The sequence below is a fragment of the Abrus precatorius genome, unplaced genomic scaffold (genome assembly GCF_003935025.1).
Source record: "Abrus precatorius isolate BTA unplaced genomic scaffold, Abrus_2018 Scaffold7, whole genome shotgun sequence".
Taxonomy (NCBI): Eukaryota; Viridiplantae; Streptophyta; class Magnoliopsida; order Fabales; family Fabaceae; genus Abrus; species Abrus precatorius.
Window position 1 is genome coordinate 4,515,664 of NW_020874417.1, and position 72,089 is coordinate 4,587,752.

The 72,089-nt window shown below is 31.2% G+C and overlaps 8 protein-coding genes across 9 annotated transcripts in view; 2 read left to right on the forward strand and 6 right to left on the reverse strand.

Annotated features, from left to right (window-relative positions):
- Nucleotides 1-4,080: 4,080 nt before the first annotated feature.
- On the reverse strand, nucleotides 4,081-4,443 carry LOC113870832 (auxin-induced protein 6B-like). Its single transcript, XM_027507326.1, has one exon. It carries the CDS (start codon nucleotides 4,441-4,443, stop codon nucleotides 4,081-4,083), a length of 363 nt encoding a protein of 120 aa, XP_027363127.1.
- Nucleotides 4,444-7,369: 2,926 nt separating this feature from the next.
- On the reverse strand, nucleotides 7,370-7,738 carry LOC113870833 (auxin-responsive protein SAUR72-like). Its single transcript, XM_027507327.1, has one exon. It carries the CDS (start codon nucleotides 7,736-7,738, stop codon nucleotides 7,370-7,372), a length of 369 nt encoding a protein of 122 aa, XP_027363128.1.
- A 5,675-nt stretch (nucleotides 7,739-13,413) lies between these two features.
- On the reverse strand, nucleotides 13,414-13,734 carry LOC113870834 (auxin-induced protein X15-like). The gene has a single exon (XM_027507329.1). The coding sequence runs from the start codon at nucleotides 13,732-13,734 to the stop codon at nucleotides 13,414-13,416; it is 321 nt and encodes a 106-aa protein (XP_027363130.1).
- A 5,395-nt stretch (nucleotides 13,735-19,129) lies between these two features.
- Nucleotides 19,130-20,237, reverse strand: LOC113873148 (acylphosphatase). The gene is made up of 3 exons (XM_027511146.1): nucleotides 20,090-20,237; nucleotides 19,712-20,010; nucleotides 19,130-19,271 (listed from the first exon to the last, which is right to left on the reverse strand). Exons 1-2 carry the CDS (start codon nucleotides 20,228-20,230, stop codon nucleotides 19,744-19,746), a joined length of 408 nt encoding a protein of 135 aa, XP_027366947.1. The 5' UTR covers nucleotides 20,231-20,237; the 3' UTR covers nucleotides 19,130-19,271; nucleotides 19,712-19,743.
- A 23-nt stretch (nucleotides 20,238-20,260) lies between these two features.
- LOC113873147 lies at nucleotides 20,261-20,746 on the forward strand. Its single transcript, XM_027511145.1, has one exon. The coding sequence runs from the start codon at nucleotides 20,286-20,288 to the stop codon at nucleotides 20,718-20,720; it is 435 nt and encodes a 144-aa protein (XP_027366946.1). The 5' UTR covers nucleotides 20,261-20,285; the 3' UTR covers nucleotides 20,721-20,746.
- A 16,798-nt stretch (nucleotides 20,747-37,544) lies between these two features.
- Nucleotides 37,545-39,751, reverse strand: LOC113870928 (heavy metal-associated isoprenylated plant protein 6-like). Of its 2 annotated transcripts, XM_027507497.1 has the most exons (6): nucleotides 39,619-39,734; nucleotides 39,333-39,483; nucleotides 39,106-39,212; nucleotides 38,986-39,024; nucleotides 38,791-38,869; nucleotides 37,737-38,639 (listed from the first exon to the last, which is right to left on the reverse strand). In XM_027507497.1, the coding sequence occupies exons 1-6, from the start codon at nucleotides 39,625-39,627 to the stop codon at nucleotides 38,128-38,130; spliced, it is 897 nt and encodes a 298-aa protein (XP_027363298.1). In that variant the 5' UTR covers nucleotides 39,628-39,734; the 3' UTR covers nucleotides 37,737-38,127. The 2 variants fall into 2 exon arrangements, with proteins under 2 accessions (XP_027363297.1, XP_027363298.1); XM_027507496.1 differs by having other exon boundaries at nucleotides 37,545-38,639; nucleotides 38,986-39,212; nucleotides 39,619-39,751.
- Nucleotides 39,752-49,436: 9,685 nt separating this feature from the next.
- LOC113872339 (zinc finger protein 593) lies at nucleotides 49,437-51,929 on the forward strand. The gene is made up of 4 exons (XM_027509826.1): nucleotides 49,437-49,660; nucleotides 49,821-49,929; nucleotides 50,291-50,353; nucleotides 51,702-51,929. Exons 1-4 carry the CDS (start codon nucleotides 49,576-49,578, stop codon nucleotides 51,802-51,804), a joined length of 360 nt encoding a protein of 119 aa, XP_027365627.1. The 5' UTR covers nucleotides 49,437-49,575; the 3' UTR covers nucleotides 51,805-51,929.
- The window catches only part of LOC113872338 (nuclear pore complex protein NUP160), a 24,296-nt gene continuing 4,135 nt past the window's right edge, over nucleotides 51,929-72,089 (reverse strand). The window contains exons 7-28 of the mRNA XM_027509825.1: nucleotides 68,885-68,989; nucleotides 68,701-68,795; nucleotides 68,068-68,188; nucleotides 67,257-67,439; nucleotides 66,951-67,140; nucleotides 66,215-66,783; nucleotides 64,823-64,985; nucleotides 63,410-63,684; nucleotides 63,114-63,301; nucleotides 61,592-61,668; nucleotides 61,153-61,499; nucleotides 60,118-60,186; nucleotides 59,719-60,037; nucleotides 59,169-59,300; nucleotides 58,918-59,026; nucleotides 58,749-58,820; nucleotides 58,413-58,536; nucleotides 57,895-58,002; nucleotides 56,807-56,947; nucleotides 53,888-54,061; nucleotides 53,687-53,805; nucleotides 51,929-53,589 (exon numbers count right to left, since the gene is read on the reverse strand). Of these exons, the coding sequence (XP_027365626.1) occupies nucleotides 53,764-53,805; nucleotides 53,888-54,061; nucleotides 56,807-56,947; nucleotides 57,895-58,002; nucleotides 58,413-58,536; nucleotides 58,749-58,820; nucleotides 58,918-59,026; nucleotides 59,169-59,300; nucleotides 59,719-60,037; nucleotides 60,118-60,186; nucleotides 61,153-61,499; nucleotides 61,592-61,668; nucleotides 63,114-63,301; nucleotides 63,410-63,684; nucleotides 64,823-64,985; nucleotides 66,215-66,783; nucleotides 66,951-67,140; nucleotides 67,257-67,439; nucleotides 68,068-68,188; nucleotides 68,701-68,795; nucleotides 68,885-68,989 (3,603 nt within the window). The 3' untranslated portion in view covers nucleotides 51,929-53,589; nucleotides 53,687-53,763. The remainder of the gene's footprint in view (nucleotides 53,590-53,686; nucleotides 53,806-53,887; nucleotides 54,062-56,806; nucleotides 56,948-57,894; nucleotides 58,003-58,412; nucleotides 58,537-58,748; nucleotides 58,821-58,917; nucleotides 59,027-59,168; nucleotides 59,301-59,718; nucleotides 60,038-60,117; nucleotides 60,187-61,152; nucleotides 61,500-61,591; nucleotides 61,669-63,113; nucleotides 63,302-63,409; nucleotides 63,685-64,822; nucleotides 64,986-66,214; nucleotides 66,784-66,950; nucleotides 67,141-67,256; nucleotides 67,440-68,067; nucleotides 68,189-68,700; nucleotides 68,796-68,884; nucleotides 68,990-72,089) is intronic.

Genomic DNA, 72,089 nt, shown 5'->3' on the forward strand with positions numbered 1-72,089 from the left:
CTTTCAGGATCATATCTGACTGTGACGCTGAACTGGTATGGTGGTCAGGCCATTTGTGTCCTCACCTACTAAACATATTCACATACAACACACATATATGCTAAAAGGGTGAGACAAACTCATTTCAACCAAAGTACAGTAGAAAACACGTCAAGATATTTGCAATCATTATAGCAATTAGCAACAACTCAACACACAATGTACATGCCATGTATGATTCTGTGCATCACCTAGTTAATTGCTATACTGACACATGCATGTGGGCCCAAACCATTTTCTTTTTCTTTTTTCTCTTTCTTTCCTTCTGGGAAGGATCAGGAGTTCACTGTCACCAATCATTCTTGGTCATAACCATCTCATTAGATAGTTTCAAAGATATAGCTCAACTGATTCTGATAATTCATCGGGTTCTGTCAGGATAGTCCAGTTTTGCAGTGAGAACCGACAACACAGGGTTGCGAGCCCTGGCTTTTGCCCGGCTCAATCACACCCAACTATCCCCAAGACTAACCTGGAGTCTCCCCTAGATTTCGTATACTTCCCATCCAACACCATCATCATTACATGCTTATGATGCATGAACCTAATTTCAGTCTTTTAATTAGGTATTAAACATTTCTTTTTAATCAACAACATATATTTCAAAATTTTACCGACAATCCGGCAGAGTTTCCTCTATAATTCAGATATTTCTAAATTTTCTTCTCTCTGCAAAACAACCAGAAAATTCCAACACACTTCGAATTTTAAACAGAGCCTCACTACCACCACATTTCACAACTTTTCTTTCATTTCAATGGCTCTCAAATACCTTTTTCCAATTATCACCACATTTCAAAATACCCATTTAAAACAATTCTTTAAAATGAATTAAAATCCTTTAAATTATTTAAATATGTATATAGGTATATTTTAAATATATAAAAACTATTAAATAAATTTTGATCAAACCACTTGAAATTAAAGAAGATTTTTTTTTTAATATCTTTATTTTGCAATTCTCCAATTCTTTTCAACTTTCAACAGACCTTCTATATGCTCACTCCACATGAATGATAGTTCATTCCTCAAGTATTTTAGGTAATCAATTATTTATACTGAATTCAACAAACAATTATCATAGAAACATCATCACACATAAAATCAATTTCAAAAAGGAATATCAAACAATTGTACACTAAGTATGGAAATAATTATAAATTCCTTCAAATAATTCATATATACATAGCAAAGAATAAAACACTCATTTCTCAACGTTTTTCTACTATACCCGTGAAAATAGATATGTCCCCCTTACCTTGAAGTGTATACCGATTTTTTTCTCACCAACGACTTCTTTCCACCACTTCTCAAACCACGATCCTAACCAAATAATCACACATAATCATGATCAATGTTAAGAGGCATTAATCACCCAACCCACTACTAGTGAGTTGAAACTATCATTTTCTAATCTTCGCAAAAATGGCTTACGGGTCTTACAATTGTTTTCTATGATGTAAATGGAATACTATAAGCCTAAAGGTGATTAAAAATAATTATTTTTCCTTCATAACACTCTTGGGACAGCACCTCTAGACCAAGGGTTTTAAACCCCCAAATGTATTTTTAACAAAACAAAAAGCACCAAAATTATTTATTATAAAATATAGAAAGATTAAGCTAATTAAAACATAATTTAGAAACAAAATTTTTGGACAAAATCTCACCCTCATGCCACTGTTCCAGCACCCAAAAGAGGAAGAAAATAAAAAAATTAATCGGTTAAAAGTGTTCAAAATGATGAAAATAGATGGAATATTAAAAAAATTTAATGAACTTACTTGGAAAATCAAAAGATTAGAGTCAAAGAAGTTTCAAAGCTTTTGGAAGGAGAAGAAAAGCACTTACGGCAGCCAAGAGTGAATTTGATGAATTGATCTTATCTTAAATAGTAAAAATAATAATATAATATTAGAATTTTCACTAATTTTTTAATAATTAATTGAAATAATTAGATAAAAATCCAAAAATTTAAAAATAATCATGAAATATATTAAATATAATTATAAAATAATTTTTGACACTATTAATCCTTTAGTTGGTGTCCAAAATTTTTACACGCAATTTCTGCTTGAGCATATAACTAATTTACATAAAATTAACCAGAAAATTCAAAAATGCTCATTAATTACAAAAAAATTATTTTTATATTCCAAATAATATTTATAAATAAAATATAAATTTTTTATAATTTTTATTATTATTATTGTTATTTTTTTAAAATAAAATGTTATTTTTAGCATTATACAGCAATTTTAACCAATACAAATTGACACTTTTTGAAACTTAAAAATTTTAAAATTAAAAATTACCAAATATTTCTTAAAAATATACCTAACAATTTTGTCCAAAGCATCTCATGCTAATTCTATTCCAATTTTTTCCAAAAAATTAAGTACTATATATTAACTTAGAATTATATTAATAAATTAATCATTTAGCAAAAACGAGGATGTTACATAGATGATCACCAACATATTGTGGGCAGCATGTGAAACTCCGGCATCGCAGTATTCTTTCATGCAGGAAGAATAATGCTCCGCAACGTCCGCATAAAATTAAAATTGATTCTATGATTCATAAATATTTAAATAATGTTAATATTTATTTAATATTTTCTATCTCATCATATTATTTATTATTATTATTTCTCTCAAAGCTTCATAGATATCTATAAAACATTTTCCAATTAGAATACTTGACATTTCATGGTTACCACAGCATTCCACACACACACATATATGGTCTCCAATGATGACTGTCATCTTTCTGTCATGGGCTCAAAACTATCCAAATTTCTTAATTCCATTCTATTTTCATTTTGTAAAATTGATATTTCTTATGTTTAGAAAAAAGAGTTGGTATGAACCGATGAAGTGGAATACCGAACTCATTACCCTTAATTGACTTACAATATGTAATACAATTTTGCTAGGATTAGCTTTTTTCTTTAAAGGTTGATTTTCAACAACTTAATAAAAAAGTTAGAAATAAACTATTCTATTATATCATAAATACAAAAATATAAAAAAATATTTTACTTTTAGTTACTGAAAATTAATTTAAAGAGACTAATATTAGAAAAAATGATATATATATATATATATATAATACTATTTTTTTACTCAAAGTTTTTAAAACATTTTTTTATTTTTTTTCTCCACATCATTTGTTTTATCTCATACTTCTATCTTTTTTTTAATCTCTCTTATAAGATACATTTTGAGAACTAGTTATTGAAATAGCAGCAATATATGAATGTGTGTGTGTTTAATCATAATTTTATCTTATTTATTTTATACATTTTTGCTTGAGTTTGTGTAAATTACTTTATGAGATAAATTCTATTCTAAATAAATTAATGAAATTTTGTCTAAAAAAATTATATTTTTTAATATAATATCTTATGATTCTCTTAAGATATTATTAATCATTTATTTCATCAGATACTTAGATAAACTCTTTCTACTTTAATTGCCAAATGTAACGATATGCACTCACAAGATAACATAATTTCAATATAATTTCTGAAACAAGAAAAGGCAATCTCTTATCATATTGACAACTAATAGACAAACTATTACTGGTTTCGTTTTTGTCCCCCAGAAGAAAATTAAAGAAAAACAAAACAAAAGAAAAAGAGGCCCTGCTCCGGAGTACGAGCTGTTTGTAGGGAAAATAAATTCGAAACATGTTGCCTCGTAGTCGTAACTATTTTCATCCCCTAAGTCCAAGTGGCCTTAGACCCTTCTTATTCGTGAAACATGAATTCCATTCTCTCCTTATTCTCAGTAATTAAAAAAATCACAAAAGAATCGATTTACAAAGAAAACTATAAACAATTAACCAACGTTATATTCTTTCTCTTGAACCAAAGAAAATTGTTTCACGATCATTATTATCGTTTATTAATTGCAATAGCCAATCATCGTCTTATACATCTTGGAGCAGTAACTAAAGGCTAAATTAATTATAATAGAAAATAAAACATCATTCTAATTTTCTATCATATATAGTAAGTTAAGAAAACCAATAATACTAGGGTCTATATCCCTTCCTGAACCTTTGCTGCACTGAGCTATGAACTCTGCGACCATCTAAAATCTTCTGGAATTCTTGAGGCCTACAAGGGACTGCAAGAGCTCCTTGCTGTCTGAAACCATACTCTTCCCGAGCTTGTTCCAAGAGTTTCAAGAATGCAGGATCAGTCAAACACTCTAACTCAACAATAAACCTTTTTGTTTCTTCATTTTTTGTTGCAAGAACAACAAAATATCCCTCTCTAACATCATCTGGTGCCACACTTGTAGCTTCCAATACATCTTCATTGAAGTGTCTGAGTACAGGTGATCTTGTTAGTGAGAGACCCTTTTGTATCTTCCCAATAAAAGACCTAAGCATTTTCAAGTATATTTTTTTTCTTCTTGATAGGATATATCGTAGAACTTGGAGTTCTCAATATGCAAACTTTTGCTATTTATGCTGAAGCGCACGCGTAAATTCTTTAGTACAAATGCTTAACAACTTGCTAGTGGGTGTTGCCAGACAGTGCATTAAGTCCTTCTCTTTATTTGACAAGTCAAAATCTTAAACCGTGCTGATAACAAGTAAAATCCCTGATGGAAGGGATAGCGTTGCCGTGTGATGTGTTTCATTGTGAGTATTGTAATCGTTGTCACTCATTGGTGATGTTCTTCATATTATCTTTTTAATTATATGTCATCTTCTATATTGCAATGTGAATGGGGTCTACAGCAAAAACGCTTTCACTGTACGGTATGGATGATAGAATAGGGACCCGGGGACAAGCATGTGAGTGCAATAATGCATAACTGCGTGATGCTTAGATCCATTAAGAGTAGAGTGTGCAACATTAATAAAGTCTTCCACCCTTGAGTGCTTCAAGAAATCAATAATAAATTATAATAATGAAGTAATGCATGGATAGATTGAGAGGACACATGCTTATTAATTAAGACCGTTGTTGTCAAATATAAGGTCTTCAATTACTAGTTATTGCAGGACTCATCTTTGTTGTTGCTTAATGATTTCTCTTGTTTGGTACGTGAATAATTCTGGATTCTTTTGGCTAATTTGTTCCTTGATATCTCAATAACCAAAGCTTTAAGCCCATCTATGCATATTTATGTAGTACTATGCTGCAGTCAATAAACAGATCAAACAGAACCTGTTACATGATTTTTATCGAAAATTAAGTACTTGAATCAACGCATTAAATAAGCTCTATGCTGTCAATTTCATCGGGTTAAATTCTCATTTGATTGCAGCAACTTATTTTATTTACGCATATTTTAAAAGTAACACACTCATGGTTTAATGTAACAATTATACAACTCAACAAATTAATAACGGGAAAGAAAATCTTCCAAATAATGCATCTATCTTTCTATTAACTTAATTTTCGAAGCAAGTCTAATACATCATACTTAAAAACTCGTTACTGTAATTTAGAAATAATAAAATGCAAATAAGTTACATGGTTTGTGTCCCTTCTCACATGTATAGCGTTTTTTTGGTCAGCTCTTATGTATAGCTAGGCAAAACACATTGTTAATTGTGGGGCTAACATTAACCTCAGTAGCCTAAATAGGTCCGAAACATGTTAGATTTAAGTTTCAAGATTTGTATCCTAATTAGATTATTAAGAGTTATCACTTTTGCATTATAGCTAGTGCATCGTGAACACTTTGATCTAACAAGTGGTGTCTGACTTGAAACTACGAGTCCAATTTCCAGCAAGATCTAATGAACTAGTGGTAAGCGCTCTATCAATCGAGATCATTCATGTTTCGGGTAATTAAGCTAATAGCCAGTTAGCTCTATCAAATCGAGATTATTCATTTTTTGAATAATAAGCTGATAGATATATAGTGAGTAATTGATGTCAATTGCTTTCATCTTAATGACTTGAACCAAGTTGAAGTGCCTGTTGAAGAGAATCTTTTTAGTTTCACATTACCCTTCTACACACTTACTTTTACACTAGCATAGAGTTTATTTAGTTTTCTCTCTCTTCTCTGTGTGTTTTGTGATTTTATATTCTATACTTTCTCACGAGTGGTTCCCGGGCTCTTATTCTCCTCTCCCTTCTGCAAGGAAGTGAAAGAGCTCTTTGTCCAAAACCAGATTCCTCCGTAGCTCCAGTGGTCTTAAAGAAAGCTGAACGAGTTAATTATTTTGTGAATTCTTAATTACTTTCATAAATCACCTTTTTACGTCTTTATTTTTTATGGAACTGTCTAAGTTAGCTTATGGAATAAATAATTCTAGTTGAACTAATAAAATTAAGATATTATATTAATTTTTTATTTAATTATTTACAGACAATTTCTTTAAGCTAGATGAGATTATTTACTTTATAAAAAACTTAGATATATTCTTTGTCAATTTTTTTCCTTTTTCTTTTTATTTTCTATCGCATTATTTATCACTTTCTTTTTTTACTTTCTCTCCCTTCTATCCTTTTCTTTTTCTTCTCATCTTTTTTCACATATCCTTATTTTCTTTTCATTTCTTCATACTTTATAGCTTGAATAGCTAAAGATATGTCCCTGTTTTAATTACGTCTTCTGCCACCACTGTTGCTGCTGCAGTTTCCATGTGATCTCTTGAAGCTAAAATTGAGATACCCTTCTATAGTTGTACCTTCAAACTCTTAGCTATAACTACTTTCTTATAACTTTCTTATAATAAAGTTATGAACCATGCATAGATTTACTTTTGGATATTTTGTTAATTTGTGCTTTTCTGATGATTTTTTCTAAATAATACTTGTTCCACCATGTAACTAGAAATTTTAGTAAGAAAGATACGTTAGCTTCATTCTCAATTTGGTTTGTGGAGTTATGGTCTATCTGGAACTTTAGGAATGATATCATATTCAGACAACGAAGCTTTGATGAAGAATAGTTATTGAACTGTACTAAAATAATATCTTGGAGATGGACAAAACCAAAAATAGATGGATGTCCCTTTTCTTTTTATGATTGGTTCAGCGACCCTGTACTTGTCTATGCTTTTAATTGTTTCAAACTTATAACCCCATTTAAAACTCTCTTCTTTTTTTTGTAGACGGGTTGGGGCATCCTTTGTGCTCCTTTTAATGGTAAACCTAGAAGTTTGACTAGCTCGGCAGTTGGTGCAGCGAAGTTATGTTTAAGGAACCATAGCAATTTTACACTCTGAATATATCAGTAGCATGGTCGATTTGAATCTAATAATTTGCTAGTAAATTCATCAAATTTGTTTACAATTTTATGTCAACTGAAGGAAATGGGCTACATTCATTAACTCTAAATCGAATGTACTAATTTGCCTCCATCTCTCCCACACTGTCATCCCTTTGTTCTTCTAGAATCTTCTCTAGTTCTTGAGGGTGGCATGGAATTACCAGAACCCCCTTCTGTTTGAAACCATACTCTTCTTTTGCCCTCTCCAGAAGTCCCAAAAATGCAGGGTCTCTCAAATAGTGCAAGTCAACAACAAACCGTTTAGTTTCTTCACCCTTGTTAGCAAGAACCACAAAATGTCCATCCAAAACGTCATCTGGCACCTCCATTGCTGTTTCCACTGGATCTTCATTGAGGTTGTTGTTGATTGTAGGTGATGATCTCCTTGATGCAAGGACTACTGAGAGACTATCGTGTATCTTGCTAAAGAAAGACCTAAGCATCATGAAGTTTGTAAAGTATATTAGTTAATTAAACTTTTTATCAAGCTATGCTTGAAAGTTAATGTTTAGAAGAGCTTGTAGTTTCATGATTGTAGAATTGTAGATATTTATAATGACCAAGTGTATTAGATGGAGAAGTAATTCATGGAATTTCTCTTGACAGCATGCTGTGGAGCCTTTGCTTATTGGTACAGAAACATGCACACTTAATGCAACATTTAGACGGTCCTTTTCACCTTTCTGGACTCGTGTATAGTCAATAGGCGTGTATTCCTTACGCGTTCTCTCCAAAGGAAAAATGCTATAATCATAAATTGAAGAGTCCCATATGATCAGCACCTTGGATTTGAGCCCTTTGCTTGACTTTTATGATTAATTGGTAATGAAATCTATCATTTTCAATATGTGTAGCTATCTTAGCTCGTTACCAAAGGAAAATAAATGAAGCTATTTGGTTATAGCTGCCACGTACGAAATTACCTTTGACATGTTCTGCAAGTTGCACCGCTATAGCTGTTTTATTTTTTGTCATCAATATCACTTGGATGAGCGATCTTCCGGGCAGAGGGGGGAGGCCCTAGGATAGTACGTTCAATCAAATATTTGAGCATCTTCGTTCGAGTATTTATGATTATTATCTAGTTCTTCAATCATGTTCTTCATAAACAACAAAGTTGTGATACAGTGAGTTACTACTGGAAACTAGCTTTCTAATTTGGAATTTCAGCACCTTTGAGTATTGTGGAATATTATTAGGTGAAGTGAAGTTGCATCAGATTTTGATGGGAAACACACGTCGTGTGTATCTCCATCATGGGAAGCCAAAGCGTGATAGGAGGCATTCCATGAAGTTAAAGCGACTTGTCATTCAATGCAACCTTTGGCTGGCTTTGTAATTATACGCGGGAATTCAGAATTGGGGTACTTTTAACCGTTAATGTATGAGTCAATCATATTCAATGTTTAATTTTGAGAAATTCAACAATATCAATGCTACAAACTTATGATTGTGTTAATGATGGAAACACTTGTATTTTAAGTGTTTTTATTATTTAATTAAAATTAAAGTTTTGTTTTAGTAATTAGAGTGTATTTTGAAGAGTTTATGAAAAGATAAAATTTAGGGGAAGTTTCATAAGTGTAATTTGTTCACGAATTAAAATTAAAATTTTACTTTGATAATATATACAATAGCATTAAATATAATTTTTTATTAGAATAAAAGTTTAATTTTAATTAGTCAAAAATAAAAGTTTAATTTTAATTAGTCAACTACACTATAGCACCTATAAAACAGTATATAAGTTTTTTTCTTTTTAAAAATATTTAATAACTTTCATAAACTCTTTTTAGTTTATTTTAAGATTTCTATATATGATCAACAAAATTCATATCATAAATTTCTGTATAAACGGTTATTTAATCAACACTTAATTAAGTTACTTATTCAAATGCCTTAGGTAACACATATGTATGAGTTATTTGGATAAAATGTTAACTTCAGACTTTATAATTTAGTTTAAACAATTAGTAATGGTAAAATTTTATTAAAAAATATCTTACTTTATTGATAAAAAAAATTATTACATAAGTACAATATTTTTTTTATCTCAATTACAATAAATGCTTTCTTTTCTTTCTGAACTTTACTATATCTTCCTACAAATTTTCATACTTTAAAAAGTATGTATTAAATGAAAAACAATTACAGGATTAAGAATTTAAAAATAATAAATAACTATTAAAAAACATAGTTATTATATTAAAATATAAAATATAACAAAATTTTATTTTAATAAAATTTTATTATTATAAATTACATAAATAAGAGTTAATGGTAGTATTTTTTTAATAAAAAATTACATACATGTATTATCTTAAAAATATAAATATCATTCAATACTTTCTTTCATTTAGTAATTAAGTAAAATTTCTAAACATAAAAGACGGAAGAATTCATACATATTGTTTCTAATAAAAAATTAGTATTTTTCAATATTTAAAAATAATAATAACATTTTAAATACTACACCTATATTTTATCCTTTATTTTAACCTAAATAATACTATAAAAATATGCCCAGAATACTGGAATCAATCATCTCTGGATAATTTAAATTTATATTAATCTCTCGTTTATTAAAAAAAATTATACATTCTAAATACACGTGATTAGTGGAAGTGACTCTAACTTTACTAATGATGATCCCAACAGACTATGGAATCTTCTAATTTTTAACTTTCAATAGGGTTTATTTATTACGTGAGGAAGTTAATTGTACTGAAGTTGTCCTTACAGTAAGGAAACAGAACTATTTTACAGAATATTTTGCCAAACCATACTATTTTAGATGTATTAATTTGTGAACTATTTGTTAGCCTTGTTATTTCTATTTTGATGTATCCTATTTAAAAGAGTTGTTCTCGAGTTCTTCCTATTGAAATAAGAAAGCCTCATATGTTTCCGATATATATATATATATATAATTTGCTGTAAGTTTTTTGAATTAAATGAATTACGTACTCTTACATGTTCTTTAAGCTGAAACTTTCATCGGAAACCTTGTAATTTGAAATTATTCAAACTCCTGTACTTTCCAAATAGAAACTCGAACAAACTATAAAAATGAAAGTTCAAATAGCATTGAGTGTCTATGTTGGTGAACATCTAGTAAATATTACTCTTGGATTATTTTAATTTTTAAAAAAGTTAAATTAAGTGAATTATATTTAAAAAAGAATTATCTCAAAATAAAGTCGTTTTTACTTTTAATCAAAATTACTTTTAGAAGCAAACTTGATTTTGGTTTGCTGTAACCAAGCATGCAAAAAAAATTGCAACATCACATTTATGATATGTTTCCCCAAATATGCAATGATTTTACTTGATTGCACGATCATGTCCCAGCTTTAACCCATGTTTTATTACTAGTAGCTACGTATACGGGTTGTACTTCGAAAAGCATTCACGTAACTCGCAGCCTGTGCAGGCTTGGTCCAGATAATTGGGAGTTTATATGCTAATCGACCTGTGAAAAAGATGTTTGTCAAAAAGAATACAACCTGCGAAATCTGCGGGTTAAACAATAAGCTTGATCCAACCAAATAACCCATATTCACCCATATAAAATACGTTAAAATTATAATCATAAGATTGTTTTAAGCTCGTTGAAATAATGATTTTATCGTTCCTTTGACCAATTAGAGCAATTAGCTATAGCCATATCCACATTGGTATTTAGAGTGATCCTATGAAAGATTATTTGCTATGAAAGATCTTATGAAATCTGTGGGGTTGGTGGTATTGGTGGGATGGTTGGAAATGCTGAAGGAGTGTTACTTTGGGCTACTTTTCCAAATCGATTGGGACCTGTTGGGCGTGCGAGGGTACAGGCTCTCTTTCATATCCTTTATGAATTAGAATTGAAGAATATCAATATTGAAAGGGATTCCTCTTTCCTGTGGTTTGGGTGAACATAGTAATAGGCTCTGGAAATTGATCAACACTTGAATAAAACAGATGATGTTATGATATCTGTAATTGTGTAGCAGTACTTATAGAAAGCAGAATTCTTTAGCGGATTCTCTTGCCAAACAAGGCTGTTTGAAAAATTAAAACATTGCACTAAAGATCATTTTATGTTAATTTTCTCCTTCTTGAGCAGAGTGTTCTCAAGCTCTTTTTTTTTATATACTTATAATACATTTTTAATTATTAACTGAAAAGAAATTTATAAGAGATAAGAGTACTAAGGATAGTCCAATCCAAATACAAAATAAAAAGGAAGAACAAAAATTATACTGAATTAATACATAATCAAAGTTCCTGATCCTAATCATCGAAAGAGAAAAGAAAACCATCTGCTCTAGCCTTATTCCAAGAACAGCTCCTATTTACCTACTTTGATAGAATCTAGTTAGCACTTTCTCCAAGACCTGTACTCTATATTGCTGCATCATTTCAGTACAATTAGTATTGTGTGATTTGACTAACAATTGCAAAATATATACTCTCAATACAAGAATCCCATGCATAAAGCTCAGTCATTTTCATTTTTGGGAACAAAAAAAACTCTAATTATCCACTAATGAGAATAGTCCCCTATGTATCTCGCAAGTTAATAATGTTATCTAAGACCTACGCAACTCCAAGAATGTCCCATCGATCTTTAAACCTGCATATTTGCACACCTGCAGATATTCTCGTGCTTTTTTTACCTTTTTGTAATTTTGCCACTTGCAGCCTGAATAACTGGTAATCCTTCATTTGATTAAATTATTTCTTTGAAGGAATTTTTTTAAAAATTTCATCCGTTAGTGCTATAAAAGTTTGCAATTAAATACTCTTTCTAATAGTCTTAACTAAAATTAAAGTCTTTATAAAATATTTCATCAACTAATTTTTTAAGAACTAACTAAATATATACTAAAATTTATAACACATAAAAATTACTATAAATTGCACACCTTTTGTAGATATCTTATGAATTAATCAGACTCCTTGAAAGCTTGTTTTCTTGTAAATAATGCTTTTACTGCTAGCTTGCACCTAGGCATATATATAATCTTTGATATTATTTATTGTCTTGCTCGTGAGATTGTTTCCATTAGGCATATATTATTCAATCAAGTAATTGTTGTGCCAAATAGGAGTTGAACGATTCTCAAGCTTTTCTTTCTATTTCTTTCCCACTGACTTTGTTGTATAATTGATGTAGGAGGACGTGTTATTATCTTCTTTAAGTGGTTGATTAATTATGTTTTTCTTTATCTTTTTGTTAACTTCTTCTGTATATCAAAAACAAACAAAACCATTTTGCAGACATGCATTATTTCAAGAACATAGTCTTGTTAATTTGTGAAAATATGTGCACATTTATTTTTGCCAAGAATGTGGTTTTCTTTTATAATCCCTTCCTATGACTGAATTCCTTGTTAAAAAGCGTATGAAGTCGGAGTAATAAGTAAAGAGGGAATTTTGACCTTATACAATACTGACAACAGTCTTAGCCTTTTACTTTAACACTATACTATAATTTAATACACATACCAATTGAACTTTATTCTGATGTATATACAATAATATATATGATAAGTTCTAAATCTATGATGAATTACATAATTAAATAGGCTACCAAAAAATACCAATTATCCATTTAACCCATCTTTATAAGACCAACTTTACTAATTAATAAAAACTCAGGCAAAATATTCTAACACTTTTATCTTAAAATTATTTTTAAGTTAAAAGATTATAAAGTAACCAAATAGTCTTAGTTTCACTTTTAAAGTTTGTAATTTTTAACTTTAATATTTTGGAGCTTGACCCACACTCTATTCACACTGGAGTCACGGACAACTAAAGATAATAAAATTCTCCTTATTAAATTTTAACATAATTATATTTAACTCATAATTATTTATGAAGGTAAAATAACATGTTATAATTAGTCTATGGCATTTGTTGGTATTTTTATAACTTCAAAATGAAGAAAAAATATATATTAAGATGAAAAGCCAAAACAATCTTAATTGTCAGCTTTTTTTTTTATTTGTGTTATAAAGAACAGGAAAATTGGAAAGCCACAAACTACCATTTAATTTTAATATGCTTTCTAGTAGTTATTCTCTACATTTGGAAGAGGACTGGTATCCTTTCTTCATCGATGTTGGGTACTCTATGCTTTGGTACCATTTAGAATCTTCTGTAATTCTTGAGGCCGACAAGGGATAGCAAGAGTTCCCTTCTGTCTGAAGCCGAACTCTTCCCGGGCTTGATCCAGCAGGCCCAAGAATTCAGGATCACTCAAGTAATCTAACCCAACAACAAACCTTTTGGTTTCCTCACCCTTCACAGCAAGAACAGCAAAATAGCCTTCCATAACATCATCTGGCACCTTTGTTGTGCTATGATCTTCACTCAAGTAGCTGAGAGCTGGCCTTCTCTGTACAAAGAGTGAGAAACCCTTTTGTATCCTCGTTACAAAAGCCCTAATCATATCTTCAACTTTGTGTTCTAATAGTGAAATTATTAATTACTTACAAAAGTTTGTGACTTGGGTCTTCCTATATGTAGAGTTTGGTTATTTATGCTGAGAACACACAAGAAATTTCTTGACTCTAGCTAGGTGATGGGCCACCTACTATAAAGTGGGTGACGCTTACTTGGCATTGCATTCATTGCCAATTTGCCATTATTTGACGGGTCCTCTTATCTTTTTGTAGGACAAGGACGACCAAGCTATAATTTGTTTTTCCCTCTCTCTAGCTTTATCTGATTCAATTTAATTATTATAAAAAAAAATTAAGATCTTATCACATTAATATAAATTTAAAATTTTTATATTTGATCTAAATTTTTTATTTAATTTATATCTAATGAGTTATAATTTATTATTTAGTAGCAGTCAGATATAAATTAAATAAAAATTTCAAATCAAATATAAAAAATTTTAAACTTATATTGATGTTAAAAAAAAATTTCAAAAAAATGTATCATTTAGTATTAATTTAATCTCAACTTTAGAAGGAAAAAAAATTAGTTTAACCTCATTATTATTGTCTTTTAATTAAAATTAAGTTATTAATATAAATAATATAAGTTTATGTTAATAATAAAATATATTATGTTAATAAATAATTTCATTAATATAAAAAATACTCCTATTAAAAAAATATAATGAATTTTTCCATGTTACAAGGTTATGTCCCTATTTGGGTGGGCTCATAAATAAATCTTGTAAGAGAAGAAAAGCAATATAAATGAATAATTTTTTTATATAAATTAAAAATAACTTTTTTTAACATTTTAAAAAAGTTAAATGAGAGTAACTTCTAAAAATAGATATAAAAATATAAGTTAATTTTAACTTATAAAAAATTTATACTCATTTTTTATATTATTTTTCTTTTCTTGTGTAGACTTGTTTATACATCATAATAAAGATCTAACTTTCTTCAGTTATATATCTCTTGCATGGTTGACATGTTGCTCATTAAACTATCTTATTTCAATGCAACCGAATATTCCAAATAACTTCGTACCAATCAGGTCTTCTTTATATTCTTATCTTCTTTTAGGACATATTCCTCTCATTAACAAGACTCATGCCTCGGAGAGCAAGAAAAATTAAAAGCCAAACCAACTACACTTGTTTGCCACACATGCATATATAGAAATATCACAGCCAAAGAAAAAGGTGATAAGATGATTCAGGCATTGTATTGCACAAGGGACATAATGTTGAGACATAATCAGAAAGCACAATTCTTTTTGCCAAGTCGTAGGTGGCGATTCTATCATGAAATAAACCATCCAAAAGCCAACACATTACCGGGGGGGACTAGAAACTAATAAAATAATTGAATGTATAGTGTTTCTCTTGCTAATTATATACATATATTAAAACATGACAAACAATAATTTGTAACCTTAAATAGGGATCTTGAATCGAAGTGTAAAAAGAAATAAGGCATACGATGTATAACAAGTGCTGTAAATTATCAAAAAAAGGTTGCTTGTTCTAATGGCGAAGAATGAAGTTTTTTCTTTATTTAGAGCACAGACATCTTTTACAAAGAATAATTTTGTTCAAACTATAATATCTTAAACTGAAATAATTTCACAATATTTTATTTACATGTTAAGTGATAAGAGGAATGGAGTTTGAAACTTGTTCACTTTCAACTTATAATGTTTAAAAAACACGGTTTGCATTGCCACGCCATCAATTTTCACCATTTGTTTGGATTATTTAATTAGCTTTTGACTAACTTAATATCCAATGAGTTATAATAGTAATTTGAATCAGTCTCTTAGTCACTTTCTACTTCAATTGAACTGATTGAATCGGTCAAATTTTTAAAATTATGAGAAAATTTAAAATTTCTTTTAAAAATATTTTTTATTATTAACCGCAATGAAGACAAAATGATCACTCAATATCAACTATCAAGCAATAATTGTCACTATTTTATTATTAACTTATTTAATGGGAATTTTTTTAACTAATATTCATTAAAAAAGCACAAATAATTATTCAACAAAAAAGCAATACCCACCTACACATTTTTTAAAAACAATATATGTATCGTTGATTTACAATCTTTAACCAATTGATAAAAAAAATTGTTAAGCAGAATAATCATCATTTTTTTCAAAAATATTGATTATAAAATTAAAATAAACAATTTTGTTATGATAATAACGGTAGCTCGTATCGTACTACTGACCCCATTGGTTTTTGCTGCAAAATCAAACTCACTGTCAGCATAGACACCTTTATAAATTGGATATCATAGAATTTTTCATCAAATTGGCTGAGAATGGAGTGAGTGAAGTTGCTTTTTTCTTCAAACAGAAACGGAATTACCTTTTAAAAAAAACAAACACAACCAATACAAAGGATAAAATTCGTGTGTCAAACCAGACCAGGATCCTTCTCTGCGATCAAATTTCATAAAATCATTCTTGCAGAATTACCCTCTAATGGCTCAACTCATTTTTATATAATTTATTAAATCTTAAAAATAAAATAAAGCATAAAAATTTATCTCATTTTCTCTTTCCGACCGAAAGAGATTACACATTCGTGTGAAACCCTTTAATCTTTTTAAGTTCACAACTTTCCTGACGGGACCCTGGCTAAAGAACAAAACTGGATCATCAATGTCTGTTGGCCCTTTACTTTGTGTCTAAATCATCTATAGATGCCAACCTCTCGTGTCTTCAATTCATGTGACCCACTCCTAATCTTAAGAGCCATTAATCAATCTTTACACATTCAATATCAGTTATGATTTTTCAATTAGAATATTTTTATGTCATTCCTTTTTTCATTATTTTGTATAATTATCTTTACATTAAGTATTTAATTTTTTAAATCTTAATCTTGATATAAAATTTACATTTTTTATTATTTTTTTTTAAAATAGTATTATATAATATAATAAAATACTTAATAATAAAAAAATGTTGTTTTAAATTTTTATTTTAATTCAATGATACTGGTTATTAATACATTTGAAAGATTTTACAAGAATTTTATGAAATTAGTTTATAACTTTCATAATTTTTTAATTTATTTCATTCATAAATTTATTAATGTAACTCATCAAAATAATTTTTTACTTTAATAAATTTAATAATTACTTTTATATCACAAATCATCATGTAATAAAAACTTTTTAAATAAAACTGTTTATTTAAAGGCACCTTAAATAATTAATTGGTGTAACAACTTCTTTAACTTTTTATAGAAAATATTAACATAACTATATTTACTTATACTTTAACTCAAGACTTCAGTTAAGCTAAAACAATTTTTTTTATTCTTTATCATATTTTATATGAATCAATAGATTAAATTATTAAATTTGTCAATGTTTGATAGTATTGTGGATCTTTTAATCTTAATATAAATGACTTATCTTTAATTAGACTTAAAAGATTAGTTAATTATAAATATGTTAACATATTAAATTTTAAGTAACACAAAATAGTAATATTTTATTTAAAAATAAAATACTTATCACACCAAAAAATATTGAAGTGTAATGAATATTTTTTTAAATAGAATTTTAGTAATTTTAAATGATTAAAATTAATTCTAAAAATGAATATTCATAAAATTGTTAAAGTATTTAACAGACATTTCTCATTATAAAATAAATAAAACACAAGTTTGTAATGTTTGACCAAATGAAGTGTGAATCACTCCTCGCTTAAGATGTCACATGTTTATCATTGATCTACATTGTATTGAGAGAGGTCTTACTTCTTACTTTGATACCACATGTAATATCATGATCATTGTTTTGTCCACTTTTTTTTAAGATTGACGAGTTTCTCCATAAACCACCACGATACTTTTCAAGGTGTTTAAGTCAAGTATGCTTACATTTAGAGTTTTTAAATGATAAACTGCTGAAAAATAAATATATTTTGTTAGTGTAAGTAGTATTAATTAATTTATTTAAGTTATCATCAACTGTATATTTACATACATATACAATCATTGAATTTCTTTGGTTCTAGTGTATATTTAATTCATTCATGTGTCTTTCTAACTAAAAGTCCATCGGAATTGCTCATTGTATGTGTCTCATTTCTCTTTGGATTAGTGATCACTCTCCACCTTCGTTAGCATTCCAGATGGCACATATCCACCAACTGCTGCTTAACATCCCGACTTTTACTCCATTTTATGTGAATATAATCGAATGCACATTTCACAAAATATATGTTTAAGTAAATATGTTGATGCAAAACAACTTTGTTCACCCAAGTTCATGATCTAAGTTAGTGGGAATACTTTACTATTATCCTTTTAGTAATAGATATAATTTCTTGTTGTTTGATAAATTTTATGATTTTATTCAATAGATTTTGAAATATAAATTTTTATGGTATTTCACTAAATAGTTATTTTCATATATTTAATAATTACCTAAATTAGTATTTTCAATGAGGTCAAGCACAATTGTTATTTTTCTTAAGTCAGAAAATAGCTAAAAGAAAGAATGAGTGAATTTATTAGATTTTGTTTGTTTTTTATTTTTAAAACAATTATTTATTTTTATTTTCTTCTTAAAAACAACTTTTTAAAATTATTTTAAAATATAATTTTTAAAATTAAAAACTAAAATGGAAACAGACAAGCCCTTAGTGTTGAGAAATTTATCTGAGGACCTTCAATAAAATGTATCGAATTTTTTACTCTTGAACATAAGTAGAGAGAGTAACCTTTCATTTAAATTTGAATTGCAAATTTAGTATACCCCAATGGAGGTGGCTTAGTGGTCGAACTGCTAGCCCTTTGAACTTGAATTAGGAACAGGTATTTCAAGTGAAAAATAAGAAAACAAATAAACCAAAGAGCGTTATACTTTAATGTTGGGTCTAGAAAACACATTAGGAGATGTGTGATATTTTGTGATTATGTTATCATTATTTTAATTCTCTAATTGAGACTTTTATGCTTTTAAAATATGTTTGTGAATGTATCGTGATAACGATGATTATCAGTTTTCATTGGTTAATAGTTACTTTAAATTTGGATTTGATTAAAAGTTATAAAAGTTGTTTTGATTGAACTTTTCTATAAAATACTTTGTGAAGATAAGTGTATGTGCTTAATGTATTTGAGAAGGTTGTCCTCCGTGATGTGTTTTGTAAAATTAAAGGTTTGGCACATGAAACTTTGTAGCATAAAAGCTTAGAACGTGCATATAGGCATAAACATGTAAATCCAATTGTATTCTATCGCTTCTTTTAATAATAATAATAAAGTTTGAGGAGTTTGGTAACTTTGGCTGGACTTCAGGTAGAAGTGAAGCTAAAAGCCAGAGAGCCATTGCTAAATTTGATCAATAACAATAGATAACAAGCTTATTAGGCTATTTTAAATACGGCAGTAAAAATCAGGCCCTCAGAAATATTGTACGTGCTATCACAGAATCATGTAGTGTGGTAAACTTTCGTTCCCATTCTGGTCTTTTTCCTTTGGGAACTCTCCATCATTCGACAAACCAATCGCTATATTGCTAGAAGACCACAATTTAGGTAATGCTTTGCAGGTCTTATTTGCACCAGAAAACGGTCAACGATACAGAACAAGGTATCACTGAGCTTGTTCATACATATCTGTTCCTAACCAGCCATAATTTTCACAGAAAATTTAAATGCAATAAAAAAGAGGCCCACATTTCCAGTGCCCATGGTAAAGAAAACCAAAGCCACGTATTCCGGGAACCATTGCAAATTTACAACGCATTCTATTAGCTGAACCATGACTGGGGATATAGCTGAAAAATCAAATCTATCAACTTTAGCTGATAGCTAAATATGCAACACTGGAAAACCCCAATGCATGCAACACTGTCTCCCTTCACATGTATCATTTCTAACCCCCAACATCAAAATAAGTTAAAAGTATTAAGTACACACTAACAAGGCATGAGTGCATTATCAAGTACCTGGTTTCTGGATTAACGTGGAAGAATGAATATCAAATAGTTGGTTTGCGTTGGAATTGAGTGCCGGGGTCATCATCGGAGGGGAAAACCTGAAGCCCCGTCACCACAGCATCGGGAGGACCACGGCGACACCTCTGCTCCATTTCCTGCACCGCACCGACACTTCCCGAGAACAGAGCCTCCACAGACCCATCCTTCCGGTTCCGCACCCAACCCTTGAGCCCTAACTGCGTGGCGTTTTCAATGGTCCAGTTCCTGTACCACACCCCCTGCACCCTCCCCTTTATCACAACCCTCTCCTGCACGCCACATTCATTCCAATCAACATCCCAATCCCAATACATAATTAATTAATTAATTGAATTTGCCTCTGCGTACCGTTTTGGTAGAAGAGGAATCAGAGGAACCTTGAGGAGTGGTCATGGCAGAGAGAGAACGTCGAAGAGGAAGAACAGAAATGCGACTTTGATGGAAATGGAAGAGTCTAGAAGCACTAGCAGCGTTGAGACCAGATGCCATTGCTATTGCTATTAGCAGCAAATCAAAATTCGATTCCCGTTCTTTCTTCTAGAGAATGGATTGGGCCTGGGCCAAGAGAAGCCCAAAGTTAAATTGGGAATTTGGGAGCCCATTGCTGGTTGGGAAGGGAACGATGAGGGGGAAGTATGTTTTGAGGGTGTATATGTCGGCGAAGCACATGACGGCGAACGTGGTGGAGGGGAACCAAGGGAGGGTGGTGGCGAGTGCGTCGACTGTGGAGCATGCGATAAGGGACGCGTTTGAGTGGGGGAGAGGCTGTAACGCCAAGGCGGCGGCGTCCGTCGGGGAGGTACTGGCCATGCGGCTGAAGACGGAGGAGGCGCAGCTGGGAGTGGGAGGTGGGGTCCACATTGACGTCGAGAAGGAGATCGAGAAGAAGGGTGTGGAAAGCCAAGCCAAGCTTTGGGCCATTGTCAATGCTTTGAGGAACAGAGGCGTCAAGGTTTTCACCCTAAAACATCACAGTTGAGGTTCGTATTCATCCCAGAAAAGGAAAAATCTTTTCCTTTATTATCAGAACGACTAGTTTGGTTCCATTTTCTCTTTTTTTCTTTTTACTTAGCTAAACACAAATAGTTTTTTTGTGTTATATTGAATAATGTTAAAATATATTACATAATTAATCTAGACTTTTGTAATAATTAGTTTTGAATTTAATTTTGATATATTGTTAATGTGAACATTTTTATATTCAGCTAATTATAATATACAATATAAATTTTAAATTAATTATTAAAAATATTATTATATACTGATGATACATTAAAATCAAATCTTATTTAAAAGGTCTTATAAACTAAACAAGTTAGTGTATTCAAGTAAAAACTAAATTAGAAATTGGTCGTCGTCTTCTTTTAGTTTGTTTCTATAAATATTTTTTGTTTTATTTAGGATTATACAGCTTAAAAAATCAGGTTAAAAGGACCCACTGGCTGGTCCAACACATTGTGGGCTTGCGAAAGTTCGAGTTGGGCTAAAATTAAATCTAGTGGAATTTTTAAAAATTTGACACATACATTTTAATGTACTAAACAGGCTAACTATTCAAACTCAACCTACTTTTACAACACATTTAGAATGTTATTATATTTAGACCCAAAATAAAAAAGTGATTATACAACAGTTTAACCATACAATGTTGCAAAAACTGCGTCCATCAAAACATATGCTCATTCTTCAAAGATTTACTATAATTTTGTTTTTTTTTTTGTGCTTACATAAAAAAAATTCTTAAATTTTAATTCATCCACGGAATGATGTTGAATCAATCTTTATCATTTATCGAAGTTATAATGATGTTAAGTTTGATCCTTAACTTTGACACTTCTTTTTGCTTTAATCCATCTATGAAGAAATTATAATTCATTTTGGCTCATTCAGATAAAAAAAAAAAAATTAAACTTTGATCATTACAAATGATATATCATTTTTTGTTTTAATCCTTATACCCAAAAAAAAAACTCTAAAACTATTATAAGTTTAACAAAAAAAAATAAGGACTACTTCATAATTTCATTTATGAAGACTAAAATTTAAAATATTCTAGCTTAAAACTAAAACCAAAAAGTGTTCTTCAAAATATAGGTTGTAAATTTCATGCTTTTTTTCATTTGGAATTAATAAAAACAGATGACAGAGCAAAAAAAATATGATCAAACAACATTACTGTATAATATTAAATGCGTATGAATGAGCAAAAATGCTCTACAATGTATTCATAGCTTTTCCAGAGTCAGTGACTCCTCCAGATACTATCTATCCTCTAACTAACTCACCATCAACATATCTCTCTCAATACAATCTCTCTCCTTATATTCTCCCCCCATAACACGTCATACCCTTCTAACTGACTAATCATTAGTTGAATGGTCCACCTTCTTCCTCTTCGTATAAACCCGTCACACCTTGGGCTTCACTAATTCTCCTTCTGGAGGCCCATTACTCTCTTTTATACTACTGTCCCTACTTAGTATCCTATCATTGCCCGCCTCTATAATAGCAGCCTTGTCCTCAAGATGCAGCCAAGGAAATTGACCATAGAGTAACATTTCATCCTCCCAAGTAGTGTCATCAACAGACCTATCTTTCCATTTAACGAGCCATTGTTTAATCACTTGACTTGCTGGAAGAAATTCCCTGCATGCTAACACGGATTCAAGTTCTTCCATGTCATCTGGGTCAATATCTAACTTTGTTGGTAATGTAGGTTCAACAATATAGTCACCAACAACTTTCTTAAGCTGAGAAATATGAAAAATAGGATGAACTCGGGTCGCCTCTGGTAGCTGCAGTTTATAAGAAACAGAAATGATTCAGGCTACTATCGGGAAAGGCCCATAATATCTCAAAGCTAATTTTGGATTAATTCTCTGTGCTACAATTTGCTGCCTATGAGGACGCCGCTTAACAAACACCCATTCCGCAACTTCAAACTCCATGAATCTTCTTTTCTTATCCTCAAACTTCTTCATTTGTTGTTGAGCACGCAATAAATGATATTGTAATTGTCAGAGGGCCTTATATCGGTCCACTAACTCAACTGCTACCGCTTCCACCTTTGTTTCCCCTTGGGCAAATCGCACCAATGGAGCGAGTGTCCTTCCATAAACTACTTCAAAAGGAGTTTTGCCCATGGATGCATGAAATGTGGTATTGTACCACAATTCTGCCCATGGTACCCAATATGACCAATTTTTGGGCTACTCTGACACAAAACATTTGAGATAAGCTTCTAAACATCTATTCACCACTTTCGTTTGACCATCGGTTTCCGGTTGATAAGCAGAACTCATCTTCAATGTGGTTCCCTGCAAATGGAATAGTTCCTGCCAGAATAGACTCATGAACAATGGATCTCGGTCACTGACAATTGAGTGGGGTATGCTGTGAAACCTAACCACTTCTTTAGCAAACACTTCAGCTATTTTTCTTGCTGTATAAGGGTGTTTGAGGAGTATCAAATGTCCATACTTAGATAACCGATCCACCACCACAAATATACCTTCAAATCCCTTGGATTTAGGCAACCCAGTAATGAAATCCATGAAAATATCTTCCCAAACTCTATCCCGAATTAGCAAGAGCCGTAACAACCCTACTGTGGAGGTGGCAGCATACTTATGGTGATGGCAAATATCACAGTTTTTGACGAAATCTTGCACTTTTTTCTTCATGCCCACCCAATACAGATTTCTAACTAGTCTTTTATAGGTTCTCAAAATCCAGAATGGCTACCAGCATAAGATGAATGAAATTCCTCCAAAACATGAGGAATAAAAGGTGAGTTTGCTTAAATAACCAATCTTCCTTTGTACATTTATACCCTTTGCTGTAAACTAAATCCATGGTGAGAAGTAGCACCTTGTTGCAAGTCACTCACCACCTTTTGAAGAAAAGGGTCAACATTGCATTCCTCTTGTATTTGCTGCCCCTATAACCAAATTGGCATTATGGATATCTCCAGTAATTCCTCTTCTTCACATACACGAAATAGTGAATCAGCTGCTTTGTTTTGAGGTCTCGGCTTTTATATGACTTCAAACTAGTATCCCATCAATTTTGTCATCCAATTTTGTTCAGCAACTGTAGTAATTCGTTGCTGCAGCAAGTGCCCCAAACTCTGTTAGTCAGAATACACCTTGAACTTCTACCTACTAAATAAGGCCTCCAATGTTGGACTGCTAACACAAGAGCCATCAATTCCTTCTCATAAGCAGATTTACTCAAGTTATTAGGGATAAAGCCTTACTAAAATAAGCAATTGGCTGCTAATTTTGCATCAGCACAGCCCCTATTCCAGCCCCAGACGCATCACACTCGATCTCAAAAGGTTGAGAGAAATTTGGTAAGACCAATAGAGGAGCTTGAGTCATCACCTTTTTCAATTTATTAAACGTATCTAATGCTGCAACATTCCATTTGAAACCCTCCTTTTTTGTAACTCAGTCAATGGTTTAGCAATTTTGCCATACCCTTTAATAAATTTTCTATAATACCCAGTCAAACTGAGGATTCCCCTTACACCTTTAACATTGCGCATAATTGGCCACTCTACCACACTTTAAATTTTTGCAGTATCAATAGCTACTCCTTGATTCAAAATCAGATGACCAAGACACTCTACTTGCCTACTTTCAAACACACTTTTTTTTTTATTGACCACAAAGTGCTGTTCTTCCAAAAGTTGCAAAATAGCCTTTAAATGCTCCAAATGCTCAACCCATCCTCTATTATACACCAAGATATCGTCAAAAAATACCAACAAAAATTTTCTCAAGTAAGGTTTAAAAATATGGTTCATGGGGATTGAAAAGTGGCTGGAGCATTGGTTAGCCCAAATGGCATAACCAAATATTTATAATGCCCATCATGCGTCCTAAAGGCTGTTTTATGGACATCTTCCTCCTTCATACGTTTTGATGGTATCCTGATTTTAAGTGCAATTTAAAGAAGTAAGTAACACCATATAATTCATCTAATAATTCTTCTACTACCGAAATGGGATACTTATCTGGAACTGTGACTTTATTCAGCTCCCTGTAATTCACACACATGCGCCATGATGCATCTTTCTTCTTTACCAAAATCACTGGACTAGAGAAAGAACTAGAATTGTGCCTAATAATTCCTTGCTTAAGCATTTCGTCCACTTGCTTCTCAATTTCCTCTTTCTGGTTATACAAATAATGGTAAGGCCGCACACTTATCGGTTCAGCCTCACAGTGTAGTTCAATGACATGTGAAACATCTCTAGGGGGAGGCAGGTGTTGTGGTTCCTTGAACACAATAGGGAAGTTAGATAAAATTGTCTGAATATCTTGCAACTGTTCAGAAGACAGCCCCTGTTCATGCCTTACTTCACCCTTTTTCACATCATCCTTTATCAAGCTCTATAACGGAGCCACTACATTCGCATGTTTTCTGTCAGAATCCAGTTTTTGACCTTGTAATTCCACCCACTGTCCTTTCCAACAAAAACTAAGAGTTATATGTTCCCAATCAAACGTAACTCTCCCAAACCTCTGCAGGCAAATGACCCCAGTATCATATCCAAATTGCCCAACTCCAATATATATGGTGTTGCTATAGTAGGAAATTTACCCAACATAATTTTCACTGGTTTTTCTTGGTTCAACCTCCAATGCCAGTTCTATTACCACCTGTGGCGATATGAAATTATGACTGGTTCCATTGTCAATAAGCACCACTAGCGAAACACTGTTGATTTTTCCTTCTAGGCGCAATGTAGAAGGAGCGATCCCCTTCCTTTGCTCCGTCGCCACTGCCCTAAACATCCCCATAGCACCGCAGTCTAATGTGGGCTCATGGTCTTCTTCCTTAGCTTCAATGGCTATCACTTCGCCGACCTCATTAATTGCTTCGTCATCTCCTAAAATCACCAGCCGCAACTGGCGCTCCGAGCACTGGTGTAAGGGGTGATATTTTTCTCCACACCTGAAACATAAACCTTGACCCTTGCGATTTATCAACTCTACATAGGACAGGTGTCTAATGCCTCTACTCTAATCTGTAGTTGACAATCGGTCACAGGAGGCGCGATTGCCTTACGGAACAGAGTTACGAGACTTCGTCTGTGTCACGCTGCTTGTCAAGGAACCTCGCCAACTTGGGCCACTACTATGCGCACCCCAACTTGGGCCAAGCCCACTTCCACTCTTTCCTGCTTGTAAAGTTTGACCCGGCCCAGATCCGCCTTTATCCACAACACCAGAGACCCATTCTCTGTTTCCCTTCCATCCTCGCGGAGCTCCACCACGCAGATCAGCGTCTCCATACAGCTCTGCTTCAACATCACAAGCCAACCGCATAACATGATGACAGCTTAACGGATTAAAAGTGCGAATGCGTGTCCGAATATCAAGCTTTAAACCACCCATGAAATACCCCAGGTATTGTTCCTCAGGTAATCTCTGCACCTGCGATGAGATGAATTCAAACTCTACTAAGTATTCCTCCACACTTCCCAATTGCGTTAGGTCCCTCAATTCCTCAAATGGATTCTTGCTCGTCCATCCCCATACCGTCCAATCATCTCTCGTTTTAATTTTGTCCAAGTCAATTGATCAATTGACTCTTGAAGGAGGTTTAACCAATGAATGGTTGGCCCCTCTATACTTAATTTCACCAATCTAACATTCACTTCCTCATGAGACCCCTGGACCTCAAAGTATGTTTCAACTCCAGTAATCCAATCGATGGGATCAGTACCATCGAACGCTGGTAATTCTACCTTCTTTGCCGCCATTCGATATTCTGACAATGACTCCGTCTCAGGAAATGCTAAATCATGACCAGAACGCAGCTTAGAAAACTCCTCCAAGATAGACTGACGAAATTCCACCAGAGATTGTCTCACCAAAACTTCCATTGTTGCCATTCTCTCCTCTAACGCCTCCACTCGATCAGTTATTTTTGGGGGCATGGACTATCCGCTAGCTTCTCCCTCGCGAATCTGGCAGGTTGAACTAATAATAGGAACAGATGACAGAGCAAAAAAAAAATATGATCAAACGACAGTACTATATAATATTGAATGCGTATGAATGAACAAAAATGCTCTACAATGTATTCATAGCTTTTCTAGAGTCAGTGACTCCTATAGAGACTATCTCTCCTCTAACTAACTCACCATCAACATACCTCTCCCAATACAATCTCTCCCCTTATGTTCTCCCGTATAACATGTCATACACTTCTAACAAACTAATCATTAGTTGAAGGGCCCACCTTCTTCCTCCTTGTGTAAACCTGCCACACCTTGGGCTTCGCTAATTCTCGTTCTACAGGCTCATCACTCTCTTTTATACTACTTCCCCTACTCAGTATCCTATAAAAAATTCTGAAGTTTTGTGACAATTAGCTCTCCCAATCCCTATTATATACCTACAAGACCAATCAAATTTTATGTTTGTTTTTGTTTTTCATTTCCCACTTCTCATGTATTCGTTAAAGGTGTGTTTGGAAATTCTTTTTCATTTTTAGTTTAGGATGTTTGGATTTGCTTAAATTAAATATAAAAAAAACTTTTAAAAGAAGTTTCAAATAAGATTTTCATTGAAAAAAGAGGGAAATCACCTGCATTTTCAATCCTATTTCCTTTCCATTTCAAGGTAGCAAAGAAAATGAAAAGAAAGTTGTTTGAACTCTCGTTCACTCAACAAAGCAGGGGCACATTTTGTTCCTGCAAATTATTTAAGGAAATAAACCGTTTCAATTTTAAACCACTGCAAATAAATATATTTTTGATATAACTGTTGTTTTATAAATTGTTACAATAAATGCATGAATTAACGGCTGGGTTTATTTCAATTTAACTAGAAATCTCAAATTCGAGTTCTAAGTATATAGTTATATTAAATTGCAATAATAACAATATTATTTTAGCATATTTCTGATTTACAAGATACAGTACATTGAAAATATAAAGAAATGTTTTATTAATATTGATATTTTTTCAGCAATACCTACTAGAACTACTAGAATAGGCTAGATACAATTAGCAGCGATGGTAGTCAAACCATTGAACCTTTAGCCGAGGGAAAGATATTGAATAATTTGGATCGTAATTCAATCCTTATCCAAACTACCAGAAAAGCAAAAAAAGAAACAAAACGCTGTCGCGAATTTTATAATAAGAAAGAATTTTGAATGGCCGTCAACTTTTGATCATAAGAGAGACAAACTTTAACAATGGAGATTCAAATATTGAAATGTAGTTGAAGTTGGGCGAAGAATTTGAGCGGAGTGCACGTGGGTTTTGAAATACAACAGTTTTGGGCCATATTTTAAGATAATTCTACACCTTGACTACGGGCTTTGACGGAGAATTTTAACAGAAAATGGAAATTATGGTGTTTTTAAAGTAAAAAGGGAACAGTTGAATGAAGGCGTGCAATGGAGGAGACGTGTTGAAGTAAAACACAGTCGTAGCGTACAAATTCAAACTCCAACACAGCGCCACGTGTTGCCGATGTGGAATGGGACCCACTTTTGACTTGTGCCTAACCACATTTTTGTGAGTCAAAAAGGTAACCCAGAGTCAGGCCCAAACCTGAACCTTTTTCAAACCCAAACAGAACCAACATTAATGCTCAAACACCCACTAGTTTAGGACTACTAATCACTGGTTTAATTACAAGTTAAGAATACAATGAAATAATCAAAGTTTTTTTTACAAATGGAAGTTTGCATTACATAATTCAATAAGTCGTTTCACTAAATTCATTCCTTTTTTGTCATATAATTTTAAAATTTGAGTTAAAGTTAATATGAGTTAATAAAAAAGTAGTGCACAAGTGAATGAACTTTTTTAAACTATTATATTGATAATATTTTTTAAACAAATTTTATATGTATTTTATATTGATGGTTTTACGAAAAGTTCGCATTCATGAATATATAAATGTAATTTTAATTTATAATAAAAAAATAACTTTAAATATATTTTAGATTTTTAACTTTTGAATATATAATATTTAAAAAATTTAACTTTCAAACTTTATTAAATATTAAATTATAAATACTATAATTTCAAACACATTATAACGGGTAATCTAGCTAACCTATTCATAAGTTAATACAACTAACTTACTTTAGCCATAATCTAAAACTTGTCATTTTGATTGTTTTATCTTTGACTAAATTTTATTAACTCTAGTCTTTAAAGTAGAAGATTATTAATTAATAATAATGAAATTTTATTAAAAATTATTTATCATATTTTTACAATTTTAATACAATAATCATAATTTTTTAGAAAAAATATTTAGAAAAATAATAAAAACTCATTAAATAATTAAAATTCAGAACTTAACGAGTGAAGTCCACTTCGTTCCTAATTATTTTGTTTGCGTATATCTTTTTTGTACTTTTAGCTTTTTTTTAAAATTTTTCACCATGAGTAAAACAACGTCATTTCAATCCCTTTTTTTTAAACCTTTTTATAATAAAATGCTGTGAAGTGAAAAGATGTCGTATCGATATTTGAACATTAACAGTTAACATATTTATTACCTAAACAGTTTAAATGTTGAATAACCAGGGTTATAGCCGACGGGCATACACATGACCTTCGATGTATGTCTTTTCATGTCATGCATGTCAATGGATGGATGGTATCATGTGATACACGAAAATGGAACATGATGAAGTTGGCGACAAATTTTGATGCGTATCATAGTCACAACTGACTCAGAAATTGGAAATAGGGACCACATTCACGACTCGCCTTAACTCAACGGCAAGGCACTCCAATTTCTATTTTCTATTTTCTATTTTGTTGCCTAAATTTCCTTTTCAATATATAACTGTTTTTCACCCAAAAATAAAAATAGATAAACTAGTATTTTACAAAATTGTGCATGTCGTCCGTTTGGGGGGACAGCACCAAAAATCCTCGTTGTACTTCACTGTACACTGACTCTCAATGTTCTGTTTTCATCCCTTGAACCACTTCATATTAGCAAAATGGTGGAAGCTATTAATCATTTTTTAGTATTAACAAGGGAAATCACGAGTCAAACATTACTAATTAAATGAAGACTTCAAGTTCTAACGCATGATTCATGTAAATGATCTTAAATTGTTGTTTAAGGATGTATTGATGACACGTCATTGAAATTTTCCCTTTTTTAAATAGAAATACTGAAATATTATATTTTCTAGGATTGAGATCGTTTAAAATTCATTTTTAATTTAGTTTAGTGACTTATATACTACTATTTCACTTTATATAAGAACTGTTTTTCTAAGTTGAAATTTAATAGTAAAAGTGTTACTAATGTAACATAAATGATTAGATGATATTAGCTATAAAGGAAATTTTATAGTCGGTCATCACTAATTAGCACGATGACAAACTAGCTTGCAACATGAATTGGTTTTTCCACGATGAAAAGGTTTTTATGGAGTATAATATAATGACATTAACGATTTTCAATTTGTAAAGACTCAAATGTCAAATCTCAAACATGTTTAGAAAACCGTGACTTTAATTACACACGCATTATATTATATGCATAGGTAACTTATTTTAGAATATATATATATAATAAAATTATTTTAAACAGTTGCTTTTTAATAGTTAATTGTATTACTACGAATAGTATGTATTAAAATGATAAGGGTTTAATAAAATTAAATAACTTTAAAATATAAATTTTTTGAAAATAATACTTTTATTGTATAGAGTAAAAAATTTAATTTAATTTTAATAATTAATATATATTTATAACTATAAATCTGAAAGATAAGATTCTTGAAAGTAAATTCTAAATTTTTAAAAAATATAAAAAAGTAATTAAGATAAATTTTATTAATATAAAAATAGATACTTATGTGAGTTAAAAATAAAATAATTATAGCAATATAGTGTGTAATTCACACATTATTTTAATTGTAATTTTAAAATATACATATAATAAACTCTAAATAAATTTATATTTATTTTTTAAATATTAAACTCTCATTTATAATATAAATATTGATAATCAACTGCTACCGATGTCTTCACTTACAAGCATATTTAAAAAGTGTTAATTTTATAGAAAAAAAAAATTGCTTCATACTTTACAATTAGGGATAGATAAAAAACAACGAGAGAGAAATATATGTAATAAAATGATAAATAAATAAACTTATATAAGGAAATAACTAATATCTTATATTAAAGATAAGACAAGGAAATTTATTCACATAAGATTTTACAAATGGAAATAAATTATGGTAAAAGAAAATGATCTCTTGAGAGTTGCCATTAAATACGCTACATTGTCGTTGAAAAAATCGTGATGATGGCATAGAAATGTACCGTGGTTGCTATGAATTGCTTTCTTATTTTGTTGTTTTTGAATATATATATCTTAATTAATCGACATCATTTTACTTTACAAATGTCTCTACGTACGGATAGATAGAGCTACAACCGCAATAATAAAATGTATCATGCAATGCTCCATTTATTTCTTTTATCTTCGATGATTATGATATGATAAGCCTTTGCTTCCACGTTCAACTCACGCACGTTGTAATTTGAGCATTATTATTATGCATATGCATGAAATATTTGCATATAACTTTACACGTTTGGAATTTTAAGGTCATCAACAACTTAGTGGCGAGCGCAATTTAAAAAAGGGAAATAACATATTTGAACGTGACGAAGCCAGAAATGGCAGCTGCGATGTTTACAAAATTAAAATATACTTTTATTTTGAAGCTGAACTCCGTTTTATTACTCACCAATTTATAACTTTATCCGTCTTAAATATTTATATTTTAAATCATTCACCTACTTAATTGGTTAGGTCAATGACTAAAGGGCTCCATTTTTATGAGACCCCAGAAAAAGCCTAAGGTGTGGTCATAATTAATAGGATAAACTTGCACATATTTGCAATTAAAAAAGAGAAACAGTGGGTTGGATTGGGTGGGCTTGGAGCGTTGGCGTCACCTCATCAGCAAATCCAAAAACCAAATATGAACCACGCCTGTTTTATGCTTCTCTAGAATGCACTTCCCACTTGTGCTCCAACAATGACATAAGAGCTGACGTGGTATGCAACTGCATCAATAGTGAACATGACTCACCCCAAACGTTGTCACTAACACACTTAAATTGCTATTTTATGTACGCATTTCTCCAATATACTTATTAAATAATAAAAAGCTACATAACCCTTTTTATATAACAGTACTGTGTTTGCAGTTTGCACGTATCTTTCAGTTCTTTCCCAATGCTTGAATAAAACAGAAGGACATTATAATGCTTAAAAGGAATTTCATTTTCGAAACTTAGTCACAAAAAACTTAACGGAACTCATAATTAAACAGGTAACAGTTATTTAACTTTTTATATTGCAATCTATTAGGTATATGCTTCGTTCTTAGTCTTACTATAAAATGAAAATGTATGTCATATATTGTTCTCTTCTTAAAGTATATCAAATATAAAATGAAACTTAATATATAGTACTATGAGTACATTTAAATAATAACTTAATTTAATATTTTTTCAATAAATTTTAAAAGTACAGCAACTTGTTTACTAGAAGTTACCATTGGCTTGGTATTTGTAGGGCTTTGTTGACGTTGCATGGTATGCTGTCGAAGTAGAAGCGATGGGCAAGTTGTGATATGCAGCTTCTTAGAGCTCTCACGCAAACGGCTATATATGAATGCGTTTTGCACACAAAGACTGGGCAATCATAAAGTGGCGGAAATATCTCCTTCGACTTTTAGATGTGTCAAATTTTGCAATAATGGTTACAAAATAGTCATGGGCTTCTTTTCAATGTTGATCATTAATTAAGGGGATACTTTTATGAGGTTAAGTTCAAAGATGTCACGTAAGTGCATCGATTATGGATGCATATATAATTGACCTTTCTTCATCAATCAACAATTAAAACTTGTAAAGCACGATTTTAAGTGATGAAAAATCAAGGATTATAAAGGCTTGTTAATTAATGTGGTTGAAACTAGATCCTTTTTAACCTATCTTAATTTGTATTGATATTTTGTCATTTAGCCTCCCATCACGCACGATCAACTTATTATTTAGCTTACAGTATCTTTCTATTACTCTCTCCATTTCTTTTTACACTTTGTTGAGAAATCTTTCATAACATTGTGTTGATACTAAGTTGTTAATTCTTTTGTAGTATCTTAAACTTTTATAGAGAAATTAAGGCTGTTGATCAGATATGTTCATGTTAATGGCGTTGCTTGATACTTACAAGAACAAATACTAAATAGAAAAATTTAACAAAAGCCGGTAGAAATTAATAACTAAATTCTAACTTAGTTTCAAATATTTTATTTTTTAAAATTAGCACTTAACTGATATATTTCAGACTCATGCTTTTATTTGCGAAGTTAGCTTTACGAATGAAAAATTACGATATTAGTTTAATGAGCTTACTCGAGACTACATTAAATAAAAATATATATATTTTATGGACAGATTTAAGAATTATAGTAATGAATTATAAGAGTTTAAACAAATTATTTTAAAAGTTTACATACAACAATATATCAATATATTTTATTTACATAAAAATAGTTTAAAGTTAAAAATAAATTTTGTATTATAAAAATAATATATATATTTTTTAAAAATATAGTCACTTGTTTAAAATACAACTCTTTAAATTTAAGAATAGGTAAATAATACGTACAAGTGATAATAATGATAAAAATATAATAAATAAACTTGCTTGATTTAAGTAATCGTACCTAATTGTGCCATCAATAATAATGTGAATGAATTATAACACTTTTTTTAAGGGTCTTTATCATGAATCGTAAAGCTTTCGTATCATTTTCTCTTAATCACTGTAAAATGGAGCGAAAAGCACTACTGATCATGCGTATAATGACGTAATTGCAGATAATGTCGATTTCCCTGTCCTTGAAATGATTGGTTGGTGCATTTTTGCCCAAAACTAAAATCATTGGCTTGCTCTTTTGTCTTCCCGTAGAAGCACAATTTAAAAGCTCTACGTCATCATGTGCCATTTTCGTTAGTCTATACTCATTCAGACGTTTATGAATGTTATGTTTAGAGGTTTGCAAAATGGAATCCCTTTAGAAATCTAATTTGGATTATTCAATTATTTTCCTTGTGTTCTTATGTCCTTATCGATTTTTTTAGGTTAAATGATGCATAAATAATTAAATGCTATACAATATATATTACCCATAAGAATATAATATTCAAAACAAAGGAAAAAGGCTCTGCTAGCTATGAAGCTTTTGGCCTTTTATGTATTTCAACTATTATAGATAACATATACCCCCACGCTTACTGCATATATTTTAAGTACATGTTCTTATCTACGATTATTAAACAGACCTAACTCAAACAGTCAAAGCTCAACAGAGAACAAACTTGCTTTCCCGTTCAATACTCAATAAATTAGTAATTAAAAAAATCAATAATTAAAATTTAGTTTTATTAAAATACTCTCTCTGTTTTTATTTCTTATACATTTAAGATTTTACTTAAAATATTTTGGAATTTTACTGAAAGTTATTACTTTTTTTATATCCCTTGTTTATCGTATTAATTCATATATGGGTTAGAGAGAAAAAGATGGGTATTTTGAGTTAAAAAAACACACTATTAGAAAGCATAATAAAAATATATTAACAACAAATTTCTATTAAAAAAAATAACATTTTTAATATGAAATTTTATCTTAAAGATACTTATTAGTATTTTCATATATTTTTCTCTTTAACAGAGACCTTTCACTTTCAATTAACAATTGATTAATGTTAAAAAATGAATTGAAAGACTCATATCATTGCAATGCGAACGGCATGTATATTGCAGGGTAATGGATTTTTCACGCCTATTTACGCATACGCCGTATGTGACGTATACTGCATGCGCATGCTAAGTTACAATCTTAGTACTGTGATTAATATATTCTACCCCCTCTCCCCCTCCTTTGGCGTATGCAAGGGCTTGAAGCCTTAAACATACATGTGTGCCTATTATTGACTGGAGGTTGTATATATGATAACATTGATTCTGTAAGAAAACAATAATAATAATAATTGTATCAGAATTCAACAGAAAAATCTCACAAACTCAGTAATTTGACACCTTCAATGCTGCCCTTTGTAGAAGGAAAAGGGTAGTATTTCATTTTTGTCTTGCATCTATTTTGTAAGAAAAATAGTGCACATACATATATGTACGTACAACTTATTAAACAAAGAATGATGTCTGTATAATTTTAGTTTAACATATTCTTAGTTTAAAACTTTTATTATGCTCATGTGTAATCATATAGTTTAATTATTAAGACAAGTTAAGTTTTATTACAATTACTTAAAATTATTATTTTTAAGAATTTTCAATGATTCGTGTTGTATTTGACAAACTTTTAGCATGTTTTTAAGTTTATTCTTTAAAAAGGTTAATATATACTTTGAAAAATGATATATTTACAGGCAACTAAATGGATTTCTTTAAAAAATATATATTGTTGGAATATTATGCTCTTAAAATATTAATAGAGAAAACAAACTATTTTTTATAGCAAATAAAAGAATTATATTGTTTGTATTAAAAAATTATAATTTTATTTTGTTAGAAATACTAACTCGTATCCTTAAAACATTAGTTAAAGAATTAAAATGAAAAATATTAATTAAAAATATAGGTTTTTTTCTCTAATGCTGAAATAAATTTAAGGATTTGTGGTACCTTAATGATTTGGCCTAATATTAATATGTGACTGTGTGAGGATGTATATGTGACGAGTTGAAATAAATTTACCTTTATTTTTATTTAGTTTTAAAAAAATTTATAACTGTTTTTTTTTATTTGACCTCGAATTGATTAAAAATTGATAATATTGAGATAATATGGATTCAACTTAATTTACAAATAAAATATATCAATGTTAATACTGTATATAATTAAATTATGAAATTAATAAAATATAAAATTAAATGTATTTTAAAATAATAATATCAATATAAATATGATATCATCACATGTAAAGTAATATATGTCAAATCTTAAAATTTTATTATTAATATATAATTTCTTAAAAAATATTTTTTTAAAAATAACACTAAACTATGTTGAGACAATCTAAACTCATCGTAAATACACAAAGTTCAATTTAGAAATTTAAATATATTAAAATCAGTATTAAATCAAAATATATTGGTAGTTAGATTGTCTTATATACTTCAATCAATATTACACTTGTACCATAGACATTTATTGTTTCAAGAGAATGATATAATGCCTCTGGTTGCTAAGTGGGAGGTTTCAAAGGATGATCGCTCAAAGTATTTATATAAAAAAAAATGTTAAAAATTAATTGTTATTTTTTTGTTTAGACTATAAGTGTCTTTCGTTAAAGGCAATTCTGTCGAGTCAAGTAAGATAATTGTAGATGATAAAAAAAGATATATAATTTATTCTATTAAATGTAAAATAAAACATTTTAACTGGAACCCTAATTTCTCTTGTTATTGCAATAAAAGTTCCTTTTCGTTGCATCCTACTATTTGCTGTCGTGGTATTGATATACATTTTTTTTCATCATAAAAATAATCTTATATCATATTTTTCTTTCTTCTCATCGCTTTATTATACAAACGCAGATACAAGATTTCATATATTTTTTTTATTATTTATTTCTTTAGGATCAATAAAAATTATAAGGTTTAACATTTTTCATAAATTAAAAGTTATCTCCTTGTTAAATGTGTGAGCTATTTATCAACTTAAAAAATTAATGTTCTAACTAAATCTTCAACAAGGCATTGTATTAGTGAAATAAGACAGGGCAAAGAAAAGAAAAAATGTGAAGCCCTGTACCTAGCTAGCAATGGACCTCTAATAAATGTGAAATTTATAACAGTGGTTAATGAAGAAGACAGTTGCTAAAAGATAGTGCTGTCAAAGCAAATGCTCCATTATTCACAAGGACCACATATGATTTATGGAAAAGTTTTGGTTCATCTAATTTGGTAAAGAAACAAATCATCAAGTTGAATTGTACAAAATAAGTTTTACGCTGTACGTACGTGTTGTACCCAGCAAATTAAATTAATCTTAAAGTTAATTTAACAAATATATAATGTAGAATATAAACATTAATTGTCTATTTTACATGGACTTGAATCACCTTTGCCCAACTAAAATCTAAAACCATTTGGTGGCTCGTCACAAGATTGGGGCTTCATTTGTCTCTTTTATCGTTCTTTGTTCTTATTCATAAATACATTTATTCATTTTTGTGGTTAAGAGCTCAACAAGCATGACGTATAAATTGACTAATAGAAAAAATTTAATAAAAAAAGAACATCTTAAGAAACAGATACTAAAATACAAATTTTAAAAGATAGGACGAGGCTTTATCTTGGCGTTATTTAGTGTGGGACTTAGTGCAACTATATTAAATTCAAGATGATCATAATATTTTGTAAAAAAAATCATTGTTTTATGCATTTGGACTATGGCAGTATTATTAATCTTAGCGCAAGATTCCTACTTTTTCTTCTAATAAGATTAGGAAATGGCCCCTACCATTAAAGTCTCTTTTGTTCAATTGGTTGCTCGGAATCGTTGAAATGGGTACTGCAATTTATGTAGGGCCATAATATCTCTGTACTTGGGACGTAAATTCTTCTGGTGAATTCACTTCACTTTACTTTGAACGGCAGCAATCTCAATTTAATTTTGAATTATTAAAAGTCGAATATTTTTCTGTTAGGAGGACGTTGTCAACGCTCACACCAAATCCAAATGCATGTGATTTGAAAAAGAAAGAAAGAAAGAAAAGCAACAGAATTGCTTGGTTAACAAACCCACAAATAAAAATTCTCCGCCATATGAACCCAAAAGGAAAAACATAAACCAAAAAAAATCTCTCACAAGAGACAAATAAGTATAACCAATCCCTTTTCACATGGGCTCAGCACCATGAACAAAACTATGATAAGATCTGTAAATTTTATTGAAATATTTTATACTGATACATAAAAAAATAAACAAAACAAAGAACAACTGATCATGTAAGTAATTGTTCTAATCTCGGGGCAGGATTCTCCAGCCAGCCGGCCATCCCCTATCTCTATTCTCTAAAACACCAACCTATAGACATATCCAATAACATATACTAAATCAAAATTCTACCATACGATAAGATTTCTCTATATTGATTTTGAACAACACGGAACCCACTCTCTCATCAATTTACACGCACATCAATTTTCCATTTTTATTTACAAATTACAGCATGCGCGTTGCTCGCTCCGACAGTGCGCAAGTGTACACCGTAACCCATACACACCACACTTTCTCAAATTCCCCAACCCGCCAATCACATCACGGTACAACCGTTCGGATTCTCATCGCTGAACATCTGCGGAGGAGGGGCGTGAGGGTGCATGTAGTACGGTAGAGGTGGCTGTACAGGATAACCCTGATTCGCATACCCTGGGTCCACGTAATGATTAGCGTACCCTTGTTGGTGAGGATGAACCTCCATTGGCATAGCGTAACTCGTTTGACCGGGAAAGTGTCCATCGTAAAAGTACGACGGAGGTGGCATCGAGTACATGTACGCCATTTTGTTAACATCCACCTTCGCCGCCGCACTCTCCTCTTTCTTTTCACCGCCTTCCTCCTTCTCTTTCTTATCGCCTCCACCGTCTTTCTCTTTCTTATCGCCACCACCGTCTTTCTCTTTCTTCTCGTCGTCTTTTTTCGGAGGAACCACCTCCACGTTTCGCTTCAGTTTCTCGTTCAGGTACGGCACCAGCTCCTTCACGTCCATCGTTCCTTTAACCGTCACCAAGTCCTTGCTTCCGTCAACGTTCACCGACTCAACACCTGTGGAAGAACAACAACAGCACCGTCATCGTCAGCCACTGAATTAACCGTTCGGGAGTTCAATTATTAATTATTTAAATTAAATTATCAAGTGTTTAATTTAAAAATAAATCATGTGATTTAGATTTAGGTCATAGGTCAACTCTCTCACCTTTGAACCTTTGGATGATTCTTCGAATTTTCGCAATGCAACCGTCACAGTGTAATCGGATCTTCAAAACCACCGTGCTCTGTACCGAAGCAAGAATAAATTAATAGAAAGTCGGTTAGTGAAATTAAGCTTAATAAATTCAATTATTCAAGGAAGGACACGTTAACTAAGCAAAAATTAAGTTTATAGCTATACCTCTTTAGGTTTATCCTCTACGGGCTTTTTCTCGTCGGCCTTCTTCTCGTCGGCCTTTTTCTCCGGCGGTTTTTCGCCGGCATCGGCATCTTTCTTTGGCTGAGGAGAGATTATCTGAACATTCTTCTTGGTTTTCTCGGCCAACTTATCTCGAAGCTTGACGGCGTCCATTTTTCCGGTAACTGTCACTTTGTTAGCAGATAGATCTGCCTTAACTGTTTCCACGCCTGCATATCCTCAATTTGTCAGTATTTTCACAATTTCAAATATGCATACGAATTGATAAAATTAATGCAAATGAAGGAGAATAACATTAACAGAATGGAGAATATGATGGTTGATTTTACCTTCGAAGTGGCGAACGGTTCGCTTGATCTTCTTGACGCATCCTTCGCAATGCAAGTCGAATTTGTAAACGACGGGGGCAGGTCCGTCGTCTTTCTTGGGTGCTGCCTCGTCGGGCTTCTTCTCGGTTTCATTCTTTGGCTGCTCCTTTTGCTGAGTATGAATAAAAGACACGAGAATTAGAAACGCGTGATGAGTTAGTGGTTAATTAGACGAAAAAGGAATTAGAGGAATGTGGAATATACTAATACTACCGAAAAGGAATGAATAGATGAAATAAGAACTAACCTCTCCCATTTGGGGTTGGGGTAATTGAATAAGTTAAATAATATTGCGATAGCTAAGATAGGATTTTTCTGGTTTGTTTGAAGAGTGGAAAGAGAAGGAAGGGAGAGGATTATATATAAAGAGAGAGGTGGGTGGGGCAATGGGTTGGGGGCATGTGTTATGTATGTGTATGCATAGGGATAATGATGGGGTATGAGGGAGGGGATGATGTCTGAGGCCATGGAAATTGATTTTTGAATGTTATTTGTTTTGAGTAGGAGATAAATAATTTGATTAATAGTGACATGTGTGTATTGAAGTTTTTCTGGTTTTGCCGCCGAGTAGGACTTGCTCGGATCGAGAAAAGACTGCATGGTGACGCTTGACTCATCATCAAATTTTGACTGCACTCTCACTTACCAAACCCATTACCCACTTAATTCAGAATTACGAAAACTTTCCCGTATACCATGCGTTATTTTGTTTGACAAAACTTTACACCAATATCGTATATTTAGTATTCAAAGGTGGGATATATTTTTTTATGTAAATTATATAATAATAATAATACTTTACTTCTCTTTTTTTTACTTTTATACAGTAATTGATGATTTTAAAAGAATAATAAATATATTATTATTTTTAATGCGTGAATACAATATATACTAAGAAATATTAAATATAATTTATTCATTATTTTAATTTTTTAAAATAAATTCTTAATATGTGGACTTTATATATAATAAATGTTAATGAGTAGTTTATAATCAATATTTCAAAAAAAAATCCATGTCCTAATAGAGAGTATTTTAAAAATGTGATTTTTTAACTGTATAACATTTCATAAAATAAAAAAATTGTACGTGATAAATTTTACAAAAAAAATTATAGTAATTAATACTATTAATGCATTAAATTATATTAAATTTATTTTTAATAAAAAATTATTATCTATAACTTTTTATTTTGAGCAATAAAATAATTATTAAAAATATTACTAAATTTAAAATTGATAAACAATTCTAAACACTTGACTGCAGGATGATAACTACTAATTATATCAAGTTTTCTCGGACACATAGTAATTCATTTACAATATAATTATCACTGCTAATAATTAAAGAATAAGTTTATTGTGAAATAATTAAATAATGCAAACTTTTTTTTTTCTGGTACACATATAATATAGACTTCATTATGTATATGTATTTCATAAATATAATAAGATAAAAAAATTTTAAATGTATCTCTTGCATAAAATAATTTAAAATAAAAAATAATAATAAATAGACAAAGATACCAATAATAATTATACTTTAATATTTTATATTATTTTTTAATTTAATAAAATCATGTAAAATAATTTTTAAAAATAATTTTTTTTTCCAAATATTATTTTATACAATAAATATTAGATAGATGAAATTGATATCAAGTAACTGTTATATCATTATATAACTTTTCTAACGTAATTTTAATACAATATTTAATAACAAAAATTATAATAATATGCTCTCTAACACACTTTTAAGTTATAAATTAAAATATATTAAAAATCATAAAAATCATGTGAATCTTATTATTTTTTAATTTTAAATTATATATATTTTCATTATATTTTTATAATTGTTAATAAATACTATACTATTCTTATATATATATATTGTCCACAGTCCTCTTTATTTTTAGTTTTTATATTTTAAAAAGTTATTAATTTTAATAATTGCACATTGTTGGATGTGAAAAACTTCAATATTAACACTGTTAAATTTTATATGACATGTGTCATTTTTTTATAAAGGCACACCAGCAAGGGATTAATTAAATAATTTTTAAAATATAAAACTAAAATAAAAATATATTTATACATGCTAAAATATAATTTTAATATATTTTAAGAGACTAACAATAATACAGTTAACCAAAAAAAAAAATTTATAAATCTTATAGAATGAGATGTTTAATTATGTAACAATTTTACGAACCTGTTTATATATATATATATATATATATATATATATATATATATATATATATATATATAGCTAAAATAGAGTTATACATGTTACAAGATATTTTTTTGAAGAGAAAACTATTAGATTTTTAACATTAATATTAAAATTTATGTTAATTTATGAATTAGTATTATTAAATTATTATAATTATATTATTATTAACTATGACATAAAATAAATATGTATATTATTATTATTTATATAAATTTTGTGATTGGACTCTTAATTTGAATGACTCGTGATGAGTTTAAGACAGTCATTCAATCGTATATTATTTAAATTATATTGAGATGTTATGTGTGTTATATATGATGATTGGTATCTTTAATTAATTATATATATATATATATATATATATATATATATATAATTCTACAATTGATATCAAAGCCAACTTAATACACATCTTAATTTTTCAACTTTGAGCAACCAAAACGCTATAATTTTATGTATGGATTTGGAAAATAATTTAGGACTTTTGTTCATCTTATATTCATAAATATCATATCCAAAAATTGTTAATTTTTGTTAGGTATGTTAAGAGAATTTCGCAGTTTTTTTTTTTTTAAATTATGAACCCTAAAATTGATTTCTTTCAAATTCTCTCAAAGGGGCAAAGTTTTTTTATTTTTTTGAAAATTGATTAAGGGCTTTTGTTAATAAATTAAATACAAATATAACCTAATAATTAATTCATTATTTTGTTTAATTTAGATTGAGAATTTATTCTTTTTTTCCTTTTGCATTCGTCATTGCCCTATTTTTGTTTTGATTCAATTCCCTCTTAAAAACCTTTCTCAACAAATAGCCACAGAGCCTTTGTTATATACATCACAAAGAACGTAGTGAACTCTTACTCGTTGAAAGAAACTGTATGATTGCTCAAATTCTCATTTTGAATCCTCCATGGTTGCAAGGGTTTTAGTCTTTAAAACTCTTTTTTTTTTTTTCAAAATACACCCATATGGCTGAACGTCTTTGGAATGACATGAATTGGTACTCTAGAATGCAAGATTGAATCGGGTCGAGTTTCTAGGTTGTTGGACCTGTTTTGCAACTGATGGGTTTTATGTGGGTGCACGAAGCCCACTCACGGGGCTAGAAGAGTGTAGCGTCGGGAGAATGCTCTAGGGGCTTGTTTGGACCCAATTTTTTTTTTAAACCCTTTGAATTAAATTTTTGATATTTTAGACAATTTTCATAATGTTTATGCTATTTACTCTTCTTTTGAATGTCATATATGTTAAATTTAATTTTTTTATTTTATTTAATTGCAATATAATTATGATTTCATATATAATATACATATTTAAATTAATTCTAAATACATGATTATTCTGTATAAATGTCATCCTACCTATCATGAGACCATACATGACTTGTGTAAATTATATAATTATATATTACATTAATAATAATTATATCCTATCGTTGTTATTAGTGTGATTTGAAAATACCACACAGTTATGTTTTACTTATGTCATTTTTTGTACTGATACCCTATCAGTGACATGAAGCTTTGTACATTGTATTTGTCTTTCTTATTTAGTGTGATCTAGGACCCTTAGACAGAATCATAGTGAGTAAGAAAATGTTGTGATGGGCATATTATTGTTGCACTTAAATTAATTGCGCATATTAAATTTTGTTGTTTCCTACATCAGTATCTATGCCCACTTTTGTGATTAGGCTTTTAGTGTGAATGACTTGTGATAAATTGAGTTATTCTATGTGTCAAATAAGAAATTATTATTCTCATTTGATTAGACTTATATATATATATATATATATATATATATAATTGTTGTCCCATTAAAGAAAAAAATAGTATACGTTTATTTGAGAACAAAAATTATTTATGATTCATGAATTTTTATTAAGTATATGTTTAACGCAATTATTTAATCATATATCGATAGAAATATATTGAGATGTTACGAAGTGTGTTATATGTGATTATTGGTATCTTTAATTATATATATAAAATTCTGCAAAAACAACTATCGATTATGTTAAAATAGAATTGTATTCAACATGCAAACTGGTCCTATACATGTTTATAAAATTTGAGTGGGAAATTATAGTTACAGATATTATAAACATGTAGTATAGATAGTAAGAAAGTAAATAAAATAATCAAATTCTACATCTAACTTATAATTTTAAGATACTATATGTATTCGTCCTTTTAATTTATATATTTAATATGTCAACATGTAATGTAAGATTTCTCCTATATATATATTTCGCACTCCAACGTAACAGATAAAAAAACAAATAATGGTTGTCATTTTTAATGAAATTTGATTTTGATTTATTATGATTTAAATGAATGGAGTATATTACAAAATGATAAAATCAACATTTTCATTAGTATAGATGAATTTTTAATGAATAAAAATTAATTTAAATTTTAGTTAAATATAAATAAATAAATAAGCATTGATAAACATATGACAAATAAAAAAACTATAAAAACAATAATAATTTATAATCATACTTAAAAAAAAAAACAATTCACGTGAAAGGGTAAAAATATAAGATTATTGGAAATTTTTTAAATATATTCATGAAAGATTGTTTCACATTCTTATAAAACTTCAAAACATATATATAACAATTTCAATAATCATAATAAAAAACAGTATGAAATATAAATCTTAAGAATGAAAAAAAAAAAAATCAACGTATCAAACATCTTTTAAGGGTTAAAGTACTCCTGCAATCCTTTGTAAAATTATATTTGTTAATTAAAAAAACTAAAATTTTACCCATTCAAGAATTCATATTAATTGATAATTCGTGAACAAAACAAAAGTCCTAAGTCTCAGAAACATCAGGAAAAAAAAATACAAGCATGACCAATACTTTGCAAGACATGTAATGTATTTAATTTGTCAAAAATTGATTTGAATATAGTTGAAAATTGAAGTCTATTATTGAAAAGAAAAGGTATAATTAAATGAGAATTAAATAATAATAAATTATTGATAAACCTAATATTTTAAGGTTTTGATCAAAGATATGGTGCGTGTAGTTTTACGTTGAGTGTATTGCAGATATATCTTTCACCTAAGAAGAGCTTAATTAGTTTGTTCTACCATTATACATGAGATCTCAAATTAAATCATTTAAGTGGTATTAAAGTCGCAGTGGATTGGTTGCACCAAGTATTTGGAGGTTTTAGTTACTCCTCATGCTCGCACCTAGCCATGTTGTGTGTGATTAATCAAGTATTTTCCAGATCCTTCAGAAATATATTTAATGCAGCACAGCACTGTCCCTGTAGCTACGTTCTTTCTTGGTCCCCACTTGAATACTCTAGCGATCCTTGTTTTGTGTGGATACAACATGCATTGTTGAAAAATTGGAATGGCGTTTTTTATTTGACGGCGGTTTGCAAAATTTTGAAGAACATGTATACGAGGAACGTAATGATTTAGGCGAAAGGACCACTTATTACATAAATTGCAGTTGAAAATGCTGGGCAGGGTCGTTCAAATTTGGCTTTACAGGGAAGAAAATAAACTCTTTTGGGAAGAAGCAATTGCCAATTGCCAATTGCCGATTGCATGAGAAAAGAACGTCAATTTTCAGTTGTCACCTTCGCGGTTGCAATTGCGGAATGATAACTATAATCTGAGCCCACTAATTGCGTCATTGCGTGCGCAAGTTGTACTCTGGAATTAATGTTGATGCTAATAGGCCTCGCTGATGCCAATTGCCAAGGTGCCCTGAACATGAGCAAGATTCATAATTTCATCCCTAATGCTATATTTTTATGGGCTTAGCTTCGTTGACCTTGCTCCAGAAAAGGCAATGTTTTTACAAACTCTATTTGAGATTATTAAACAATAATTTTATTGGTTCAAATTTTAATATTTTAAAAATAAATTTAGTTTGTATAAGTATGTTTAGTTTTTTTTTATATATATATATATATAATAGTTGTTAATGTGGCTTTTTTCTCTATTTTTTTTAATTATAGAAATATGGAAATTTTAAAAAAAATTGTCGGTACGTAGTAACTTTGGGCAAAAATTATTACGATTATTTGAAATATTTTATTATTATTTTAAAAATTACTATCAGAGATTTTTATTTTTAAAAAAAATCATAGATGATATATTTTTGATATTTTATTACTTTTTCATTCTTTTATTTCTAAATTTACTTAAAAAATCAATAACAATAATTTTTAAATTTTAAATTTTTGTAATTTTCAAAATATAATATTTTAGTATATATTACTTTTAAATATTATATATATATATATATATATATATAAATAATCTTATTAAATGTAGTAACATTTACCGTTAATAGGATTATTTTTTAAATTTATAATGTCAAAACTCAAAAACTATTTAAAAACTAGAAAATAAATTTAAATAATAATGTTTTTATGTAATTAAAATATTTTTATAAATAAGTTAATAAATACATATAAATTAGATAAATTTTGTCACTTATAATATTTATTAACTGTATTTGAATCAATGAATTTTCCTTGAGTTCAATTTAAATAAATTTTTAGAGAAGTTTTTATAAAAAAAAATAAAAAAATAAATATTTTTTATAAATTAAAAATTTAAATAAATTTGTAAAAAATAAAAAATAAATTTTTATTTTTTCTATGAAAATTACTTGAATAAAGTTTAATCCAAATTGGACGGTACTATATGATGGTGCCGTAGAGAAGGGAGAAGAGACGAGGCGAACGTTCAGATACGAAAACGAGATTTAGATTTTACTTTATGAGCAGAGCCGCCAGGCCTACGACATTGGTGACGTTACCATCTCCGTGCCGCAATTCTATTCAAAAGCAATTATACTCATCCATTTTTTATAGATAAATAAAAATAAGTAAATATATTTTAATCTCTTAAATATATTAAATTTTAATTTAAAATTTAAAGTTTTATAATTTTTTATTTTTATATTGACATAATTAGCTCAGATGCTATCATTTGCAGTTTTTCGTTTTATGTATTATTTTTTACGATATAATAATAAGGACTAAAATTAATAATAATTAATAGCAAAAAGATTAATGATAATTTTAAATATTAAGATTAAAATTTTTAAAAAATATAAGAACTAAAATTAAAAAAGTTAGTGCAGCTTAATAAATCAAAAACATGTTTTAATTTTAAAAATTAGATCATAAGCAACGTAATATATAATAAAAATTCTATAGTAAAATAAAAATTATTTAAAAATATTATTTTAATATATAAATATTATTGCTAATTCTTTTCAAACATAGTGACCAATGACTCTTGACTCCAACTTTAAGATATTTTCCTTTTTACTTGTTTGTAAAACTGAATTAACTATTAAAACGGCAAAAGGATTAGTTTACGGTTAATTAATTTAATTGACATTTGATAATAATATAACCTAAATTTTTAAAAATATAAAATATTCAACCATAAATTAATATACAATAATAAAAAGATTAAGTTAATTACAGTTTTAAATTAACATAAAATAATTATGTATTTATAAGACAGGATAATAATTATAATAAATAGTTAAATAATAATATTTTATAAATTAAATTATTCTAACTGTTTTAAGAAAATTAAATAAGTTTTTAATACAAATTTTTAAATAGTTTAAGAATTTATTGAATGAGTAAAATGATGATTTGATCTTTAAAATATTTAAAAACTAAAATTAATTAGATTTCTAACTACACTTAACAGAAATCTAATAAAACTATGGCGAGAGACTCAGTTAATTTTTTATAAAAAAATTAAGAACAAGTTTATAATTTTTTAAAGTATATGAACTTGTTTAAAATTTACTAAATACTTCATAGACCTACGGATGATGTAATTTAACCTAAATTAAACCTAGATATCATGCAGCAGTATTTATTTTAAAATATTTGAAAGTATTTTAGAAAACCATTGACATTCAGCTGTTATATTCTATATAAAAATTATTAAAATTTAAATAAAATAATGATAGTGTAAAAATATCGCTATATATCCTATAATTCTAAATTATAATAAAGTTAAAAGTTATTGATTTTTACACTGATTATAAGTTATATCTAAAATATTTTTTAATTAATTAACACGATAATTATTTTGACATTAATAAAATATAAAAATTAAATTAAAAAATGATAAAAATATATATTATTGAAATTTCTTAATTAAAAAAACGTGGAAAGTCATTTGTCTATAACAGAAGGGAGTGGATTACGAGAACCTGCACTTTGAAACAATGATAGAACGTGTCCTGATGGCAACGGACCAAATGATACTTCCACGAAACCCTACGAGTTGCCACCACTATTTATCGTATGATTGTGACATCACACATTCCTTTAACTTTAACTGTAAGATTTTATTCTAAAATTTTTAAGAATTATATTCAGTAATTGTTTAGATAGGCGTTAGAACTTAAAATTTATGTCAACATATTTAACATTTTTATGATATGATTATTTGTATTTTTAAATTAAATTAAAAATAATTTTTATGATACAAAATTAAGTTATAAATGATGATGCAAACACACAGTAAAGTGTCACGCACATTAATAGGATATGACTTGGCAACAGACAGCATCCTCGACCTGAGGGGTGAAATTGGAGCTTTAACTTACGTTGGAGTTGGTTTACGAAGACGTTACATTACATATACCACTGTTTATACCAAATATCTTGTCTCGTGCATGCGTGGTGTTAGGAAGATTCGTCCTCTCAAATGGCTCTTAGCATGGACATGGTTACACTTACACTCGCCGCCATTAGTTGTGAAATTCGAAACTAAAGAGTATGGGTTAAAAGATACACGTGACTCGTGTCCCACTTTCACCATTTAGGAACTTTCCTACCTCGCACTAAAGTATAAGTGACAACAGAGCACAGGGACCACCTCAGAACCCAAGGAACCAAGACAAGTAGCATACGTTGTTGGCGTAACAGGAAATTATTTGACGCTGAGAATTTTTTTTTCATTTTTCTGATATGTATTGCATGTTAAAAAATAACATTTTTATTACAAAATTCTATTTATACGTTGAATTTTATAGGTTTAATTTTAAAAAATTAAGTTATGTTGAGTAAAGGTAGTAAAAGAGATTTTTTGTTTTTGTTTTTTAATGAACAAGTAAAGTGAATGTTAGTTGCATGTATAACATAACGTGTAACTCATAACGTGTAACCATTGACGTTAATGGATGATTGGAACGGGTGATAAATGACTAATGTGACAAAGTTTCATGCGCACGAAACATGATTTACGAATAAAATTGCTTTAAATACAATTTTTTAAGCATAGAAATTTATACAGTCATTTAACAGAAAATAAAATAATTTAATATTAGGAGAAATTTCCACCGCCTTCTAATTATCAAATATCCTACCTAATTATCAATTGGTTACAAGGCTTGTGTGTGTATTAATTAGGATTTGAACTATATATATACATTAAAAAAAAGAACCTACATAACACCATAACCAATATTTCTTGTATATTTCTTTTACCCGTATTCTTTATTAAAATATATTTTTGAAAATAAAATAAGAATTTATATAATGAAAAAAGAGATAAAAATAAATTCCAATATGATGACTTTGTAAAATATTATCAAAATAATGAGATAAGTTAAGTATAAGACTATAGATAAAATTTTTTTACCTGTGTGTGTATTAATTAGAATCATGGCTCGATTCTAAATTAGCACAATTGGGCCTATTGGCCCAAACGTTTGATCCAAGGCCTAAAGTTGGACCCAAAAAATCGACAAATTAAAAACTGACCCAGTTTTTTGGTCCACAAACAAAAACTAACCTAAAAGCATAGTGTTGTTCTAGCAAAGACATTTGAAGCGCCGTCGTTTCATCTTTCGTCGTCGCTTTGAAAAGGAAAAACCCTAATTACAAGTCACAGAGGAAGAGAAACCAGAGCTAAAAAACCCTAACAATTCAGAAACACAAAGAATGGGGGGAAAATGTCCTCACAGAAACGTGAAGAAAAGAAGATATTCTCACAAGACACAGCGCCGTACCAAATTCCTTATCAAAGATATCCTTTTTGTCATTTTTTTTTTCTTTCCAAATCTATGAGCATGTTTGATTTCTCTTTTAAAAATTTTTCTGTTTTTAAAATTAAAACACGGTACATATTTTTCCCTTTCTCTTTTTGAATCTGTTTGGATGTGATTCTTGACTTGTGAATTGGACACGTGATGACATGGTTTATGAGCAGCTAAATAAAGCTGAAGAAGAGAGAAACCCTTTACCTGTTGATGAAGATTTGCCTGGGATGGGCCAGTACTATTGCCTTCATTGCGAGTCTGTTTCTAATTTATTATTCATGCTCATTATGTTGTGCCTTTTGTTATTGATATAATAAAGTTTGCAAATTTAATGATTCTATGATATGGGGTTGAAAAGTTTTGGGGGTTACTTGAACACTGCCATGCCAAGTGTAGGTAGAGAATTTAGAGCAACATGAGAGAAAAACCATTTATCTATCGTTCCTTAATTCTCACTCTCACTTTGCTTATTTCATTTTATGATTATTGTTAAGGATTCTCAAGTAGTGAAGTATTGGTTTCCATCTCCCTTTTTTGTTAATCTTTGTTATTTGTTGGTTGGGTTTTGTTTTTATCTGACTTGAGTTTTTTTCTTTTTTCTTTTTTTGGTATTGCAGTCGATACTTTTCCAATGTAGCTGTGAGGGATGAGCATTTTAAGACCAAACGACACAAGAGGCGGTATAGTGCTTCAGTGCTTTTGCCTCTCTTTCTTTAGCCCCTTTATATTTTTATTCTATCGTATTTGTATTGATAAAGATTGATTAGATTTATTGAATTGCTTTTGAGTTTTTGAGGCTACTCCTGTCTTTTAAGTTTTCTGTGTGAGCTTTTGGATGTGCGACAATATGTGAAAACTGAAAGGAACATATCTTATCTTTTAGCAGGAATATAATAATTGAATGAATTCGAGCTTAAATCTAGCTGAAGTTTATCATATTTATCTAGGCTCTGTTAACAGAATGGGAAATGACCAAGCTGGAATACACAGTATAGATGAAGGATGGAAAGTGGTTAGCACTTATCAGTTGATTCAGTTCAATGACTTCGTTAATTACTTACCTCTGTCCTAACATATTAACTTAGGCTGCACTTTTGCAATTTTTTTCCCTTCATAAAATGAGCTTTCTCCAACTTATTATACACACGTAAAGTATATTAATATTAGATAGTTGTGAATTTGTATTACGTGTCTCTGTTTTGTGGAAAAGTTGTTTATTTGCAAGGTTAACAAGGCAAACATTCAAACACTATTTAACAAAAGATGAACGATATCAACAGCACGCTCTTTATTCTCAAACATGTCCCATACTAGGTCAATAATTAAAAAAGAAAAAGACAATTAAGGTAATTATCACTCAATAGTATTATGCTTAAAAAATGTATTGGTCGCGCTTCCCTTTGACTAGATGAAAAATGCATGTATTTGAGAATAGTTTAGTGTCCTTTCGCCCCCTATATGTTGGTATTAGGTTGTTGAAGAATTGAATTACCCTTACATAGTGTTTGGTTGGAGGGAAGTGGAGAGGTGAAAGATTTTTATATTTCTTTCATGTTTAGTTTAGTATTTTGGAAGGAGAAGGAGGGGAGCAAAGGGGTCCAAAATCCCTCCTCATCAACTTCATCTTAGAGGGGGGAAAAATTTGTAAACTAATCAGACAAAATTATCCTTAATTTAATATGTATATTTAACCATTCTAAGTATATAATTTTAAATTCATTTTTACCTGCTCTCTCGTCATGAACCACATAAGGTAACTTTCCCCTTCATTAAAATTCCTCTCCTTCCCTCTATTAAAATCCCTTTCTTCCTTTCCTTCATTTGAACCAAACAGCGCAGAGGATAGGAGAGGGAGAAAGGTAATCTGTTAGAAGATCAAATCTATGATGTCAACATCACACAGTACGGTGTTGAAGAACTTAAATCAACAACAATTGGACTACTAGCACGCTGGCACTTGGCAGCTATCCCACTTTATTTATGGGAGTGAAATAATATTGCTTCTGATATTACTGTTTCTTTGTGCAGTGTAAAACAAATGATGGGTCCAGCGCCACATACGCAACTTGATGCCGAGTTAGCTGCAGGAATGGGTATGCCAGACAATGGACCAAAGCTAATGTCTATGTAATCATGTTTTGGTAGTTAGTGGGAAGATTGTCTTAAAAGGTGGTGTTATAACATATAGAGCTAGTTGTTACATTACAACATAAGCAATATTATCTCAATTTTTTCAACCCATTTTTTTGTTTAGTTCCTCCCTCTAGTTTGTTTAATGTGAAATGTTGAGGAGAAACGTTTTATTGTGATGAGATCTATGGTTACGTTATTAGAAAAGTCGACAATAATAACCATTAATATAACCTTTTAATGATAAACTATTACATAGAATCTTTTTATTTAAATCATATGATTCCTTAAAAGTAGTTAAATATAGTTAATTTTCTTAAAATTTTAAAATATTATAACAATTTTATTTTTATTTAATATCATTCGACCTTATTTTATTATCAATATTATCTTTATTGATTTTAATTTATATTCTGAAAAACAATTCTCAGAAATTAGTGTTTTAAATAAAAAATGCATTAATATATTCTAAGATGTGTTTTGTAAAAGCGGTGAGAATATTATTCAGTACCATTTGTTTCGATTACAATTTTAATTGATTTTCCAATAATAAGTTTTTAAAATGTGTGAATGGACTAGTTTGACCAGTGATTTGGTTAGGTAGTCGGTTCAGTTAAACGTAGTGAGTCGAATGTCATCAACTGGCAAAAAATTGTTCCTAGTTTAACTTGTAATTTCAAATTCAAGTCCGGGCAAGAACACTTCACCTCCTGATAAAAAATTATACAGCCTTTTTGAACCAAACGAATCTCTCACAATCGACTCACCACAAAACTCATCCTATGTCACCACGTTACTCATCGCACTGAAAAAGAGCTCTCTCGTATCATCTTTCGTCGACACATCAAAATCACTTTTCAAATTGTTGGTGATTCATGTGCTCACTAAATCCAGTAGCAAATAAGCAAAACTATATACATAACAAATTGGACTATTAACTCAATAGATCAATGATCCATTGTTAAATCAATGAGGGACTGAGTTAATAGATCATCGATTGAATTAGTAGGGTCAAATCTTGTTATTCCAATTGTACATTGCCATACAAAAATACCGTATATCTGGCTTGCATTAGTACTAGACTTATGCTATTGAATGACCAAGTAATTTCTAAATAACAATTTGGGGGTGAGACATTCAAAATTTATACTATAACTAAATCTCTAGTTTGTAAGCTCAAGAAATTGCTATGCTCATGTTCTTACATACAGCTCACTAAAACCTTAATAAGGTTTATGGGATATCATTACAACGCATTATATAGGCGACCAAGACACATTTGAACTGGCTACAATTTAGTAAGCGAGTTGGGTTTTGTATCCCTGGTCGAGTTGCCCATTAATTTTTTCAAACTAGATCCCAAATAAAAGGCATAAAACTAGATCATGTCGTTCTCGAATTGAATTTCCTCCAGAACACTTTTTTTGTCAACCTTTGGTGGGCAAAAACGGGTAACATATATTCATCCACTAATCATTACTGAATTTCCTTACAATCAGTTGAACTGTGATTGCGTCAATCCAGCCTTAGCATCCACATCAAACAAGGCGGCCAATCAACCTTTCCTTGACATTTCCTGTAGACAGCATATACAAATTTTACAAGGGTGTTTATGGACACGATTAGGACTACGTCTCCAATTCTTGACAACATTAGGTACTGGCCATCGTTCGGTCATATTTGCTCTGTTCCCTGCTGGTAAGAGAAGGGGAAAACTCAACTGTCATGGCTTTTACATCCCAAAATTTCAGCATTCCGTGTTCAGGCCTTTTCACCAGATATTATGCTGTTCAACAGAGAAATCATTACTCAAAGGAACAATAATTGAGGAACAAAAAAAAAAAAAAAAAGAAACCACGGGAGGTATAAACAAAAAGACAAACCTGTTAGCACAGCTAGTAATTAAGAGCACTGTGAAAGCACTGTTATCTACCACCTCCAGTGGTCAGTTAAGTAGCAATTAAGAAGATACAGAAATTGCATCATCGGAGTCCACCTTCAACTGAAAAGAAGAAACAAGTAGACAGATGAACATTTGTCCCAAGCAACAGAAGTTAGACTACAAAGAAAGACATTATGCCTACCATCTTCAGATGATTTTGTAAAGAACCATGTAACATCTTTTTGAGCTTGTCACAGTGATCTACCATGTGACCCATTCTGATTAGTTCCTCAAGTTGGTACAAAAGTCGCTCAATTGTTGTGTATGGGAACCAAACAGCAAATGGTCTTTTCCTTCTAATTATATCTGCTGGTCTCTGCAGAACGTTGATATTAGCAAAACTTACTAATAATGACAAAATATCATTGTTGCTGAATCATTCACTAAATTTGCCAGTTGTCTACATGTGACTATTATGAAATACCAATATGATAGGAGAGAAGAAATTGCAAACCAATTTAATAGAAAGCTATGACCAAAAAGAAACTCAGCACTCTAAACCCAGCATAGAGAAGCACAGACGCTGTACCACCCAATGTCAAGAAGAAAACGAGGATGACAATGGTTCCAAACCTGTACATCCTTGGTCACACCTCACTGGCTGGCAATGACCAGAAAAACCATCCATCGTGGTCGTTAAAATCATGAGTTAACCCTTTAACTCGCCTTAAGTTTGTGTCTAAGTTGAGAAATTGTGCCAACCGACATAAGCTCCTCAAACTTGGCTAAACCAAGCAAGAATCAATTAAACACAATCAAACTCACAATTTTATGCAAGTTAGCAAATTTTGCAGGAAAAAGACCCAAAAATGGACAAAACAGCACAGAATGACATTCTTCCATCTTCCTTCCAAATATCTGGGAAAACATGGTTTTGTGCTCTCACTGATTTGTGCACCGTTAGCATGCCTTTGACAATAGAGTTTGGTTGCCCCAAAGTCAATCTGTGTTGTGCAATCTGAAATCTGCAATGAGCCAATGATTGGACCAGTTGCTCTGTGACTACCACACCTTCCCAGCTTGGTTACTAGCCTTTGGCAGTTTGGGCTGAAATTGAAGGTGTACCAATTAACTCTGGCCTCTAGTTCAGTTAGTTGCTCACTTGCTATGGGTATTGCACACATCCCATTCCCATTTGATCCTCTTTTTTTTCCATCTGAAGTTCATACTCTGAACTTAGTCCTTGCAATATTAGTTGACCTTGAAAATTAAGAATTTGTTAACATGATTTCATTGCCTGTTGTGTTATCCTGCTGTAACTGAATTGTGATAATACATGGTGTGCTTTATTATGAAGTAGGAATGTTGGACTTCAACTATTTTATGGTATTTTAAGTTGTTTGCATACTATGATTAGGCTTTTTTAATATCTTTTTAATACTAGGAAAACTCTTGTGAGTTTACGAGGCAAGTCTACAAACCCTCCATGAGTTTATATAAACTCTCAAGTTTGACAACTTCCTACCCATTGCACCCTGGGCCACACATAGGAGGGAAGATTATCCTGCAACACACTAATTGCAAGCCCACAAAACCCTTGGCTGCACATAGAAGAAAGGAAAGAACCAGGTTGAACACCAACATTGATAGCCACAATTTGCTAATGGTCACAGAATGCACCACAGACTCAATCTCCCTCTCCCTGAAACACAATCAACCCAAAAAACTACTATCATAAATCTTAAACCACCTAACAAGCCAGTAACTTTTAAGTCTTTAACAACCTAAAACCACAGTTATCAATAGCACACAAAAACAGTGGTGTGTGGCGGAGAAACCTTCAACTGCCACAGATCTAGCATAGCAGACCATTTTGCTGTCCCAGCCTTTCGGGCACAATAGTGCTGGTACAGTGAAAAATGCCAGCTTGCCTTTTCTACACTCAATTTTTAGGGTTTTTAAGGGTAAAAAAGAATTCTCACCGTTCAAAAATAAGCTAACTTTCCCTTTTTTCCCTTAAGATGACACTGTTTTGAGGTTTTTTTTAAGGGTAAAACAGTCTTCTTCCCAGCTTTCAGAATACATGACCAAACCCCATGTTTTTCTTCTCCCCTTCTCTGTTCAGCACTACTCTCATTTCTGTCACTGTTTTGCTCCACAACTGGAGATACATGACCTAACCCCATGTTTTTCTTCTCTCCTCAGTTCGATGCTCCCTACTCTCATCTCTGTCTCTGTTCTGCTTCACAACTATCTCCAATCCTGCAGAGCCACCCATATATGACAACTTCATCAAAATCCACTTCCTTTCTTCTCTCTATTCTTTGATTCTGCAATGTTGCCTCTGTTATGTTCGTTGTTGTGTCTTCTAAGCAACAGTGGACAGCTAGCAATGGCATCATTTATTTATTTGTATATTTTGCTTAAGACCTATGTTTTTGTAAATAATTATTCATATGCTTTATTTATTAATATTTTGAGCATTAAATACATAATTATGTATATATTGTATATTCATATAAAAAAAATTAAATAACAGTCATCCCATTATATGCCATCCCACTATAGCATTTTGAAGGTTATCTGCTAGGCACCGCTATTTGGGATTGATAACTTTGCATAAAACCACACCAAATTTTCAGCACTACAGTTACTCAGATACCACACTCCAACCAAAATTTTCAGCACCTACAATAATATCTAAGCTTAAAGATAAGTTTTATTACACTAATATACAACTAACTTTCCTCTATGATAGTATACGTTAAGCTTTAAAGCAACAATATGAGAAAAAAGTAACAATTGCAGAAATGAGAATGTTAAAATGGATGTTAGTCACACAAGAAAAACAAAATAAGAAATGACTGTATACAAAAATATATTGGAATAGTGCCTCTTGAGGAGATGATAGAAAGATTTGGACGAGTACAAAAAGGTCATTTGTTGGGTAAACAGAATTCTGTAAAACAAATTTCAATTTAATGAATATTATCAATTTCCATGACGAAACAAAAACACTATGTTGTGTAAAATATATTACAAGGTGGCAGAAAGGCACACTCATGTTCCAACCTGAACGTACAAAGCATCAAGTTGATCATAGTAAGAGTAAAAAAAATACCATTGAAGCAAATGACTCTATGCACTCAAGCAAAAGATAAGTAGCTTCTGCATATCGATCATAGCTAACATAAAGCTGAAATAAAGATGCTGGATTTGATTCCCTGCCAGTCATCCCCCACATCCTTTCCTTTTGACCCTCCTGTCACAAGCCATACAAACAATATCAGTGACCGTACTACAGCATATGTTATAGTAGCCAAGGTTGCACGATAATAGCAAAAGTATCTCTCATATTGTTAGAGTTGGCTACAGGCAACCCTCCAAGCTTCTAATTGGGAATGGGAATAGGAGTAGGTCAGGTGGCCTATCAGGGGCCTGCAACCTGGCCAGGATTAGGCCTGATCTGAATAATATCTGTTTGTTAAATAAGCTACCCAAGAATTTTTAATAAGCCCACAGTTAAAAAGATTAACTATTCACAAAACCTTTTAGATCTAAAGAACTGGCCTATTGATGTATATTTTAAAAGTCTACTTAGTTAAAAGGATTAAACAATTCACAGAGCCTTTAAAGTCTAAAAGACTGGCCTATTTAGTAGTAGTAGTATGAGAAAATTCTCAATTTAGTTCTCCTATGTTACATGTGTCACCACATTAGTCTTAGGTTTGGGACATAAAAGCTTGGGCTCCTTAGCCTATCAGAGGTAGGTCCCTAAAAAGGTCTTGTCAAAGAGTAAACTTTTAAATAAGCTTTCGAGTCAGACAAAACTTTTATAAGGGCCAAGATAGGCCTACCATAAAGGGAAAAAAACTATATCATGTAAATAAATCAAACTTTGGGCCTTGCATTTAGGAAATAGGTCAGGCCCCATTTAGAGTAAAGCCTGGCTTGATTTGCTCCATTTCCACACCTATTTCTAATGGAGAGACATCAACCAAAGGGAGATAGAGTGACTTCAAGGTGAGTGTGACTGATTTTATAGTAGTCTGGAATAACGAAGATCATCATGTACCATACAGTAACTGCAAAATTCTAAAAAGTAGAACTTTTTAAAGGTAAAGAACTAGTATTTCAGAAATGCTACCAAAACTAATTTTAAAACAGTCATTCACATCAGCAATTGCAGTTTTCATCCTAGAAAATTACCTTGAACATTTGAACAAGCCAAAGAGGCAATTCAATTTTAGGATCTGAGCGTAGAAGAGTTTCAGCAACAATAACCGGTAATCTACCATGAAACTCCTTATACTTCTCCTGCAATTTAGGAGTAATTTCAAGAATGGGTGAACCAGGGATACAAAATGCAAACAAAAGCTACTTATGTCAATAACCGGTAATCTACCATGAGAACTAAATGCATTAATCTAATTATTTACACATTTAGCTTTAAGGTAAAAAAATATCTCTAGGGCAACCTGGCTTATATCCAATTTGATTAACAACCAATCTATATGATTATTCACGTAATGTAATATCAGGTACCGAGTATACCAGATAATAAAACCACTAAAGTAGAAAACAAAACCAAAAATAAAAATTGAGTATGTGGGTGTTCAGCAAGAAAACTTCTCAAATCATTAACCCCTCCTCTCTTCTAGACTGACTGATTCATAGGCTAAAATCAACTAAGGGCTAACATATTATAACTAGCAGAAGATACTAACAAGGTAAAGCTTAAGAGTTGCCCAACGACTATATCTGTCAGGTCGTGGATTTGTGGGAACTGTAACAGGTGAGCCATGGATTACCATCTCAAGCTTTGATGATGTTAATAAATGACCATGTTCCCTGAAATCACAAAAGCATGATAAAACTCGTAAGTACTGACAAGAACAGCCTAGAAAAAAATTGAAAATAAAGTGCCAAATTAGTAAATAAACAATGATAAAAGCACAAATTTTAAAGCCATCAGAATGACTGACAAGCTAAGTCGGGTATCGTATTTTAACAATTCACAATAAAAAGTTCTTCAACAAGAAGGTAAGAATATGTCAACGTACTCAACCCAAGTGGATTCCACTTTATCTAGACAGCAATTCAATGAGATAGCAGAAAAAATTCTTTCCAGTTCCCTGCAGAGAAAGACCAAGCATATAAGCACAAGAATACATACATATATGTGTGTGTGTGTGTGTGTGCATATGCACAAGTTAAGTGCAGAAAGTAAACCTCTTCAGTCCAGAACCCTTGAAAAATCTGAGAAGGATTGTAAAGGCCATATCATACAAATTATTTTGGACGAGCAGTTCAGCCAAATCTGATAGAGCTCCATGTTTTCCTTTAAAATGGAAAAAAAAGGGACAACAAAGGTTCAAAATTTTATCCAATGAAGAAAAAAATCTATATTGAAACTTAATATCATCAGTCACCCTGGAAGCAGCCATATGTTTCACAGACAATTGAAAAGAAAAGAGACTTACCAGAAAATGTCCACTTGACATTTACAAGTGACAGCATATACTCTGCTGAAGTTAGCACAAACTCATTCTCAAGTTTTTCAATATCAATAGAGGACTGCCAGTCTTGAGGCTCAGCACCATTATCACCTGGTGCTGCAAAGTTAAAATATAGTGTCATCACAACTCTAAAAGAAATTAATACAATTTTTCTAATGATAAAAGAAGAAATTCATCAAGACAAAGATGATTACAAAGAATTAGGCGGAAAGATCATGCTAAAAAATAAAAAAGTAAAATAAAACAAATGAGAACAAAGAAATCATCAATGAGACAAAGCTAGTCAATCTCCCAACACATCTGCAAGGGAGACCCTTCTAAAAAGACCATATATTAGTACAGATGTGAAAAACATAATATCCAACATATAGAAATATATAAGAATCCTTTTTGCCCTTGCACATTTCATTCTGTTAAAAATTTGAAGTAAATATGTTGGTATAACCATCATAAATTCATAATGAAATGATAAGCTCAAAACTAGCAGCATTACTTTTGTTGTTGAATTACTTACTATGTTCGTCTGGGGTTCTTTTAGCTTTCTTACTTGGATATTGTTCATTCATAAGAGAATTTCCCTCAGCCAATGAATCAATCCAGGCATATGCAGGATGAACAAGATGCAGTGCATTGACAGCAGCAGAAAGTGCATTCAGCCTCTCTTGCAACATCAAGGAACTGCCTTGGCTATCTTTCAAAGCCGCTTCAGTTCTCAAACGAGCTGAATACATGTATATGTAGTTTGCTGCTCGGCGCCAGTTATGCTGGTGTAATTGAAATGCATAAAGCAACTTATACAAGTTTGGCTTCGCAGAAATATCAGATCGTTCAGCCTACATATTATATAGCAGAAATTATACACAATGAAGAAAACTAAAATTAACAGCATTCAATTTGTTCAGCAAGGGCATACCTTCCAAGCAAGCTCTTGCTCTACTTTTTCCGCTAAACCGATAAGGGGAAGTTTATTACTGCAGAGAATCTGTGAAGAACAAGAACAGTAAAGGTGAGGAGGGGAAACACTAATTAAAATATGTGAATGGAAAAGTATAAAATTTCTTCTGGGAAATTACTTTCACTATCCTTTAACACATGCAAAATGTATTAAATACTAACATGTAACTCTGCATGTTATGTGAGGAACATCATACTAGTTTTTAACTAGAAAAGTATAGGAACCATAACAGATTGATATAGAATTGTAATCTCAAAGGTGTTCCCTTTGACAAGGTAATCCCCTGAATAAACCTAAAGTACTCCTGTAGGGAAGATACTCCCTGACTCACACATAAAACAAGAATATAATTCAACTATTATTCAAAGCTTGCCAACTGTTTAGAAGGAGAGCCTATTCATAGGGAAAATAAAACCTTACATAAAGGAGGCCCAAAATAAAAATATAATAAATCTAAACAAAATCTTAAATTAATAAACTAAATCTAAAATAATCCCAAATTACTAAATATAACAAAGTAGAAAGCACACAAGGTTGCAATTATAGAAGTTGTAAATTGGAAAATTACTGACATGCACTATTCTTTAACACACTAAAAATCCCAAATTAGAAAATCAAATCCTAAAATAGGTTTATCCAATCTACATTACAAACTCGAAAATTGGAAATATACCAAAACATGATTTACACAAAATAGCAACCTTATATGCATAGACTTACACATATTTACAAATTACATGTCTGCAAAATGAGGTAGGAGGGTTATACTTGTGTACTTTTACTCAAATACCCACTTCAATCATCTAATCGACTTCAAGTTATTACTAATTAATATTCTTGAAGTCAATCTTAGAGGGCAGTAGCCTGAAAATGTCATTAAAAAATGCATAGTTTCATATCTATTTTGTCTATTTTTATATCAATTTAAGGATAACAAAGGTAGAGACCAATTAATAAAGGAAGGTCAGAAGAGTTCATCACAGTTTATCTGACCTTTATAGCTCCTTGTTCATAAAGAACAATTATGAAACGCCTCAAGCAGATGTACTTGCTCTCCTCATCTGGATTTGAAATTATAGCACAATACGCATCATAGTATCGACCAAGGTCTAACGCAAATATGAAAACATTTGCCCACAGTCGTCCCTTGATGGTTGTCACTGATTCATTATCCAAGCTGTTCATGCACTTCTCATCTTTCATACATAGAGCCTCGTCAACTTGCTCTAGTGCAGCAAGAGCAAACTGGCAGGCACCTTCGCTAATGCTATAACGTTCAAATAACTGCATTGCCCATTGATAGTATTGAAGCTTCCATGCAGCAATTGATGCACAACCACCTACGTAAAAAAGCGCAAAAGTTAAAATGCAAATAACACCTAAGATTATTTGTTTGCTTAGATAATTGGAATTTAGCCACAGAAATACTCACTAAAGCCAAGATATGGAATTCCTACATCGGCAGATAAACTCTGCAGAGCCTCAGATGCACCATTTCCAGATGAAGACCTGAATTAAACACCAATAGTGATGCGTGTCATATACAATCATTCTTCAAGGCATTCACAAGCAAATATGCAGAGCACATAAAACATGTAATTTGAAAACTTTATGGGTGTGTGTAAGAGAGAGAGACCCATACAAACACACACATGAAGACTGTACTGTATGAGATTTCCAAGTTGACAATTGATCAAATTACTTAAGACACTATTCTGATCTCCCAAAATTCTCTTTCCAATCATCTCCCAAATTTGAAAACTTTATTCCTCACTATCCTCTATTAGTCTATATCAACTGACATCTGTGCTATTATTGCTTTAGGTAACAAGTTATATGCAGTTAATCTGTTTCAGCAATTTCTGGAACACTTGAGATATAGTATTCTGCAATTTCTGTAATAGCAAGCACATAATATAAACAATATCGAGATAGTTAAAATTGCAATCATACTACTCGTGAGATTGCACAATTCTACAATTTTTGCCATCCCCAGCAATCCAGGTTACACCCCAAAACATTATCAAGTGAGATCAAGTGTTATTGTGTTTAGGTATAGGATTGGTGAGGTTGGACAATGCCTGCTTTTAAAAGTTAAAATCCCAAAGGGGACTGAGCCCCCACCCAAATTTTAAGACTCTTGAAAAGCTCTATTTTGTCTTCTGCCATTTTGACTAGCTAGAGCACTCAAACCTGTCACACAAGATGTTGGTTCCTAGGTTGCTTCAATCTGCTATCTCATGATATCCTTGGTGTCTGGGAGCTGTTTTTACATTGGCTGGTTAGTGGATGGTGGTTCATCTACTTCTGGGTGGTAGGTGGTTTACATCAGCTGACTTGAGTGTGGTGCTGATTACCTCCCCCCTTCCCTCTTTGACTTACTGTTGTGTGTGGGTTTAGAATGGACTACTCAGATTTTTTTGCTGTATTAAAATTGTCTTCAAGCAGAGGCAGTGCTAAGGGAATGGTGTTGCAACTGTTACAGGTGGTAGCTAGGGGATAGACTTAATTGTGACTTGTGAGTTGGACTTGTGAGTTGGGTGCAACTTCTTATGCTTTTTCAATTTACGTTAAATTAAATGTTAGTAGTGATTCTAGGTTATTTTCCTCTTATATGTTCTTACACGCACACATCCATGTGTACATATAATTATGCATTATAGGTAAGATTATATGATCCGTGCTATGATCACACAATTTATGTCCCCCCCTTCTCCAAATTTTAGGTAGGATCTCAATTTTGACTGCCTTGAGTAAGATGGCTTCCATTTAGACTTTTTCATTCTCAAAATGAAGCTCAAGGTCAAAACCTCAATTAAGTGGAATTAAACAATTACTTATCTCAGTAATCAAGTTAGAGGATGAAATGCCAAACAAACGTTGCATCCTTGAATTATGAATCCACACAATGCAAATATTAGAAAGAGAAATATTTGAAAGGTGAATAGGTATACCTAAAGAAACAGCGAATGGCATCAGAAACTTTCTTATCCTTCTGGATTGTATGTAATCCGCACTGCACCTGCGCAAGTAGGCAACATCCTAGAAGATGATGACGTATGCACCATCCACCATCAGCATCTTGAATACTTTGGGATGTCTTCTCCTTTAGTAAATGTGCTTCCGCCATCATAAGCAATTGCTTTTGAAACATTTGTAAATATAGGATATTTTTAGTAAAGATAACAACAGAGTAAAGAAAGAGAAGGGACCAAAGTCCCATTCAGGGAAAAAAAGACAAGTAAATAACCTCAGCAGCACCATACTGGCCATGCTTGAAAAGGATAAATGCAAGATCAACAGAACGGATCAAGAAAGTAGAAGATCCCCCAGCCTGGCCCCAAATGATCCAACTGATGAAATCTCTTGTCCTATTAATGAAGCTCTGCACATTTGAAAAACGTTCTGAAGAGAAGTTGTTATGGTCCATAGATGAACTTCCAACATTGAGCAAGAATATAAAAGCCAATGTGAAGTCCCATCTGCCAAGCTTCTCATTCCACAATTGTTTCCCCATGTTGTTATCTGTATCTTGACCAAAAAGGTTAACATAATATCAATGGTATGGCTTATACGTATTCAATTCAGGAAGCCTCATATGTAAATATAAGAAACTCACAATGGAAAAAAAGAAAAGAACAAAGTTAATTTATCACTTGACTGAATCAACAGAAGGAGGAGAAAGATCTCTCCTCCAAAGGTTTTCCCTTACAAATGAGCCACTACCCTGTTTACCCATTGCTAACAAAGCTTACGCCCTACTCCTCCAACAATTTAAGCTAGGTCCCTGTCCTTCTATCCTCTCTAATTAACAAACTGTTCATGCTTTACTGCAACTAAGTACTGATATTTGGAATTTCTAACAGTCAACAAATTTGGTGTTGAACAGTTGTTTTTGCAATTCAGCATAGAAGTTGTACAGTTTATTTACAATTATATATATACATACAAAAAAAATCTCACTCATTTGAGCATGTTTCCACCCCAAAATATGGAAAAATATATAATATTGGTACAAGTACAACAAAAGCATTTCTATGGGGAGCAAAAGAAATTATTCAATGTCTAAACACTGTTTTATTATAAATTACTAATTCTTGAACAAGAGGATTTTTAGAATCTATTTTCTCCCTTAACAAGGCTCACATGGCTTCTCCTGCACCAAGTATTTCACATTTTATTTCTATTATTTTTTCTTGCTCTCAAATATTATTGTTTAAATTTAGTCAATCCCAATTTGACATTGCATTTAAAATTGACACTCTGCACTAAATTAGTAGACATTGACATGATATGCCTCAATACAAATAATTTATTTCCATGATTTCCTCCTAAATTTGGAAAGACTCTCACTTTAACATGTTCCTATTCAATAAAAGAGAATCCATTGAATATAAAAAAATCTATTGCATTTTCTTATTTCTTAAGGTACGTGATTCCACCAATGTTTAGCAATGATGACATTTTTATCTCATGTTTTCCTAACATTTTAATTAAATTCAAAAACATTGAGTAATGCACAGGAAATTCACTAGTTTCTTTTGATTTTGAGAAGGGTAATGATCATGTGAGGCTTTATCCCCTTATAATGATAAATCCATGTCAAACTTAGTAAACTTGCATGTGCAGTAATAAAACAAAGTACGCACACCACACAACCCACCTATTTGTAATGATGAAAGTTTTGAATTGAAGTCCTCAGTTACAGCTGGTGCAGCTGGTGTGATGGTAAAGAAGAAGATGATTAACCATTCAAAAATAATTTCTTGAAGCATTGGAACTAACTCAAGCTGTATTTTGGTTATATCATCATGTGACAAGTGGACCTGCATGAAAAAAAAAATACTATATTAAAAACATATTAATCTGCGTTCACAAAAAAGTAACAGCATTTTGCTGACAAATACAACCTACTGAATGCTTTAAAAACTCGTTCAACAAAAAATATGTCAACAAGGTACTTGATCAAGGCTGACCAAGTACTTTTAGAATACAATCTTTGAACCCCACAATTGAGACAAAAGTATAAACTTGTTGTACGACTTAAAAACTCTGTTCTTTATGAACATTTAATCCCACAAAAATCCCACTTTTAGCAGCTAGCAAAACCTTGATTTGCATCAAAACATTTAAATAATAAATTCTTAAAATTTAAACTAATGTGCATTTTTAAGCCAGATGTATATATGATTTTTTTCGAACATTCTTACAATCAGCTTAAAATTCTGGCCATCCACAAAGCCAGACTCATTAACAACATTTGCTTGAGGTTCAAACAATTGATGGGTCTTCACAGCCAAGATATAAACCAAGAAACTAAAATAAACCAACCAAATTACTTAGTTTTGGTGAGTTGACAAGACTCAGCAGATTCCTATGAACTATGGGAGCCATATATATGTAGATACATAAATTCAGTTTATTGCCGATTCAGGGTCTGAAAAACATTCTATTCAGGGTCTGAAAAACATTTTAACTGTCACATTTTAAATTTCAGATTCTACTATTTCAGGAGGGATAGCCACTCAGGTTCTCAATGTTATTATTTCTAAGGATTGGAAATAAAATAGAATCAATTCATTTTAACATGTATTGTAGCCTAATTTCTAACTTTCATCTCTCAACTGGAAGCTTTGGAACCTATTTAAATATGAAACTAATAGACAATATTTAACATATGTGAATCATCATATCCATGCACAAACCCAAAAAAATTGTCATTGTTATGCCACTGACTCACCAACACAGTGCAAAGGCAGCAATACAACAAAAAAACAATCAAAGTGACTCTGATGTATTCAATTTCTCTAGTGTATCAGTTTGCTGGGAGCTCAAGAATTGACAAAACATCAAATTCCGTTCGAGTACATCAAGCATTACACTTTCAGGTATTACTAATTTATTATTTAATAAAGAAAATAAAACAAATACAAGCAACTTACAAGTGAGAGTTTGCAGTTGCTATCTTATCTAATGAGACAATAATTTCAATTAACTGATGCTTACAATAAGAAAACTATGCTTATGAGCATACTCACGCATAGTATAAACTCACCTGACCATTGATGTCCACCAAATAGCTTAAAAATAGAAGAAAATCCCAGGCAGATTCGAACATAACCTTTGCAATCTGATAAGTAGTATAGACTATAACGGAGGAATTTATGTTTGATGACATTTCAGTGTCAAAATTTTGTATTACTTTCTGTGGAACCAAAAATTTCAGGAAACTCTCAATTACATTTAGAATCTTGCCCCATGCAGAAGCCTTTTTGTACAAGCCTTGAAGCGACAGAAATATATCAACAGAAAGTTTCCTCAAACTTTTATGATCTGCTACCTCCTTCTCAAGAATTATATGATCCCCAGATGTAGAAGTTTGGAGTGCTGGACCTGGCAAACAATATCCAGTTTCCAGAATCTTCACAATATAGCAAATGATATCTTCAGAAGAGATCGCAGGTGCAGTTAAAAGAGATTCATAAAATATAGAAGAAGCAGTTTTGCCCAACTGTTGGCTGAAACTTATAACACATCTGAGCACCTCAATGAGAATTTCACATTCCAGATCATCATCAAATATATCCACAAGGCCTGTGAGCTCACCAACTTCATCTGAAGAACCTAAAAAATATAAAGAAAAGTCCATATTAAGAAAGGCATAGGTAAACAAAGCACTGATTATAATGAGGAAGTTAATTAGAACTAATCTAAAAAGAGCCATATATATTTTAATAATACAAAAATTTATTGAGAGGGAAAAGTGAGAGATATCCATAATTATTTATTACCCTCTACAATCCGCTCAATATCTTCCAAAGACCGGAAAAGTGAAACTGTGTTTTTTCTGATTAAACCAACAGCATCAGCAGAGGTATCAACAAGCAAACCATATGAGGTATTGTTCTTGCACCAATTATGGAAATAGCGGGTGAAAAAGCATTTCCAGCAGTGCAATAAAGACACTTTTTCAGATCCAACCTACCACATTATCAATCTCATCAGTTTACCACAGCTCACCCCTACAAAAATTTAGGAAGAGAAAGAGGGGGGGGGGGGGGGGTTCAAGGAAAGGTAATAAATATGATAATGATAACCTCGTGTTCTATAACTGAAAGTATCTCCTTTTTCAGTCCATCAGCAGTTAATGTTTGTAACTCAGATTCACTCAAATGCCCGCTATACTCAACCAGAGTTGCATACAAAGTACCACTATGAAGAACCCCAGGAAGAAGCAGCCTTCTTAAGAAAATAGAAGATACAAAAGGCAAAATATCATCCTGCAGAAAAGAAATAACTGAGTCATACTCTTGCTCTCGATGAACTTCGTATTTCATTAATAAAAAATTGTCATATCTTTAAACACAAGAATTCCCAGCACGATAACAATTTACAAGTCACTTGAATCAAAAGATTTTTAGTCCTGCACAGGTAGTTCAAAACTTCAATTATTTCATCTTCCATTTTTTAGGGACTTTTAGCAGCAAAAAAGCATAACTTGCTTCTCAACCATTTATAGACAAACACTTTTTGTGCAATATGTGTACATGCTACGGAATTAACAACTTAAATTGATTCAGATAGAGATCTTAAACCATGAAAATTAAGAGTATGCAATTACAATTTCCTTCTCAAGCATATCATTAACATGCCCCCAGAGAGTTTGGATGCAAACCACCACTACGTTCTTAGAGTGGAAGTAACCATCCTGATGCAAAACCATCATTAGCAATTAGCAAGCACAGTACTGAGTACACATGTACTTGAGCATATACACATGACATGAATACAGTGCAACCAATGAGTAGATGCATTCAGCGAACTGTGAAGTAACCATTTTTCTCACCACTAACAAAGGAATAAAAAGCCTCCAAGACCTTCAAAGATGACAATTATATATGACCATACCTTTGAAGATGAAAATATTGATTGTGTGATCCGCAAAATTTCATCTGCAAGGTGTTCTGAACTTTGAAATAGCTGATCAGCAACAAATTCTTCCTGTAAGGCATAAGAATATGCTTCTACCCTGACACCAGTGTAAAACAAAATTAATCTTAGAACTATTGAATAACTTTTTAGGTGATGATCCTTTTTTTTTAAAAATTCACAGTAGATTGGATTATAACTTCCCCATCATTATATAATCATAAATGAGTTTCATATTAGCCCAAAATTGATTTATACTGCATTGAGTGTAACATAATTTGTGCACAACAATTTATCCAAATATAAGTTAGCAACTATATGATTAGTTGCCTATCAGTATCCAAATTTTCAGAAATTTGACTTACAATACTAACATGATGGCTACATGTAAATCAAATGGATTGATGACAACTGTTTTCAAAAGCAAATTATGTGGTGTGAGTACAAAGGTTTAGCTATATTAGAGTTCTAAACCAACTGCCTTCCCACCAATTGAGTAGTAAAATGCTAAAACCATTAGAGATACAAATGCCTGGTTTTTTAAACTACAGCTACTAGGAAAAGATGATCAAATGAACAGCCAGGTATGAAAGAACTGAAAATGTAGCATACTCATCAGTATTTGTAGAAAACATGTGTGATACTAATTCATCATCCTTCAGTATCCACATCTTATCCAATGTTAATTTAACATCAAGGCATCGTCCCTGGACAAAATAAAAGTAGTCTCACATCTGGAGCAAGAGGAAAAAAATCACATTCAATCCTAGCTTAATGAAAAAAACTAACAGATTACCTCCTCCAAGGGAATATTTTGCACTGAAGGCTCCATAGAGAAAACAATTCTGTCCCCAAAATTATACAGGATACTATATAAAGAGATCATCTCCAAGTTTTCATCCTTCATAATCAAGCCTAAAATCTCAGTAACAAAACAAAGCTATACAATAATGACAATCTAAAGTGTAATATCAATTTTTACATCAGCTAAACAGCCAATGCTCCAACGGAGAATACTGTCTTTATTGGACAACTCAGATTTCTCAAGCCACGACAGAAACAGGTTATACTGTGAACTACAATTTTTCCATTTCAGCCAAAATTTATAACAAGAGAGAGCAGATTCAACCCTATCCAATGGGGAAGAAGAAGAAAAAAAGGAAAATGAAAGAACCATAGAGTGACAGAAAACAGTAAAAAATGAAAACCCAAAGTATCAAGTCAAAATAAAGGAATGCAGATAGAGAGAAATGACATTTCAAAGTATTGGGAATTGGGGTCAAACCGGTGATACAACAACAAAACCTTATCTAACTAAGTGAAACCAGATACATCGATCACACAGAGCCATTGAGCTTGGTCAAAGACCTCATTTAATAACTTTCTCTAAGGTTCTTTTGGATCTCTTTCCACCCCTTTTTACCATGCTAAAATTCATGTCATTCACTCTCCTCGTTAGTACCTCCAAAGGTCTTTTCTGAACGTAATCAAACCATATTATACGGTTTTCAGTTATTTTTTCCATTATAGGTACTACTCCAATAATTTCTCGTTTACTATCATTTCTTATTTTATCCTTTCTTATGCAATCACTCATCCATTTAACATTCTCATTTTTGTCACTCCCATTTTTTTCTCATGTTATTCCTTCAAGGCCCAACATTTATTACCAGTCATAATTAAATATATTTTTTAATATTATATAACATATTGAACATATTAGTCAATAGCGCCTATAACGCCCGCGATTGCGGCAGAGTGGCACCTTCCCGCGACAGTGACCATGTAGCATTGTGTTTTACAGTAGCGGCAGTAGCGCTGCAAATCACGGCAGAAACTTGCGAAAATAGCAGCTGGAGCAGCTGCTATTTTATGCCCTGGAACTTTCGATTCTGCCCTTTCTTTGTTATTGGTGGGGCCTTTTAAGGGGGGGTAGTCTGGGAATTTCATCGCCCCCTTTTATTTTTGAATCTTCTTCTTCCTTACACAAAACCCTAGCCTCCCTCAAGTCACCTCTCCACAACTCTCAACTCAGCTCTCTTCTGATCTATGTTTTTCTACATCTAGAGTGTAGCTTTCATCTCCTACGAGTCTTCTACCAAAGGAGGACATATTTCAATCATCTTCTTCGTCTACAGTGAGCCTCTAAGTTGACCCAAATTTGAGTCATTTTTTTCATCTCTTGTCATCTTCTTTAAGGTCAGCACAACTTCCGACATTACTCAAATACTTTCCGATCATCTTCTCCAACTTTGGCGAACTTTCCAGTGACTAAAAAATTGTTTTTTTCCTATATTTTTCTGTTTTTTATCCTTCTCTATTTTGACTCTTCTATTATATTATGTTCTAAATTTCAAAGATTAAAGTAGAAGTAATGGCTGCCCCTTCCAATCAGTCACAAGGAACCAGCTCTGCTTCAATTTCATCTTGTGCATTAATGAAGCCTTCAGGAAATAATTTGGATATAGGTTGGCAATGGAATAGTTTGAAAGACATAAATAATAATAAGTCTGATACTTGTGACTTTTGTGGAAAAACAACTATAAGTGATATTACCTAAGCAAAGAGACACCTGATGGGAGTGAAGGGAGATGTTGATAGGTGTCCAATGATTCCCAAAGAAATAAAAAAAATACTAATAGCAACTCATGAAAAGAAGAGAATTAAAATAGACATATTTACTTCAGCACGATGAAGATGATGATGAGGAAGAAGACGTGCAAAAAATTCAAACTATTCATAGTGGAAAAAGACATACAATCTCAAGTGTTGCATCAGTTTATGTAAGTGGTTGTAGTGTCACCAAAAAAGGAAAAAATGTCAAGGGCTCATTAGATTTATTGTGGTTAAAGAGTCAATAAACAAGCATCCAATTAGCAAAAACAAAAAGACAAACAAGTATAAATGATGCTTGTGTAAAGAAAGCAAGAGTAAGAACAATTCAATACATAGAGCAATTCATTTGTAGGAATGGAATTGCTTTCAACGTTGTGCGCTCAAAAAGTTTTAAATGAATGGTTGAAGCTATTGCAAACTATGGTCCACATCTAAAGCCTCCTACTTATCATGAGTGTACAAATCCTTTTCTTAAAAAAAAGTTAGCGTATACAAAGAAAATGTTGAAAAGTCGTAAAAAAGAAAAAAAAAATATTGATGTTCAATTATGTCAAATGCGTGGACGGATAAAAAAAAAAAGAACAATGATCAATTTCTTAGTAAATTATCCAACTGGTTCTATGTTTGTAAAGAGCATTGATGCATCTGTTTATATGGAAACCGAAGAAAAGTTGTTTGAGCTCTTGGATAACTTTGTTGAAGAGGTTGGAAAAAAAAATGTTGTGCAAGTAGTTACTGATAATGGAAGTAATTATGTGTTAACCAGTAAGAATTATTCTTAACTCTATTAATGCCACTTTCTAATTATTTTATTAGTTTTTAAATTTAGACTATGCAATTTAATTTTAAGTAAGTTGTTGCAAGCTAAATGCGTTGCACACTGTATTGACTTGATATTAGAAGACATTGGAAAAATACCTAGACTCAAGAGAATAATTCAAAAGGGAGTTACTCTTATAAGTTTTATTTATAATCATTTATTGATTTTGAACATTATGAGGAGATTCACAAATAAAGCTACATTGGTTAGATATGGAGTGACAAAGTTTGCCACAACATTCCTCACATTACAATGGTTGCACAATCAAAAAAACAACCTAAGAAAAATGTCCACTTCAAATGAGTGGTTAAAGTCCAAAACGGCCAAAGAAGCTAAAAGGAAAAAAAAGCAACAAGCACTGTACTTATGCCTTCTTTTTGGAATGATGCAGTTTTTAGTCTTAAGGCTATAGGGCCACTTGTGCAAGTTCTGAGACTTATAGATAATGAAAGAAAGCCTGCAATGGGTTATATATATGAGGCAATTGATAGAGCTAAAGAAAGCATTCAAAAGAAATGTAAACAAATATAAGGAGATTTTTGCTATAATTGATAGAAGATGGGAG

Bases quoted from the DNA above. Each gene is read 5' to 3' on its own strand.
- LOC113870928 (XM_027507496.1), bottom strand. The intron at 39,213-39,332 runs GTAAAATCAACC...GAGGATATGCAG, and splicing joins AACCGTTCGCCACTTCGAAG to GCGTGGAAACAGTTAAGGCA. The intron at 38,870-38,985 runs GTATAGCTATAA...GCTTCGGTACAG, and splicing joins TAGAGGATAAACCTAAAGAG to AGCACGGTGGTTTTGAAGAT.
- LOC113873147 (XM_027511145.1), top strand. From the start codon at position 20,286: ATGGATTGGGCCTGGGCCAAGAGAAGCCCAAAGTTAAATTGGGAATTT.
- LOC113873148 (XM_027511146.1), bottom strand. From the start codon at position 20,230: ATGGCATCTGGTCTCAACGCTGCTAGTGCTTCTAGACTCTTCCATTTC. The intron at 20,011-20,089 runs GTACGCAGAGGC...TGTGGCGTGCAG, and splicing joins ATTCCTCTTCTACCAAAACG to GAGAGGGTTGTGATAAAGGG.
- LOC113872339 (XM_027509826.1), top strand. From the start codon at position 49,576: ATGGGGGGAAAATGTCCTCACAGAAACGTGAAGAAAAGAAGATATTCT. The intron at 49,661-49,820 runs ATATCCTTTTTG...TGAATTGGACAC, and splicing joins TACCAAATTCCTTATCAAAG to GTGATGACATGGTTTATGAG. The intron at 50,354-51,701 runs GTATAGTGCTTC...TTCTTTGTGCAG, and splicing joins ACCAAACGACACAAGAGGCG to TGTAAAACAAATGATGGGTC.
- LOC113870832 (XM_027507326.1), bottom strand. From the start codon at position 4,443: ATGCTTAGGTCTTTTATTGGGAAGATACAAAAGGGTCTCTCACTAACA.
- LOC113870833 (XM_027507327.1), bottom strand. From the start codon at position 7,738: ATGATGCTTAGGTCTTTCTTTAGCAAGATACACGATAGTCTCTCAGTA.
- LOC113870834 (XM_027507329.1), bottom strand. From the start codon at position 13,734: ATGATTAGGGCTTTTGTAACGAGGATACAAAAGGGTTTCTCACTCTTT.